Below are 72,089 nucleotides of genomic sequence, written 5' to 3'. Positions count from 1 at the left end.
TGCATGCGGACGCAAATACCGTCATCAGCGACAGCAAGCAGGCCATCGGCAATTTCATCCGTGGTAGAATTTGCAAACAGGCCTACCATGTCCTCACACGACGCCCCCTAAGCGGCTTGAAAACCCTCGTGTGGACCCCCGCTCACGCGGCTGTGCCCGGCAACGCGTCGGCTCACAGTTTGGCTCGAGATCTCGCCCGCCGAGCCTCGTCCGCGGATGCGGACGGCGTGAATGAGGAGGAGACACACGAGGAACCCTGCGAGACTTATTATGAAATAGCCCATCGGTATCGCTTGAGGCGTCGCGCGCTCCCACCACCGGCCAAGCAACTCGACAAAACGCAAGCGGTCGCGTTTCCGCGACTTCAGACAAATACATACCCACACCCAAAATACATTAACAAAATCACAGGGGGCAGGGAAAGCGACAAATGTAGGCTCTGTTCAGAAACAGGAACACTCACACACATAATGTGGGAATGCACCTCACTCCCGTTCTCTCATCCCCCCGTCAGCAGCGAGACTGACTGGAGAGCCTGGCTCAGTTCCGGGGACGTCGACCGACAATTGGAACTGGTGGACTGGGCGGAAAAGGCCAAGCAGGCCCAGGGCCTTACTTGAGCCCTAACGCTCAGCCACGTCCCTCTTTACCCTTCCCCCTTTCAATAAAGTTTATCACCACCACCTACAATAACTCTATCGACGCCGAAGTCTCCGCCGACCATTGGCAGATTGTGGGCGTCGGTACAGTGTGACAAAGGCGCCGAAACGAAGGGAAAAACGCTTGCGCCGACAATCGGCAAACCGAAATCGGTGTCACGTTGGCCTAGTGTGAATCAGCCATTACTAATCTCCTATTGTGGACATGTTTACTTTCCCCCTGCCCTCGCTGAACTCAAGCGCTTGAAGGAGGCCAGAGCTGCCTAAATCGACCACTCGCCAGATGTCTTCCCATTCAAATAAAACATGCTGTATCATTTCCCCTCGCTTTGCAGCAGCACGCACATGCCTCTTCTTCCTTCTTGAATCTCGCTTTGTAAGCGCGTGTTCGAAGGCACCCTGATCTGGCTTCGAAAAGTAGAGTTTGCCATTGAATTATCATAAATAGCATCTTCCCTGGTTTGGTTTCTCCTGTTAAGTAGTTACCTATAGCAGGTTTCTTTTCCATTGCCGCCGTCCATGAAATTATTTCAGCCTCTCAGATTTCCCGCTTGACGTTCTTTGTTGTCATGTTGCTCACCACGCAGGTCACCTACTTCTTGGTAAGCTTCCTAGTGAATCTATGTTTTTTCCTGTACAAGTGCCACAACACTGTACCAGTCCATTTACTTTCTTCCATATTCCTCAGTCGTACTTCATGATCCATCTTACTGTGAGCTACCCTCAATTCAAGACTTGCCCAGCCCATATGACCCTGCCCAGCTCCTTTTGTAATCTTCCCATGAGCGCCCAATGCGAGGCGTCCCACTACCCTTTGCTTGCTATAAAGTCCTCATTGTACCCTTGCCATCCAGCAAACAACCGCATTTCCAAACATAAGTACTGGAATCACTACACCTTTCCACAAACCCTGGAACACGTTGTACCTATTTTATCCCCTTATCCATCTCTGTTTCATTATAGCCATATTTCTCTTTCCATTTACTGTTATTTTCTTTATTGCGTTTTCTTATATATATTACCTTCGTTTACCCATATACCAAGGGATTTATAATTTTTCACATGACGTATTTCCTTGCCCTGTATAGACAATGTCTGTTTACTGTTTTCATTGAATAATGTATTACCTGATCTTTAACGCGTAGTTTCAAACCTAAATTCCCGCCTTCCTGTCCACAGATAATAGCCAGACGTTGCAAATCAATTTGCTTGTTAGCTAGCAACACAGTGTCGTCCGCATAAAATAAACTTGGAAGCTTCTGCTCTACTACTGTACCCACCTGTTTCTATGAGAGATAAAACCTGATATTACTTCCTTCTAGCGCCCTCTCCATCTTCACCATGTAGATAATAAACAGCAGCGGGGATAAAGGGCACCGCTGCCCTAGCCCTTTGTTGATGTAAACTTTCTCCTGACTCCTGATCCCTTCCGATTCAAGGCAAAGGGTATTTTCTTGGTAAATCTCTCTCAAAAGCTTTATACAATCGGTGCGGAGGCGAGCTCCATCTGGCGGTCTTGCAAGAAACCCAGTGGCATGCATGGCAAGACCATCATAGCAGCACCTGGAATGTCGGGAAAACAGGCAAAGAAAGCTTAGCTTTAAACGTGGCTTTTGTCTCTTAGTCGCTTGTCGATAGAGCAATGAGCTAGTAACGATAGCGAGAAGAAAATGGCAACGCGGGAATGCAACGTCATAAACAAGTGACGGCGCCTAGAACTCCTGGAACTAAAGGATCCAAGAAACATCGCAATGTAACGGGCACATCGTTTTATCTTCTTACGGCGCCGCTAAGGAAATTACACCGGACAAAAACAAAACCCCTGTAGTATCGTGTATTCTTCCTCCCCAGGCACACAGCACATAAGCGTTCAAAATGGCGGGTTGTCACATCTCAAACTATAACTGTATATGTTTTGACTGTATAAAAAAGAAATGAAAATTACTCGGCAGTTCCAAGAACACTATGTATATACATAGTTTCTTCAAATAGTATTCCCCACAACATTAGATGTCGTTGCCTTTCGCGAGAATTTCAAAATCAAAGGACTGTTTTCGTTTATGAATCAAAAATCATACAGTTCTGGTCCATCTTTTCACAATATTTTTGCCAACGAAATGCAAGCGAACATTTTAGCATATTGGAACAGATGATGCCAGTATAACAATACTCGTTAAGGTAAATGGAATCAAACTAAGCAAATCACCGCGGTGGCTCAGCGGCTATGGTGTTTCGCTGCTATGCACGAGGTCGCGGGGTCAAATCCCGGCCGCATTTCCATGGAAGCATAATGCATGAACGCCCATGCTACGTGCACTGGGGGCACGTTAAAGATCTTAAAGTACCTAGTATATCCGCGTAGCGCTCTGTGTTTCATTGTGGCGGCATTTCTCTTCCGCTTTGGTGTTAGTGTTTTTTCGTGTGATTCCATATATCTATTGCCTTCGTGTATCCGCATACCAAGGTATTTATATTCTTTTTTCCGAGGTATTTCCTGGCCCTGTAGTAACATAACTTACCTACCTAACACGCCTTCATGAGGCAGCGCGCACTAATATAACTCGCTCAACACTTAAACTCTCATTTATAGTTGTTCTCCCCAGGTAACAAACAATGGAAATCAACTTTAGCCATCTCGGAGATGCGGCCGCACATCAAACGGATTAGGCAGAATTTACGCACCGCCAATACCGGGCGTTGACATTCAACTATTCGATCCAGGTAGCGTTACCCACGGGAAACCTAAAAAAGCTCAGCGACCACCATCCGCTGGTTCAAATAAAAGGTAATTCAGCACCAGCGAAATATGCAAGATGGAAGATGGACCCCGCACTTTTAGGCGATGATGAAAGCGTAGAAAGCATAAGAAAAAACCTCATTTTGTATCTGAACCCGCTGGGGCTGTTCAGTGGCTATGGTGTTGGGCTGCTGAGCACGAGGTCGCGGGATCATATCCCGGCTACGGCGGCCGCATTTCGGTGGGGGCGAAATGCGACAACACCCGTGTACGTACATTTAGGTGCACGTTAAATAACCACCTGATGGTCGAAATTTCCGGAGTGTGCCACAACGCCGTGCCTCATAATCAGAAAGTGGTTTTGGCACGTAAAACCCCATAATTTGATTTTCTATCTGAAGGAGGAAAAAACTGGAGGACGCTTAAGCTTCGCCTTCAAGAGTGGAACGTGACAGCGTTCCCGCCGACAATGCGCTATGGCGCAGTGATCACTTACGAGGTGCACCGCATCGAACTTTGCCCCCACCAATCACGCGGTTAACGCCGAGCAACGCAGCGTTCGACGCGGCAACGAAACGCGCGCCTGAGCAAGCGGAATGAACCAAAGAACTCGGTTTCTCGGAGGGGGAAACGATCTATGCGAGCCAAACGTCGTGATCAGCACGGGCAGCCGGGCTGTGACGCGCCTCGCACCGGTCCCCACACTGCCCCAATGAGCTCAATTAAACGAGACGAGAAGTGGGCGAGTGGCACGCCACCTGTCCTGGCAGCGCCGTACATAGCGAGGAGGGAGTCTTCTATGTTTGCCGCAAGATGGCTCTGCGTGTGCGGCAAGTGCAGAAGAAATCTAGCAGGAACGTACTTCGCTACGCGTTTAACTCCGACTTCTGTAATTTACATGCTCATAATTACCGATATAAACCGCAGTATAAGTTTATACGGCCCGTTTCTAAGGCAACACTAATAATTTTTCTGATTTCACGTTTCTAAGGCAACACCGCATTCACTAAAGGCGCTTTTGTCCCATATTGAACCATCGAACTCATGCCTGAGTGGCAATAAAGAAAAAAAAACTCATGCCTGAGCGGTAGCGTCTTCGTCTCACACTCCGGAGACCCTGGTTCGATTCCCACCCAGCCCATCCTGCAGGTGGTTTTTATTTATGCATTGCCTTCGGGAATTTTTAACTAACGGCCAACGCCGCTGATGCCGACACCGACGACACCGGCTTTTCTGCGACACGAGCTCCTTAACGCTGTCGCGTTAAATAAAAGACACCGCCCATGCACCCCGTACAGATGGTAAACCAGCGGAGCTGGAATGTGTGACCCGGTGTTTATGTTGACCACGTTGTCGCTCATCTGCCTCCTGGGCCAGAACCACCGGATCCTCGGTCCGACGTCGCCGTTGATGATCTTGCTCGGTCGCAGCGTCCCAAGCGTAACGTTGCCGCTTTAGCTCCGCTTCGCGGGTCGTTGCATTTCTGTCCTTCTAGGTGGCCGTTCAAGTGAAAGATCGCGAGTATAATTAGACAAACGACAACGGCTTAAAGTGAGAGAAAATACACTCATGCAAAGTACAGTTTCACTTCATGTAAAGACGGTCCTTTATTTATATACAGGGTGTCCCCGGTAGCCCTTGAGTAGCTGCGCGCGAGCACGTATCTATTTAGTATTTTGGATGTTTCGGGCGCTTTTGTTTTTTCTCGGAAAAACCAACGAGGCAAAGCGCAGCGCTAAACAAATGCTTGATTCGGAGATTATTTGAGGGGCTCTACATTTTTGTAATTAATATTTTGGCGATTCAAGCAATAATTATTAACTTAACTAATTAAAAGTAATTAAGTATTACTTCGTGATGAAAAATATAATGACTGTAAGTACATACGACTACGGCTACTATGCAGTCGGAACGATTTCTCTAGAGCTCTTGGAAATTTTCAAAATCTTGGTCCAAATTAGCTGGAACACCCTGTATATGTTATACAGAATTTCACAATGTCACTTGTGGTATATAGCATAATGTGTGTCATTTAACTGAACTTCTAAAGGAGGCAGCGATCACTAGAACGAGAATTGTAAATGTATGATTGACTAGTTCGCAAAAAAAACTAATTTTTTGCATAATAAGTTTACGGCGCATCTTGCAATTCACAAATTTAGCCGGTGAGTTCGCGAGGATTCTCCACAATGGCACCCTTATCTCGCTTCGAAAAGTAAAGCGCTACCCTTTGAATGATAATAAATTGCTTCTTTCCTAATTTCATTTGTCCTGTTAAGTAGTTACTCATAGTAGGTTCCTTTTCCATTGACGTCATACATGAGATTATCTAAGCCTCTCTGATGTTCCGCTTCACATTCTTTGTTGCAATGTTGCTCACCATATAAGTCATATACTTGCTGGTAAGTACAAATACCTGAGCACTCTCCCAGCCCATTTACTTGGTTACATATTTCTCAGTCGTTTTTCAAAGTCAATTTTACTATGAGATTCCCTCACTTCACAACTTGTCCAGCTCATATCACTCTGCACAGCTCCCGTGAGCGCCCAATGCGAGGCGTCCCACTGACCTTTGCTTGCCATAAACTCCTGATTGTACCCCTGACTTCAAGAAAATAACCGCATTTCCAAATGTAAGTCGTAACATACCCGCAATAATTTCGACATACCCGCCCACAAGCTTGCCGTAGAAGTTCACTGTTGTTCCACCTACTTCTTTTAGCAAAACTCTCTTTTATGCATTGAAGCACGAAAGTAATTAGGATGCCAAAATATTTTCTCCCACATTTTTGGAAATCATATCTTGAAACTGGTTTCATCGTGTCATCCTAGAAGCTCATTTCAATTGGATACCTATTCCAAACTCAGCGGCTACAATTCGTAATTTGCAATATGCACCGTAAAGTGGGTAATTAAGTTAGTGAATTGTTTAGATAGATGAATATGCGTTTTTATTTTTTGATCTTGTATTAGAATAATTCGAGTAAAAGTAAACAATAATGCTACCTGTCACACACAATTTTTTTTTAATTCCGGAAATCTTACAAACGGTCACCACGTTAGCGAGTATCGTTAACAGCCTGTCATTTCGATGGTGGAATGCAGCCGACTCAGGGAATGCTTTGGCAAATATAAATAAAGTTATGCGAGCCTGACGAGTAGCAAGCGCAAACTCTTCAACTGCAGATACGTTATTAGAATTGAGTTCAGAATGTTGGAAAATAAGTTTATCGAGTTTTGAAGTTACAGAACCTGAGAATAAGCAGTCTACACTTATTCTTCTGGTAATTAACGCCCACCCAGACGGTGTGCCTGCTGTATTGTATCTGTAATTGAATTCTTGTATTGGTGCCAGACCTGGAGAGGCAAACTAGAAGGGTGGGTCTAAAAATAATGTGCAGGAAACTAAAGTAATGCTTAACAGCCTCGGAAGAGAACAGCAGTTTACGATATGAAGCGAGGCACTGGAAGTTGTAAAGGAATACATCTACTTAGGACAGGTAGCGACCGCAGATCTGGATCATGAGACTGAAATAATCAGAAGAATAAGAATGGGCTGGGGTGCGTTTGGCAGGCATTCTCAGGTCATGAACAGCAGCTTGCCATTATCCCTCAAGAGAAAAGTGTATAATAGCTGCGTCTTACCGGTACTCACGTACGGGGCAGAAACCTGGAGGCTTACGAAAAGGGTTCTACTTAAATTGAGGACGACGCAACGAGTTATGGAAAGAAGAATGATAGGTGTAACGTTGAGGGATAAGAAAAGAGCAGATTGGGTGAGGGAACAAACGCAAGTCAATGACATCTTAGTTGAAATCAAGAGAAAGAAATGGGCATGGGCAGGACATGTAATCAGGAGGGAAGATAACCGATGGTCATTAAGGGTTACGGACTGGATTCCAAGGGAAGGGAAGCGAATCAGGGGGTGGCAGAAAGTTAGGTGGGCGGATGAGATTAAGAAGTTTGCAGGGACAACATGGCCGCAATTAGTACATGACCGCGGTAGTTGGAGAAGTATGGGAGAGACCCTTGCCTTGCAGTGCGCGTAACCATGCTGATGACGATTATGATGATTGGTGCCACTTTAGTAGGCTGGTAATGTGCTCTAAAGTTTTCTTCCGTGATCTGTTTTTGTCCCCTGCACACATACGCAAAAAAAGAGAGGTTGCTGGGGCACGACCGGTTCGCAGGGTCGTGGAAGCGAAAAGGAATATCTTCTATTTTGTCAACGACACCAGTTGTGGCCTCAACTTTCAGTAACCTTTCCTCCACCAAGGCCAGCTTCTCTTCATGCGTCGCCTTCATGTCACATACGGCAGACAGAAGATCCACTTGTCCCTGAGTAAAAGCACTCGTTTGGCGTTTCCAGTCATGTAAGTGCTGTGAAACTTCATTCTGACAACTGTCGCTAAGGTCACACTTGGTCTCAAGCAATAGGTATTTGCTGAGGTCAGAGGTCCCTGAAGAGAACCTGTAAAGAGTTACACATAGAGGTATACATGAGCTAAAGGTAGACTGCAGCAAGTGTAGCACAGTGTTGCTGTATGCCAGTTTTCACATTGATTAGATGACTTTATAAGGCTGATCACAACCATAAGAAACCAACAGATAATGAAGTGAACGAAAGTAGGACGATATCAGTAATTTCAATTGATATCTTTAAAGTGATAAAGTAAATGGAAATAAAAGTGGACGCAAAAACATATTCGCGCCGGCGGACGCCGCTGCCACAATGTTTGCAATATACGTGCGCGATACACTAGCAATTGTGCAACGGCGGGGGCTTTTTCAACGTGGTTATTATCTGGTACTGTGTGTGTATAACCCTGGGAGTCTTAACCAGAGCCACTCGGGCCCTCGCTTGCCGTAATACGAAGATTGTGCGTTCGGCTCCGACCAGCGACAAGTTTATTTTGTGTATCCTTCTATTTCCGCATAAGTTATCAGTTTGTAAGCTTCAAAGAAAATTATTGTACTGAAGAAGACCGGCACTACTCGAAGGAGCAGAGTGCGCTGCTCACGGAGAAACATTTCGACAGTATAAGCTTTGCGCTAGTTCCGCCACTGGTGGTTAACTTGCTGAGTCTGTCTTTAGTAGTAGAGGGTTTGTACCAAGCGCTCCATTATATTATCTATAACTGCCTTCATGCTATGCTTGCACTCATTACCTCTTGCCGTTTTATGGTTGCGATGAGCTACAACCAGTACCGGTGGTTCGCCTTCTTCTCGTTCATTAAATAATGGGCTGCGTCATCAGAACCAATAAAACGCGAGAAATTAATTGCTTCTACTTACTGAGGTGAAACCGAAACTGTAGCGAAGATTATGGGTGCCGCGCTATAGCGAAAAAAACAAGTGGATTTTCAGCGATGCTGTCAGAAAGGAAGGAATAGAGGCCATAACAGGATTTGCTGATTCAAACTCGGGCCGGAGCGATTAGGAGCGAACTGGCCACTCAGTCACGGCGCAGATCGATATATATCGATAGATAGACAGATTGACAAATAACGATGGATATTATCAAGATAGCATGATCGAAGGCGCGACTGCGTTGTTCCCAACGTCATTTTTGAACACATTTTTCTTCATGCGAAGACATGATGACATGTTGAAATGAAAGCTGCTCGTTCATACTACTTGCGTTTCCGGACTATCAGAGGTTTCCGTCTAGTTTCTTTCAAACGGCCAGTTCTTGTCCAAAAAAACAAGGTGTCATTTAGATAGCTTCCATTGGTTTAGATTGTTCAAACTATACACGTCATGGGAAAAGAATTTGAAGCTCCGGTGTTAACACTGCTGACTTGGTAAAGTACGGCGCCGCTCCTAAAACACGCCTTTATAGAGACAGTGGAATTTGCACCTCTACGATATTTTATCACCGAAGAATGAGCCCGTTCGGCCGCTAGGAACGCTAATTATCCAGTATTGTTAGAGTTACTGTATCACCATCCCCACCATGAATGACGGTGACCACGCAGGATCAACGTTGTTGCCGTCTCTAACTTGTCCATCGCCGGCTACTTCGCTGTGCCCTTCGGTTGTGGTTGTGCAAAGCAGGAATCCTGGAACTTTCTGCGTGATCGATGGCGGCGACGTTGAGCAGTGGGAGGCAATGTACGAACGCGTGAGTGGAATCAACAGATGGTACCCTACGCTTAAGCTTAGGCAACCTGTTGTTTTACCTAAGAGGCACGGCAAATATTTGGCACGAAAACCACGAAGAGCAGCTAACCACCTGGGAAAACTCCAAAAAGAAGTTGACCGAGTTATTTGGCAAACCAGCCGGCCGTAAAATTGCCGTGAGGCAGGAACTGGCCTCCCATGCCAGATCGCCCACGGAGTCCTATGTCTCGTACATCCAGGACGTGCTGGCGCTTTGTCGCAAAGGTGATCACATGACAGAAACTCAGAAGGTCGGGCAAGTGCTAAAGGGTATTGCTGACGACGTCTTTAATCTGCTCATGTGCAAAAGCTGCTCTACAGTTCATGCTATCATCAAAGAGGCCGACAATTCGTGCAACCATTCGCCGGACTTCTCAATAATGCCGCAATGTAGACGTGTGAAAATCAACCCGCACAACAGCATACGTCGCCATCAGAGCACGTGGTGCAAATCGTTCCACGTAAACTGAATCGTTCGGCGTGAGCTTTCTGTTCGCGTAGCCCTGATGCTGATCCTGATAGCTGATCCTGACTCTGATAGCCTTGATGAGTTCCCCTCGTACAAGCGATCGTTTGCCAGGAACTTGAAAACATTGGTTTACATTCTGTCTATGCTGTCGCCAACCCCAGAGCCAATGAACGCCCTTCTACTATTTTCGCTCCACCCCGACGCATCTCTCCGCATTATCGCAACCCGAGTGAGTGGAGAACTGCGGACGACCAGCCAATATGTTTCACCTGTTGCCGCATTGGTCATGTCGCCCTATCACTCGATACTGTCGCAACCCGTGGTCCTCAACACCTCGCTCGCCGACAAACCTGGGCCGTTTCGATGGAAATGCCTGCAACGTTTCGCGCACCACCGAGTCTAACAACGCCGACAACTTTGGTAGGAACACGTGGTACAGCCGCTCACCATTGCCGCGCGGATACCAGTATTGTTCACCGCAGACACGTCGCCCATTTTACCGTTCCCTGCAGCAACGTAGCCTTGCGTCCCCTGTGGCCTTTGGCCACACCCTCTCCGAATACTAAACAATGCAGTCCTCGGACGTGGTGCTGCATTGACTACTACTGCAACAAATCTTCTGTCTGTGCACTAAAAAAACGTAATTGACGTTAAATGAGACGGCGTACCTGTACAAGTACTCGTCGACACTGTAGCCCAGGTGTCTGTGATGAGGGCTAGCCTACGTAGACGTTTAAAGAAGGTCCTCACCCAGGCAGCTGCTCGAGTGCTTCGTGTGGCCGACGGTGGCGTGCTGGTTGTTCTTGGAATGTGTATTGCGCATTCAAGTATAGCCGGCCGGCCTACTTCTGTTCCCTTTGCTGTGATCGACAACTGCCCTCACGACGTTATCCTTGGATTGGACATTTTATCCAATCATTTTCCTCTCATCGGCTGCGCTACCGGCGTTTTTCAGTTCGAACTGCCTCAACTTGCTGATGCTCCGAGCACCGCCCTACCGCACTTGTGCTCGCTTAACGATGTGCGTCTGTCACATTAGGCAGTTACTTACGTCACTTTGACCGCCCAGCCACAGGCTCCTGACGGTGAATATGTGCTTCGCCCCATTGTCGACGCGCTTTTCCACCGGAACGTTGCTGTTCCGCACACGCTGGTCACGGTTCCTAATAACGACGTCGTTCTACCGCTTCTGAATTTCTCTACGGCCTCTATGGCTCCCCCATGAAAATATGTGTCTTTTGTTTTGTTTTAACGCGACAGCGTTAAGGAGCTCGTGCCGCAAGCGGGTGTCGGCGGCGTTGGCCGTGAATGAAAAATTCCGGAAGGCAATTTATAAATAAAAACTACTTGCAAGATGGGCTGGGTGAGAATTGAACCAGGGTCTCCGGAGTGTGAGACGGACACGCTACTAGTCATCCACGAGTTCCTATGGTTCAAAGCGAGACTAAAGCGCCTCTAGTGAAAGCGGTGTTGCCTTAGAAACGAGCCGTAGAAAGTTATACTGCGGTGTATATCGGTAAGTATGAGCACGTAAATTACAGAAGTCGCCGTTAAAGGGAAGCTGAAAGGTTTTCCAGAAAAAATGAGTGAACATCAGTACATAATGGTTGTCAACCCTCCGAATTCGAGTATCGTATCGAAATTGAGCGAAAGAAAGCGCAAATATATTTTATTTCGACGAAAAGTGCAGCAGCGGACACGCCCAGCTCGCGCGTCTCATTTGCGCCTGTGATTGGTCGGTGCGCCTCGTGACGTCAACTCTAGTAACCAACCGCTGCCGCTAGACATGAAGCGCGGTGCCAGGTAGTTTGGTGCTGTTTTTCTGAGACGGTAATGGCAAATTTAGAGAGACTGCGTTTTTCTAAGAAGTTGGGCGTTAGTCCCTACATGTACGAGCCGATTGCGAAGAGCCCGCCTCTCGAAGAAGCAAACGATGCTGGTGCGAGCAGTGCTTTCGACGCGAACGAAAGCAAAGTCTTGGGATCTCCTCGTGTTGGAAATGCTCTTTGGTGAGTGTTTTTTGCAAAGCAATTTGGTGATCTCGCCGATCTTTCGCCGATCTAGTGAGCTCGTTTCCGGTCAAACAACTGTAGTGTTGTGTTTCTGCATGCCTCCTCGTGGAACGTAAGCGGGGATGCGATCGCCGGCATTTTTGCGCTGTCCAAAGCTGTCGGCAATCTACAAAGACGGTTTAAACGCGTGAAAAGCTTCCCGGTTCATGCAGTACATGCAGTGACCTTCATCTGTTGACTACCACTCACGTTGACTACCACTCACGTTGACTACCACTCACGTTGATTACCACTCACGTTGACTACCACGCACCTTGACTACCACTCTACATACACGCAGACGCACCAACAAAGGAATGCAGGGTCGATCGAAGCAGATTACGATGGCACGCACGCCGAAACAAGTGCGGTCAGGCACGGTCGCGGACGCTGCGAAGGAACGAAATACTAGAGTTGACGTCACAACACCGCGATTTCCGGTCTCCGCTCCGCTCGCTCACTCAACGGGTGGCGGAGCTACAGCGCAATTTCAACCGACGATTACGTCGCTCCTAATTGAAAAAAAAACCCAAATTTTGCCTACATGGTTTATAAGGTTCCCGCATCCGTATATGAGCATCTTATTGAATTCGACAGACTCTTCAGCTTCCCTTTAAACGAGCAGCGAAGTACGTTTCCGTTGCATTTATTCTTCGCTTGGCGCACACGCGGAGCCATCTTGCGCCCAACACAAAAGACCCCCACCTCGCGATGTACGGCTCTGCCCCGACAGGTGGCACGCCATTCACCCGCTTCTCCGCTTCGTCTCGTTTCAGCGCATTGGGGCCGACTCAAGAGCATGCCGAGCGAATGAGTGGGCGGTGCGAACGGGGTGCGATAACGTTATCGCTGTCCACTCTTGAAGGCGAAGCTTAAGCGTCCTCCAAGTTTTTGTGTGGAAGGTTGAGCGCCGGAAGGCGTTAGAAGGGTTTAATTCACCATGATTGGCTCAGCACCAGCGCCGCAGGCGCGACAAAATCTGTCCAACACACCTTAAGCTTATGGGAGCTGCGTACGTCCGACGTACATTCAGACTCAGCGATCACTGTATGGGGCGGGGCGTCCGTGCCCACTGTTTCACCGGCTTTACCACGCCGCCAGGCAGCCTCGGAGCGTCAAAAAACGCGACCCCACTCCGCAATGCCGGCACACCTATGGACAAACGTGTGCAGCAGGTGCTAAGAAACTTCACCGTACTGCATAGGCAGTCAGATATTCAAAATGCAAAAGCCCCCAAATTTTCTCTCTCGCACCCACTCTTATTCGCGCCTGCGTACAAACGTCCCGCGCCTCGGGATAAAGGCACCACCGGGGCCAAAGTTCAAATATGAGTCAGCGAGACCGGGGAAGTGGGCCTCTCTGTCAGGGAAGAAAGCAACCGGGTGCCTTCTCTCCCTCCGTGCCGTCGAGTCGACCCGGTGGCTGCTTCCGCTCACTTCGCCCCATAATTGGGCAAATTTTTGTGGTTGTCCTGCCGCGACAAATATTGCCAGGAGTGTGAAAAGAAAGGCAATTCGTTTTTCAGATGTGCTGTTCACCCGAAGATGCCCACATATTCATTGACGAGGTGGCGACGCAGGCCCCATTCACCATTTTAGATATTGAAGATGTTGCTCCAGCCCTGTCGCTCATGCACGTTCCTGTACAAGTCAACGATCTGGGGATTCCGTTGATTATGGACACTGGACTGGTTGTGCCCCCCTTATGAACATCCAGGACTATAAGAAACATTTTTCACCAATCCGCCTTCTGCAATCTCACCTGGTAGTCCAAAATTATTCCGAGCAAGTTGTCAAAAGCTTAGTATTTTGTAACACAGCAGTCCTTTTCCAAGACAAATCGTCGTCAGTGAACTTCTACGTCAGCGGAATGGGCTCGTCGCTTTTGGGGTTACATGCCATCAAAGCTCTGAAGATAGTCATTGATGGAGAGACATTGTCCTGTGTCTAGGTCTCAATCTCACCAGACTCTGACATCGTTTCCTGACGGACTGAATGTCACTCGAATTTCGTAAACTTATACAGTGCAACAGACATTGGAAGTGCGTTGCCCCTTTCACTGCGCGCTACTAAAATACCAACCCTGTGAACCACGAACGTCTCTTCGACGTCTATAATTGATCCAAACGCCAACGTCTTAAAGTCACGTACATGTTCCGTCTCGCATACGTGCCGTTTTTTGTAAGAAAGAACGCGGCTGCTTATAGGACGCACTGTCTGTATAATTGTTAGACTAGGAGACAACGTATTGTGGATGTACTATCAGCGTCAAATAAAAGTTGAACAGCGGAGCGCGTGGCCCAAGCATAAGTGAAGATATAGTGCCCACCATCCAGTCATCACCATTGACAGGCGCGCACATCCGGTTTGGCTGCACTGCAGAATCCTCCTCTAGTGAGATAATTTCGCTTCTGTTCTGGTCCTTACATTTGAAGTGGAGCCCGCCCAGACCGAGCCAGGCCCGCGTGGTCTGGGTGGGTGAATCTAGCTTGCGATGACAGTGCAAACTGCATCACGCGCACCGCTGTTCACGCCTACAGCACTTCTGGTTTCGGCAATCTGTGCGACGACACTCGCCATACACTACAATATTCTAGCTTCATTTTTGTCTTTCGTTTTCTCCCTTCCAAATGTAAGTACCAGAACATAAGCGAAGTTATCTCACTGGAGGGGGATATCGCAGTGCGGCTAAACCGGATGTGCGCGCCTGTCAATGGTGATGACTGGACGGCGGGCACGACATCTTCAATTACGCTTTGGCCACGCGCTCCGCTGTTCAACTTTCATTTGACGCTGATAGCACATAGGATTTCATTCAAGCATCAATTGGTAGGTATACATTTATTGGTGCACACCGTTGTAACAGTATAACCTAAAGTTTTCGACACGACATGAATAGCTGTCCTCTGAGAGGCATTTATTTTTGTTCAGTTTCTCTATGACAAACACGTTTTTTCAGCTCTTCAAATTATAGTTCATGACCATCACGTTTGCATGTCATATGTTTGCATCTACTCTCCTATTTAAGCGCTCAATTAGCTCTTAAAATGTGAGCTAATATAATGATATACTTGTGCCAGGTGTCAAGTCCTGAAGAACAGGGAATACCCGCGTGGCGGGCGCGCGTGAACACTTATGCGTTCACGCGAAGTATCTGATCTTGCTCTGCGGCGTTCTCCCCCTTGTATCTGTCATGTAGTGCGTACTGAGGACTTAATATTCGGCATAGCGTGCAATATGCAAAAGCCCTGACACGCCAGGCAGTCTCCCGGATTTTTTTTTCAGCAATGTTACTGAAATTTTATGTTCTATTTACGGTCCGCCAGGAAAAATATCTTAAACTGCTCCCACACAGTGTTGTGAATCAACAAAATTTCCTATTGGCAACGCGGTTATAGCGCATTTCGGCGTTACACTAATATTCAAAAAATGTAACAATTTGTATAACATCTTTTCAACGTAAGAAAGAGGACTTTTGACAGTACCATAAACGTTATTTTCACGAAACTAGAGCAATCTCAACCTTTCTTCGAGCTCTTGAATCTCCAACTGATGCATCTAATGTACCTCCAGGTAATGTTCGTGATTTATAGGGAGTGGGCGTCACCCATGTTCAAGTATTCCGACTGCAAGCTCCCTGGAAAATCCAGGTGAAATGCGCATCATGCATTGTTGTGCATGGCGATCTCTGGGAGCAAAGCATGCTTCACCACCAGACGTGCAGCTGTGGAATGCTATTCGTGCTTCGTCGTTTACTGAAGCCGACTAAATCAGCGTCACCTGAGACTTACGGACAAGCAATTATGTTCCGCCTCATCGGCTTTTCGAGCACCCAGAGATGACAGACGAGACGAGTGCCGTCCCAGACTACGACTGAACCTGGCACCGAAAGTGACGCGTAAACAATAACAGCTCACTTCAATACGACAACGTCGTCCTCCGACAACCGCGAAGGCCAATGTCCCGAGCTTGACAGATCACCGTCCCGTTGAGGCCACTGATTGGTGAAACGGGCCATGTCGGGGATTCCCGTGGGAACGGCGTCAACCTGAGATTCACAGTTTAACACGTGATTGCCTTGTAAGCAGCGGCAAGAGGGCATCCTTGGAGGCGGGAGTACGGGGAAAAGGTGGAACGTTGGTGTCAGTATATTGCGAATGGTTCAGCGTTTCTGTTTGGCCATGAATAAGAACAGTGAATTCCGTCTACGAGTGAAAGGGAGAAATAAATGAGATTAAAAGCGGATCTGCACTGCTGTGAAAGGAAGCTCGGACATCCAATGATTTTAGCATGTAGTGTGCTCCGACAGATGGAGCCCTTTTTTCGAAAACTCGCTCATGCCCATTTGTATATAAACCTTTCCCCATTTCTTGACCGTCGCTCGGGAGCTGTCTCACGGCACGTGGCATGGCACCGTTCATGGAATCTTTCTATCCGCACGGCCCCCCGACTTCTCAACAATATCGACTTACATGTTGAGCGCATTCAAGATAGGTTTTTTCTATAGCCACACGCATGCTCAGCACATGCCCATCTTAAAAATTCTTTTGGAAAACAGTACGACTGTCATTTCAGCTTTTCATTCACCGAATACTCCATTTAAATGTAGCTATCTTTTTTAATTCGATAGTGTTTTCCTATGCACCTCCGTTAATAGCTCGAATGAGAGTCCCATATTCGGCCGTAAGGCAAGAGAATCAGGCACGATGACCAATGCACATTGACGTGCCCAGTCAAAATGCATCACTCGCAGCGCCGACTGCTGAGCAATTCACAGAATGTGTAGGTCCTGTTAAGGCACCAATGCGACATCCGGCAGTGGTGTTTAGCCAAAATTAAACTTTTTTTTTTTCACCCGATAGTCGTATAACAGAGTCAACTGGTTCAACACAGGCACTTTTTCAACATGACTCACGTGACCAATCCTCAGGGAGAGTATTTTTTTGTTTTTTTTTTAATGACGGATGTGTCTCTGAGCCTTCGTGCTCCCATTCTGCCTGGGATGAGTGTTCGCTCCCAGATGTTGCTGAGGAGCGTGCCACTGAGTCTTCAGACTCTTTTGAATCTTCTTCTTCGCCCCCAGTTTCGTTTGGCAGGCGCTTCAGTGAGCTTCGAAGCTCAAACACAAAGTCCTTGTCTCCGCCCCCTGCAATGTCTGTTGGGGGTTTTACTGAGCATGAAAGTTCAACGGGGACGTCAGTGCTGTCGTTGACTCCTACCGAGGGAACTGAGCCCGAACATTATTTCTATGCCGGAATCCTCGGTGTCCCAAAAGGCAACGGAAGAAACCACTGCATTTAAACGATTCTGTGCCTTAATGAATACGCTGTATTTTATGTTCGCGCTTCACTTACTTCTGTATTTTATTTATTTGATTGCAATTTTGTGAATGTGCAAATTTCAACAGGCGTTCAGACGGTTTCCGTTGGGCACTGCATTTTTTTATGTATGTATGAAATGTGCAACATGTCTTCTCCATTCTACCAAGTTACCCAAAACGTACCTGCGGTGGTTGTTTTTAAAAAGTACCTTGTGGAGAACAAGTTTTTCTCCCTGTCTTAATGCGATGCAATACATCTATATTCCCCAAGTACATTCAATTTTTATTAACATGGGGAAACGATCTGTGGAATATTCTCCTATTTTTGCATAATGTAAAAAAGTTATGTTTACGTACTGTAAATGAAGCTGCAGAAATATATATGAATGGGTGCTTCGTTTCAACACATGTGAAGTGTGTAATGTACAGAAAAAATTATTTGTGTTGTATCAGCTGTAAAATTGTGCATGAACGGTGTTTCGTTTCGTACACGTGTTACCACTTATTACAAGATATACAAGTACCGTTCCCCTGTTCTTTTCTAAAGGGGAAGGGGGTATGATGTATAGTGATTTACGTTTAGAAACCAAGGATACTCGCCCTCAGGTGGCGATGCCACCACTAGCTGTGTCTATATAAGCGACTGCTCGCTCAATAAAGTTAGTTGTTCACCTCGGTACCAGTCCGCGTATCAGTACTTCCAACTGGTCGCTGTCCGGCGTGCCCCTTGCCTTCTCCCCGCGCCCGGCACAGGCTCCTTGGCACCCACGTCGATGCGACAAAAACATCGCTATTTCTACTGCTGTTATGTTTACATCAGTGCCACGGACACGCCCTCTCACAAACGCCAACTGAGCTGAAATAAATGGGCTCACTGGACTGGGCGCCAACACTAAGCACTCAAGAAGCTCTTGTACACAAGGCTGCTCTGGGGAAAAGCGGAGAATAGCTCCTCTGCCAAACTGGCCGCCCTCTGTCATATTCTGCAAATGGGTCGTCACCATTCGCAGTTCCGCCTGAATTGCTTTCGGGTTCTCCACCCGTATGATAACTTCATTGGTTGCAACGCGAGGCACTGGAACTGATGTGACGCTGCTGTGCCGAAAAAGATTGAAAGATAAATCCTGTGGATGAACAGAGGGAAACTAGAGGAAAGCCACTGGCCATGGAGAAGAAAAGGACATCTGTTTTTTCAGATCTGTGCAAAATGCACTTAGTAAACAACAATTACAATAGAGAAACCGTTAACAATCATTAATGCATCAGGAAACGCTGAATCCTTGGCCACAATCGCGAGAGCACCGTGGAACTTGAAGGGACGCACCCGAGAGAAACTGAATCATTCACTTCTCACGAATAGCCACGTCACAGTCAATGTTATCCTCTTCTTTCAATAGCATACCATATATAACAATATAATATATTTAACGTACATCAAGTTGTGCGTGCGTGTGCGCGTGTGTGTGTGTGTGTGTGTGTGTGTGTGTGCGTGTGCGTGTGCGTGTGCGTGTGTGTGTGTGTGTGTGTGTGTGTGTGTGTGTGTGTGTGTGTGTGTGTGTGTGTGTGTGTGTGTGTGTGTGTGTGTGTGTGTGTGCGTGTGCGTGTGCGTGTGCGTGTGCGTGTGCGTGTGCGTGTGCGTGTGCGTGTGCGTGTGCGTGTGCGTGTGCGTGTGCGTGTGCGTGTGCGTGTGCGTGTGTGTGTGTGTGTGTGTGTGTGTGTGTGTGTGTGTGTGTGTGTGTGTGTGTGTGTGTGTGTGTGTGTGTGTGTGTGTGTGTGTGTGTGTGTGTGTGTGTGTGTGTGTGTGTGTGTGTGTGTGTGTGTGTGTGTGTGTGTGTGTGTGTGTGTGTGTGTGTGTGTGTGTGTGTGTGTGTGTGTGTGTGTGCATTGTAGCGACTTTAAGTACCACGAGTGTGTAAAAATAAGCTACTCACTAAGGCGCGGGCAAGTGCCTAGCGCTCAGTATCACGTCAACCCCTGCACAGTGAAGGCAATCCAAGATGTCCTCTGCCTCGTGCCACTGTCTACGAACGTCACTCTCTGCCTTCCTTGATCAAGCAACACGCCGTGGTTTCCCATTGGCTCGCAGAAGCACACCCTGTTTCACGAAGGACCCTGTTGACGTTTCCCGTTGTTCCAATGCCTGGAATCTCCAATCCAGTAGGCCTGGTACCGAAATGCAGGTCACGTGGCAGCATATATATATATATATAGATATATATATATATATTCTGTGGTTTGACGTGCCAAGCAGACAAAGCAGAAGCGTCGGTCAACAAAGTAATCTGCAAAAGACTAAGATAATGTTTAACAGTCTCGGCAGAGAACAGCCGTTTACGGTAGGTAACGACGCACTGGAAGTGGTAAGGGAATACGTCTACTGAGGACAGGCAGTGACCGCAGATCCGGGTCATGGGACCGAAATGATCACAAGAATAAGAATGGGCTGCGGTGCGCTTGGCAGGCATTCTCAGATCATGAACAGCAGAATGCCATTATCCCTCCATAGAAAAGTGCATAACAGCTGTGTCTTACCAGTACTCACGTACGGGGCAGAAACTTGGAGGCTTACGAAAAGGGTTCTACTTAAATTGAGGACGACGCAACGAGCTATGGAAAGAATAATGATAGATGTAACGTTAAGGGATAAGAAAAGATCAGATTCGGTGAGGGAATAAACGCGGGTTAATGACATCTTAGTTGAAATCAAGAAAAAGAAATGGGCATGGGCAGTACATGTAATGAGGAGGGAAGATAACCAATGGCCATTAAAGGTTACGGACTGGATTCCAAGAGAAGTGAAGCGTAGCAAGGGACGGCAGAAAGTTAGGTGGGCGAATGAGATAGGCACAACATTTCCACAATTAGTATATGACCGGAGTAGTTGGAGAAGTATGGCAGAGGCCTTTGCCCTGCAGTGGGCGCAACCAGGCTGCTGCTGCTGCTGCCGATGATGATGATGATGTTGATGATGTGTGAACACAACGATGTGAGTATGAGGCACGCCGTGGTGAGGCACGCCGGATTCATTTTGACAAACACAGCATCTTTAATGTGCAACAAGTGCTGGGGACACAGCCGTTTTTGCATTTTGTTTCCGTGGAAATGCGGATGCCACGGCCGTGATTTGGTCCCGCGACTTCGTGCTTAGCAGCGCAAGGTCATAACCGGTAAGCTACCGCGGCTGGCAGAAGCGCCTCAAGGGCAGCCCACGCAGCGTGGTGCCATCTCTCGAGGTGACGCAAAACCCGTGTCACCGAAGTCGTAGAGCTCAGGTGTTCTGCGCTCAGTGCAAAAAGCGGGCAAACAAGTGTATCTGTATCTGGTTTTTGAATATCTCTGTTGGAAATGACAAATAAATATTGAGCGTGCTAGAAACTACAGCTTAAGGGTATAAGCTTTGCTGACAATAGCAATAGCCACGGCTTCAATTATCAACCTGGTCCGATCGTTAAATGCTTAGGAATTGCTGAGGTTCGTTCCAACATTCGAGTGCCCTAACATTGGCAGCTGCAATGTGAAGCGAGAATTTTCTCTCTCCCTTTGTGCACATTTAGGCTGTGCTCCTTTCTTAAACTTACATTAGGCATCTGCCCGTCAGTTATATGCACGTATCTTAGGCTACAGGATAAGGAGATGGCCTATACCACACCCCACAGTACAAGGAAGAAATCTATTTATGTGCGATTTCCTATTACCCGGGCAACCAGACACCACTGACAGAGCTTAAGCGGACTGGAAAGAAACTACAGAAAGCTCTGCCCCATTCCCAATATTTCTTAACTTATGCGAGATACGAAGTTTGTAGGGCATAACTGAAGAGAGAATAACGCAGAAATTAGAGATGTTTTTGTTTAGCAAAACGTAGCTCGAAGCAGTGCTTATGATATCGTTACCGTAAATAAATATGTGTGTTTCAAGAAATTAAAATTTAGCTTGTAGCCAACGCGTGTCTCCGTCGGGCCTTTGCGTTCTTTGTCGCTCCGGGCACATCGTACACTACGTAATAGCCCAGTCTCAAAGTTAGTATTTTTCTAACTCGACCATAGCTAGCATGATGCAACAATAATATTACTTTCCGTTCATTTTTTTCTAGGTAGTCCGAGGAGTGACACACTTGCGTTGTCATGAGTATTCACCGGTTGCGACAGGTTTCTGATGCGACAGAAATTTAATTGCGCGAAAGCAATCTCGACAGTATATAGCCCAGATGGCTGTCACTGTGCCATAATTGTTATTTAGACAACAACAATTTCCTCTGTCTCATGTCAATGACCGGTGTAGATCGAAAAGCCGACATTTATAATGCGACCACGTGTATTTTTGTAGTGCACGCGCAAAAATTGGTTCATTCTTTATTTAGTTTTATTATCACGCATAGGGCCAGGCAGTCCTTAGTGTATTAGTCTCATTATGTCGCGAGAAAAGAAAACACGGCTGAAACAGCTGCTTCAATTTATCAAAGGAACAAACTCACTAAGAAAAAATAAGAACGTTTCTACCTGGCGCGAACTTTTGTGAGCCCGATGAGGCGAATGTTCCAGTCTCTAGGCAGCGTAGCCAAGATGCAATTTGTATAATATGTGGTTTTCTTTTTCTTCCTTTTTGACTCCTAAAGTATGTACGGAGAAAGAATATTTTGGTATCCACTTCTCTTTAGGCCTGACCCCGAAAAACTGAGGCAAGAAACTTATGCACGAAGCCTACTGTCCCCTTTTTTATTAGGCACACTTTTTGACTTCTCTAAGTTCTGTATCTGTTTATCTGTACATGGAGTTTCACTTAACTTAAACCAAATTTCGAAAGTTTGCAAATGCTACGTAGCTGGACAGAACCAAGGTAATGTTGTTTGCCGTCGCTTGGAGCCGTTTAATTTTTTAGTTCATTAGCCCTAAGTAATTGATGAACATCTCAATTATTACGCCTAAATAAAACATGTCGATTAGAAAATGGGAAATTTGGAACATGGGAATGTCCCGATATATTTGTGCGATGCTCAATACATGCTACATAAAAGTGCCTTTAAGAACGTGAAAGAAGCCCCCGAATGCATGCAAAGTGCCTCGAGCGACCAGTCGTGCGGTAATTTTGCGTGTATTCGCGGGCTTGAAAAAGGCCGGTCCACCGACCGAAGCTGTTGGGTATATAAACCAGAGATGACCCGAGAAGTAGTGCTTCTCATCTTTCTAAATACGTTTGGCCCATTTAAAACTCCAATTGCATCAATATACAGGGTGTTTCAGCGAACGCCTTCAAAAATGCATATTGTCCGTGGTACACAGCAAAAGTTTAGTTCATCAGGTAGTCTACTCGAATCAGCGGACACTACTTGCAAAAAATCTAAATTCCTAATCGGCAAATAACCAATGATTGACTAATTTACCTTTGAACTAATTTCCTTATTGAACATATTGCAATTTTCAAATTCTAGCCGTGTAGTTATCAAGGCGGATCCACTTGAAATGAATTCTCAGGAGAACACCAGTTTCGAGATATTAATTCCCGGCCTCTGCGAAGAAATTCGTTGGCGTTCAAGGTACTTTTGTGCATGAATGCATAAAAGAAGTACTCTCAAGAAAGTTACGGGAACGCCACCGCATTTCATCGCAAAGTACGGGTATTATTATATCATTAAACTGGTATCATCCTCAAAATTCGTTTAGATGTGCCTTGCGTGCTCCAGGGCTAGAATTTGTATTTTGCAATATAGGCCACAATGTTTCTAGCTTCAAAATTATTAGTCCATTCTTGCAAGTTAATAGTCTAGGCATTTCATTTCTTGAGTAAGTAATGCCCGCCTCTTCCAGTAGACCAGGGGCCCTATAACGTAAAACTATTCCAATATGTTTTTATTCCGATCTCCTGACGTCAAATTTGCGTAACCACCGACGCAAACATCGGGTGGTCACCCGCATGGTTGTCAGAACATACCAATCAAACACTCTCCTCGTTCATAGGAGGTCACTTTCGTTTGTTTGAAAAACGAATGACATTGCCTACAATCAGCGGCTTCTCTTATCTAATTGGCTCACAAGAGGCGAGGAGCAAGCTCAAGTGGAGAGAGATCCGATGGGGCCGAGCCACTGCACTGAAAATCGATAACCGGATGAAGAGAGCGGTGCTGGCGTCTGCGATTTGTCTGCTTTCCCTTACTTAATCTTGCGGTATGTGGTCGAAAATTGCAGCGGCATGCAACGGAAGGCTAAGAATGCCACTAAAAAAGATCCTCAGCAAAGAAAAACTTTCTGAGCGATGTCGTAAACGTGCCGAAAGTGCTCAAAAACGTTACATGGCCACGCAAAAAGTTTTATTACACGCAAATTAACGCACGCTCTCCGGCAGGTGCGAGTAGCCAGTGCCAGAGCGATCGGTGACAGCCATGTTTAATTCCTTTCGGAAAGGGGAAGCCTGTGGCTATTCAGAAGGAAGTTAATGCATATTAATGCATCTTTAACGCCTACACGTCACTTTGACGTCGTGAGTATTTGTGATTTTGTGACGTCGTTTGAGAGGCAGGTGAGGTGGGTGCAGCCCAAAAGTTTCGACCAATAGCCGAGGGCTAATCGAGAAAAGCGTCCAATCAAAAATAACTTTTTCTTTTGTTAGGTCAAATTATGCATAATCAGAGTGTACACGTCATATCCGACGGGGAGCTCTCGCGGTTTTCGTGACGTCGCGTGACAGACAGGTGAAGTGGAGCTGGTCCAAAAAGGTTTTTCACCAATTGCGGAGGGCTGATTGCAGAATTTGAATGGAAAAGTTTGGAATAGTTTTACGTTTTAGCTCCCCAGATCATGAACTCTAATTGGGCCGTCTGCCACAGGCTACCATTGAAAGAAATTGAAAATGTTCGCTGAAATAGCCGGTGCATTCGTACGATTTCTAGAGAAGGTTAAATGCATTTTTAATGGTCACCAAGGCACAAAGACAGCGGAAATCGTAGGAGCCACGTCATTGTCTTCTTTCTCCCGCTTCTCGCGCTTTGTTTCCGACTGAAGATGACGTAACACTATTTGGCTCTGACACTGTATGGAATTGGTCACATAGATGTCAATTGTTTTGCGCATTTGAGGCCCGTAGAATTGTTCTTTGGTGCGACTAACTTTTCGCAGGGTCCCTAAGTGAAAAGAGACCGAGTCATCGCGCGTAACGTGCTCAAGAGATGTGTAAAGAAACTCCGTAACCACCAGTAGAAAGCCGGCGCCCGTCGTTGATAAATTCCTCGGACGCAAAATTGACTTCGGTTATAGGCCCTTGTGCGACAGAGAAACGAGCGTCCGAGCTTGAGTCCTTGCGCTGCTCTGCGGCAACTGTCGAGTCATCAGGAGAGGAAGGCGACAGGGAAGCGATAAGGTGGTCAAAGTTGTGAGCTTCACAATCCGTCCTGCGTAGTGGCATCCTAGAAAGGCAATCCGCTTCAGCTTCGCGACGGTCACTATTGCATAAAATAGTGAACATATATTCCTATAGGCGAAGGGATAATCCTGCGAGGCGACCAGATGGGTCACGAAAGTTGACCTGGCAGTACAGGGAATGGTGGTCCGTGAAGATGGTGAACGGCCGACCATAGACGTGCGAGTGTAACCATTGCATGGCAAATACTACCGGTCAGCATTTTTGTTCCGTCACAGTCTAGTTGCGTTCAGGCTTGCTTAAAGAACGGCTTGCGTACGCTTGCGCATTTTCGTCTGTGTGAATCTCTGTTGGAGACGAAGGATCAAAATGCCGGAGTATTGGCTTTGAAGTTAACAAAAACCTCAGCTGACGAAAAGCGGCTCCACACTCAGGGGCCCACTGTAACGGAGTGTTCTTATGTAGAAAATTCGTCATAGGGTGAGCGACGTCCGCGAAACCGGATATGAACCACCGGAAGTATTATAAGAGCCATACGAATCTGCGAAACTCTTTGGCAGATTTGGGTTTCTCGAATGATTCAATGGCTGTCGCCTTCTGTGCGTCGGGTCTAATGACCTGCCACCGAGAAGACGGACAATGAAAGAGAGCTGTCGTATATAACACCAAGTTAGTTGATAGCATCTAATTTTTTTTTCTTTATTGCCTTACTTTGACAAAGAAAGAACAGCAATAGCAATACACAAAACAAAATATACAGGATACAATAACCACGTCGTTTTGACATAATCAGCCTGGTAGGGGATTAGCTTCTAATTGTGGAATAAGATCGAGTTGGTATGACAGAAATATATCAGTCATCAGTCCACCAGCTAAAAGAGGATTTATATTTAGTTGAGTTAACCACAAATTCAGCTTTTCTACGGATTCCTCTAAGAGTGAGGAAATGCTTAATGCTTTTTGCTTAGAATTCGCTTCAGATAGGAAAGCCAATAATGAGCGCAAAATATCTCGTCATTTGCTGTAATTTATGTATGTTCTCGCATGAGACACGAAGAATGTTACCGGCCGCATAATCTTAAAAGTTACCGGCATGTGGTCAATATTCTTGGCATAATCAACAGTCGACCAAAAGGACCTGAACCTGAGCAAGTCAAGTCTAGAATAGAAGTAGCTAAACATGTAACACAGCTAGGATTACCTAAATTTCGACATAAGAGATTATTGTCCTGAAACCAACGCAACAGAACAGTACCGCACGGATCTGTTTTTGTACCCCATGTCAGATAATAGGAGTTGAAATCACCCGCCAATATGACATCATTCCCGCTAATTGAAATTAAACTATCAATGTCCATGTGTTGTGTAACCCTGCAGGATAGTATACATAGCGCACGAAATATGGACAACATGAAGGTAGATTTAAGGCTATTACTAGAACTTTGAATTCTGGGAAAAGGAGTTTCGGAGCTATCTTTGTTTGTGACAAATTCTGAATGAAATTAAAGTAATGCACTACGTCGTCTTGCCCGATCTAAACAAAAAGAAGCATAATTTCTGAGATGAACATTTTTGTCTGGCGCTAGCCAAGTTTCTCGAAAAATGACTGTATCAGGATCTAATTGAACAGCGAGACACGACAAATCTGTCGGAACTGGAAAAAATTGAACAGAAGTTCAATTGTAATACGTTTTAAACGACTCATGGCGGAGATATATATATATATATATATATATATATATATATATATATATATATATATATATATATATATATATATATATATATATATATATATATATATTGTGTGTGTTAGCTAAGTGGTTAACATTCCCAGGGTTAGTTCTTGTAAAACATAAATACCCCAGAAAGGTGGTAAGGTGGTGGGAAAAAAGCGCAGCGGTAACTCAAACGCATCGCATGCAAAATGAGGAAACATCGTCGGTTTGTATCCCACTTGCAGACAGTTTTTTTTTTCATTCACTTTCATATCAATTGATTTATAATTGCTTTTACTCGAAAAAATACGAGGTACGAATAAGCTCCCCTGGCTCCTATTTTCACCTTGTTCTAGATTTGCTCGTCCTCTTATAGACATAGTGCCACTTTAACCGTCATTATTTTATTAGAGATAAACTATGCGTCAAAGGCCGAACTTGCGCCTAGAGCTCAAGGTCACACCATCCCCGGCGCAGCGAAGGCAGTTCAGGAAGTCCTCTATCTAGTGCCACTGTCTCCAAATGCCGCTTGCCGCTTTCTTCGACCAAGCCACACGCTATGGTTTCCCATTGGTGGGACAGCTCGTAGGCAGCCGCACTCCAGGTTTCGGGTTGACCCTGTGGCTGTTTCATTTTGTGTGAATTCTTCCGGCTCCCAAAGCCATGTTGCGTGCCACTTGCATGTAGGCTAAGTTACAACACACACACACGCACTATATATATATATATATATATATATATATATATATATATATATATATATATATATATATATATATATATATATATATATATATATATATATATATATATATATATAAACACAATGTACACAAACAGAAAAGACACATTAGCACAAGCATTCGGGTAACACAGTTTGGAATCAACAGTCCTATCAAGACATGCCTTTCAGCTAAAGATGCATAGCCTACTTAGGTAAGGGGCGACTAAAACGCTCAACTCTACCTGTACGCAGTTGGATTTTCACAGTATGAATTACTATGTCTTACAGAAAGGAGGCTGATTATATGACAAAGAAAAGGACAGACCTGGCCTATTCCACGCTGCCCTTGGTGGTACTATCACAATTTCTAATGACTTCTCCAATGTTATATAACTAGTTTGAAGAAAAACCCTTTTCAAGCCAGTTACCACCAGTGTTTTGTATCGGGTATGCTTCTAATGTCTTTCTTATTTATGACTGCGAACTTTGTTCCAAGAGCAAGAGCCTGCTGAGGACGTCGGGAAGCTCAAGTCACCTTGAGCGTGCATGTGCCTTGCATAGCCTCTGTTTTCCGGCTGGCTACGAGGCTGAAAGAGCAACAAGTCCTACTCCCACTTCTGTTCTACTGTGAGCTCAATAAACGATGCCAATTAAAGCCGATTCAGCTTTTTGACCTGAGAATATCAAGCTCGATGGTCCACTTCAACATACAAGGACTCCGTACAAGGACATACGGTATTGGCCGGGCTAGTCTCAACCGCACCGAACATAGGATTTTGTACAGGTTTTTGCCATGTCATACAGATGGGGTGAGTCCGCCGAAAACAGCTTGGATTTCAAGCAGCATTTCCCGAATCGAATGCAGTATGCCGGGCTACAAACATGGCCCATGGTGATTGCGATCAATATTGCGTTGATGGACGTATGGAGCGTTGCACACTTAAGAGAGCCCGACGAAATAGTAGTACACTGAATTCAGACGTCAGACTGGGCTAGTTGCCAATCCATGATGTACACACGCTACAGCAGAGAAATGACGGAAAGGCAGGCCGGAGACAAGCGCTGTCTTTCGTATAATTGCCCGAAAGCAACCTTGACACGATATCAAACAAATTGTTATCGATCTGCTATAATTGGCAATTGCGCCGGACTACAACAATTCTATCCGGCACGACCTATATCAAGAAGCCTACAATTATATTGCGCCCACATTTATTTTTCTTGTGTATACGCATGTATAAGTGTTCTCGTTTAGCTTTTTTTTTTTACTTATACGACCAAGCAGTCCATAGTAGTAGTCACTTCGTAGTGCGACAACAAATGCACGGTTGAAACAGTTGCTTTAATTGATCAAAAAGACCAAACTCAACAAGAAAAATCATTCACGCAGAGGAAATTGGAAATTGGAGAGGAATTTGGAAATTGCTTAAATATGCATAAGCATTGTGACACATGCTCATCTCCATACAGCGTGGTATCATTATCAATGTTATAAAACTTCATCCTACCAATATAAAATCTGATCGATCGTTATCAGCATTATCTGACTAGATGTTACACCTATCTGGGTTATGCACCTTATGGGACCCTATCCGAGCCTTAGAAACCCTATTAATCGTTATCAATGTTATCTGAATCGATCCAATTCTTATCAATCCCTACATTTCCTTACCAACCTTATTGGGCATTATTCAAATCTTATCTACTATTATCAGTCCTGATCAACCTTGTCGAACTTTATTCGATCTTTATTAGGGCTTAATACTCTAATCAGAATTACTTCGACCATTATAAGCCCTGATCGCTTTTTAGTACATCATCCATCTGTGTCGAAACATAATCAAGCGGGATGAAACCCACCTAACCTTCCGTAACTACTTATTATCCTTATCAAATCATTGACTGTCTATCTGCTTGTTTTGTCCGACGTGAAGTGCCCGAGCCCTCACTAATCGGTTGCATTTTGGTTGGAGAAGGAACGCTCAACGTAAGACGCCTCCCGCGACAACTGCAGCGAACCCAGGATATGGCATGCTGGCAATATATTTTCACAAACTGGAAGTTTCCCTATGTCAAGAACACTCCAAATCAGCTATACATGTGTCGCTTTTATTTCCCCATCACCAAATCTTTCCACAAAGCCTTCATGAAACTGTTCTCCTTTAAATTTTGTTTTGTACAATACATTCATATGGTTCCATTTCACCTTTTGCAAACGTGGGTATTTAGCTCAGTCGCTAAGACCCTCCTGTTCTGAGCGTCGGGTCGTTAATTCGAAACTCACCAGCGACAATATTTTCTTTTGGAATTCATTTTGCTTTATTATTTATTGACTAGAGCAACTCGATCATCTTACTTGACAGATGAACGGGCAGCTTTCTCGTCGGGTAGGCATAGAAATGCTTACGCATTTAAAAGAGCCTTCGTTTCCATCGCGAGTTTAGTATATCTGCGCAATGAGGTGCGTGTTTCCGTCCTCTAGGGAACATGGCCGAGATGCAATTATTACATTTTTTTATTTCTTCTTTCTACTTCTAATATTTATGTGTCATGCGCCGTGAGGTGGCGGTATCCCAACGAGCTAAATGGGCCATGGCAGCGGGTAAATTCACTTCCATAATGCGGTCTTCAGTAAATACTCCTGTCCTTAATTACTGACCCGTCAGAAATGCCAGAAAACACTGTACTTGTCCGAACTGTGCCTGCCCGAGATATGAGCAAACAAGGGTGTAAAATTTTGCCTTACACCGTGTAAAATTTTGGCCTATCACTGTCAGAAACATGATAGGCCCCTTTAACCTCGATGCAGACCTTTTCTGAAACGGTCGCTTGGTAAACAATTGTTCCGTCTCTGGCAGGGATTACACATAAAGTTGAGAATGCTGTCAGAAATCAGCTTTATTTTTTTAGGTGCCTATTGAAGTCAAAGTACGGGTTGACCGCCTTACTGTTGGAAATAGAGCGGCTTAGACGAGAACAAAATGATTTTTTTTAATATGTGACGCAGCTTTGATTCACGTGGACATGATTCAGAGAAGCTAGAATACTCGAAAGGAAGTTGCTATAAGTTCAGCGGCGCTGCGCACAGTGCAAGCATTCTTCAATACCAATTGAAGACAGAAAGTTTATAACACTAAAGTTGCCCTAGCACTAAACATGCGGCGAGTTCTTAGAGTTGCGATTGTTATTATTGGAGTTTGTGCCCTGCCCCTTGCTTTGAGCAACTCTAAACAACAGCTTGAGCACAATGCGCCAGACGTTAAAAAGGTGAGCAACTGATAATCTTATACGAGTGTGGCTAATTGCGTCACAGTTGTAACCTTCATAGTTTTTATAGTCTTCGGCTTATTTGGACATAACCCAGCTGTCTTCTTAGAGCTGACTTCCGTTTTCTGTTTTACGCTCCTAAATTTGGTTGGTCACAAAATTAGTATCTCCTTTACGACGGGATGCTGGAACAAGCTACGCATCTCTTTCTTTTAACACTTTTCGTGCATGGGGCCCTTCAAATGATTTCATGCAGTGCGCTGCAGAGTTCAACAGGGAAATATCACTTCATTGCATGTTTTTCCTTTCTTTGCTTCCTTAATATTTCAGCTATGTTATACTAGCTTGTTAACTTAGCCCTACTATCCTTTAGCCGAGGATCTCGGCCAGGATGTCACTAGGCAGATACTGTGAGCTCCTACCTGAACATGCTGAAAGTTTTCTGCATCATATCCAGAGGCCTTGGAGGAAGATCGTCTTTATCTTAATAACTTCCTCATGTAACTACGCACTCTGACACTCTGGTTTGGCTCCGACCAGCATATCCGCCTCTTTGAGTAAAGCAGCTCAATTGTGCTATCTGTCACAAGCACTTTCTAAAAATATTTGAAGGTGTTCACTGAAACACCAGGTATATGTTGCTGTTAGTCTCCAGCATATTGAATGACCTCCAGCTCAAACGCCCCTGCATAATTTCATTTGACTTATTCCCGGGCAGACAGGCCACTTTCTTCTAACGCCCCTTCTATGTCTCTCATGTTCTGCTTGTACTTGAAAACTCGAATACCGCACCGAGATAGCAAACATAAGGCGGGGAACCGCACACCTCGTAACCTTTCCTACTTCTTCTAATCATAAAACAGTCCATGCTTCCATAATACCACGGTTGTCTATTTTCGCTTTGATTACATTGTCATGTCTTTCTTAGTATCCTTTCTTCAATAGCGTTTCTCTGCATTCATCTATCAATGGCATCTACTTTTGTTGCATTGTGACCACTTGATCAGTCGTGTCGTCACACACGATGAATCCCTATTTAAGTGCCTGCGCCTCATCCTCTAATCCACATATACTACGTGTTGCACTTAACTGAAACGAAACTTAAATATTAAAATGGTACACCTCTGACTAAAGAGGCAAACGGCATAGTTTTCGCCGTTCTCAGAATTACTTCATATACGCAAAAGAGATAATTTTCAATGCCAGACGGTCACAGAGGTGGACCTCAATGATAGCCTTCCAATCCATGCTGAGGAAGGTATTTGGGGGAATAACGGAGACAGGATGTGAGGAAGAAGGAGGGTGGTGGTACTGCGGAGACGGTTGTGGGGGCTGCACAGCATCGCACAGCACAGCACAGTGCGTACGTACAACAGTTTACGGCAACAGTTGTAATCGAAATGTTACGGACCATGCTCAGAATTACCCAATTAAGTTATTTCCTTGATTAAAAATGTACCGTGGTTATATTTTTTTTTTCTGGCTGAGGGCGGTGCCTCCGAGGACGCCCGGAAGTATTAGCAATGACGCAAATAGGCTCTTATGCGTCGGTATAGCAGCGCAATGAATCGTGCTTCCAAAGAACGAAGCCGAATGCTAGTCGCAAAAAATCAGGAAGAGACTAAGGAATCAGGGAAATAATGTAACTCTTCGTATTAGCTATGGATGTGATTTATATACTTCTGCAGTGCATTATATAGATGTCAATACTTAGTAGTTTGTAGTTGTTCTTATGCCCAGTGACTTAAGTTGGCGTCAAAGAACTTCACTGAAGAACGGTACGCACCCTGTGGCGTATACTCTCTGCTACATCGGCCCACATATTTATAATGCACAATCCTAGAAATCTGCACACGAAAACGATCAGATATTGGCAATGTAGTCAATAATTAGGACTTAAATAGGGGGCTAGATACTCACTGATAACATAACACCGGGTTAAACTTGACAAGGATGCGTCTTATTAAAAGCCGACAAGTGTGTTTGCATTTGTGTTCAGCGCCGGCCTCTCTTATTATTTCGGAGAGTGGTAGATTGTAATTTTCAAAACGAAAGTGCAGATTTTCGGTGGAAGCTGTGACCACTCGCTTCCTTCTTTTTGCAATGTGCAAACTGGCTTAGTTATTCTGAAAAACAATTGAGAACACAGCCATTGTGAACCCTCAAAGATTATGTCGTTATTTTATTACTTTGCGAGCTTTCTTGACGGTCAAGAAAAAAAGAATTCCATCAAAAATAACATCAATAAAACAACTTCGTAGATTGTTGAGCACTAGCGCCATGTTTCTAGTATGGCTTTTTCCCTAAAACGAGTATTTAAAGTGTTATATAATGCAACTGGCATATGTAACGTGCTGGCTATCTACTACCAGAGCAATGTCATCCCAGTGCAACAATTCCTACTGTCATCCCAGTGCAATCAGCTCTCCTACACGAAGCAGTATAACCTAACTTACTTGATTTTAAAACCTACTTTCCATGTTTATCATCTGTATTATATCAATGAAGGATGAAAATTGGAAATTCCTGTGTATGTTCCTTGCGCTAACTACGATTGCGATATTAGTTGCTTCTTCCCAAGCTATTGGAAGTAGAGAGAGAAAAAAACGAAGATCTCAAGGCATTGCAATAGATCCCCTCTCACGATGACTGGCGATGGCAATGCGTTAGCATCCAATCGACACAGCTGCGCAAAGTATTACCACCGTTGAAACGTCCCATGCATGTGGCCTGATCAGTTACGGGACTAGTCTTTCGCGCTTCCTTAGGAGCACTGATCGCCATCTATCACCGGCGCCTGCAACGCCTGCACGTGACCTCCGAAATAGATGGCGCACAGGTGCGTACGAGCGCTAAGAAAACGCGTCATGCGACAAGTTAGCTCATTTCTGTCACTTATTTTTGTGCACGCTGCGCCATCTAGAGATATAGCCAAGAAGTCTGGGCGTTACCTCCGATACGAGAAGCATGGTTCGCCGATGCCTGCGAATGATGGGAATCGTTGCCTCTCTTGACGCACGCTCGAAAGAGAAAAGTGTATAACAGCTCTGCCTTATCGGTACTCACGTACGGGGCAGAAACCTGGAGGCTTACGAAAAGGGTTCTACTTAAATTGAGGACGACGCAACGAGCTATGGAAAGAAGAATGATGGATGTAACTTTAAGGGATAAGAAAACAGCAGATTGGGTTAGGGAACAAACGCGACCTAATGACATCTTAGTTGAAATCAAGAAACAGCGATGGGCATACGCAGGACATTTAATGAGGAGGGAAGGTAACCGGTGGTCATTAAGGGTTACGGACTGGATTCCGAGGGAAGGGAAGCGTAGCAGGGGGCGGCAGAAAGTTAGATAGGCGGATGAGATTAAGATGTTTGCAGGGTCAACATGGCCACAATTAGCGCATGACCTGGGTAGTTGGAGAAGTATGGGAGAGGCCTTTGCCCTGCAGTGGGCGTAACCAGGCTAACGATGATGATGATGATGATGATGATGATGATGATGGTGATGATGATGATGATGAAGTCTATTCCATTTCTAGTCCCGCCATTCGGGAACCTCCACGTCCAATTTCATTGATCACGCTTGTGGAACAGGGTATTCATTATCCGCAAATTATTCTGTTCTGCAAACTCTACTAATTACTCTCCCCTGCTATTCCTATAACCTATGCCATATTCCCCCACTGAGTTGACTCCAGCCTGCTTCCTGCCTACCCTGGCATTGAAGTCGCCCATCAGTATAGTGTATTTTGTTTTGACTTTATTCATCGTCGAAAGCTTTCCAGGAAGCTTTCCACTTGCTCGACATCATGAATGGATGAAGGCGCGTAGGCCTGTACGACCTGCAATTTGTACCTCTTATTACGTTCCACAAGACCTGCCAGCCTCTCGTTAATGCTACAGAATTCCTGTATGTTACCAGCTATATGCTTATTAATCAGGAATCCGACTCCTAGTTCTCGTCTCTCCGCGAAGCCCCGTAGCACAGGACGTGCCCGCTTTTTAGTAATGTATGTGCTTCATGTGTCCTTCTAACCTCATTGATCCCTATTTTATATCCGATTTAATGTTCTCTAGTTCCTGCAATAGCGCTGCTAGACCCGCCTCACTAGATAACATTCTAGGGTTAAACATTGCCACGTTCAGATTCCAGTGGTGGCCTACCCGGATGCAGAGATTCTTAGCACCCTCTACTGCGTCACAGATGTGACCGCTGCCGTGGTTAGTTGCTTCGCAGCTGCTGGGGACTGAAGACCGAGGCTTTGATTGTTGTGTTCATATAGGAAGTCATGGCCAATAATGCACCAGGGTGGGGCCAATCATGCTCTGGTGAGGGAGTGCACTACCGGTTCTGGTCACCGCGATCAGGCCGCACTCGAGGCCTGTTTATGCAATTTTATCACAACGCGGATGTTTTCTTTTTAATCCGGTAAAAAAGCACGGCACTCTTGCACGAGAGGCGGATGCTCTACCTCTACCGCATTTATGCTGACCCTTCCCAGTTGCTCAAGTAGGCATTAAAGACGTTCATTAAAGACCGCCGCACGCATACTGGCGCATATTAACGCGATAGCGTTAAGGAGCTCGTGTCGCAGAAAAGCCGGTGTCGTCGGCGTCGGGTGTCGGCGTCCGCGGCGTTGACCGTGAGCGATAAATCACGGCAGGCGCTTCATAAATAAAAAGCAGCTTCCAAGATTGGCTCGGTGGGAATCGAACCAGGGTCTCCGGAGTGTGAGACGGAGACGCTACCACTCAGCCACGAGTTCGATGCTTCCAAGCGGTGCAAACGCGCCTCTAGTGAATGCGGTGTTGCCTTCGAAAAGAGCCGTGGAAAGTTATACTGCGGTGTATATCGGTAATTATGAACATGTAACTTACAGAAGTCGCAATTACACGAGTTGCGAAGTGCGTTTCCGCTGCATTTCTTCTGCGCTTTCCGCACACGCAGAGCCGTCTTGCAGCAAACACAGAAGACCCCCTCCTCTCAATGTACGGCGATGCCCCGACAGGAGGCGCGCCGCGCGCGCATTTGGACCGGTGCCAGGCTCGTCGCGGTGCCGACTCCCTCTCCCCTGACGACGCTTCGCCGTGCTTCCGGCGAAGATTACTATCTATCTATCTCTCTGCCCGTGCCGATCACGACGTTTGGCTGGCGTAGATCATTTCCTCTCCGAGACACCGAGTTCTTTGGTTCGTTCCGTTCGCTCAGGCGCACGTTTCGTTGCCGCGCCGAACGCTGCGTTGCTCGACGCTCACCGCGTGATAGGTGGGCGCTAAGTCCGATGCGGGGCGCCTCGTAAGTGATCGCTGTGCCGTAGCGCATTGTCTTATACCCCTTGGCGGGTCGACGGGAACGCTATCGCGTTCCACTCTTAAAGGCGAAGCTTAAGCGTCCTCCAATTTTTTCAATTACCCAAGTTGTGATCAAAGGGATTCATTGAAGACCAGCACAAACGGAATGGCACATACTCAATGGACCAAGGAGGCGTATGGCATCCGAAATGCATGGCGCGCCTGTGCGTGCGGATGCTGAGTAGTGCGTCATTTGACAATTGGGCTCCACTCTCGCGCTTCTTAATGAACACGTTTCGCCATCTAGTGACGCTTCGAGAAGTCCATGGGCGGACTTTAAAGCAAGAAGCTTGGTGTGCCGCTGCATGTGAACGATGATAATTGTTGCCTCGCATGCCGAACCATCTGTGGCACATACCAATTTACGAACATTGGCGAGATGTTCATTGAAGAACGGCAAATGTGCGGTGAAGTCATGGCGCAGCTCGCTGAAGCGTTGGCGTGAAAATTGGTCGTCAAAAAACGGCACATACGCAGTTCATTTGTAACGCAGCCTCCAAATTTGTGGTGCTGCAGGCCTTCATGAACCCTCTGGCGTGGGCTTGAGTCCGCTCAGAATGAGAAAAACCTAAGGGATCGTTTTGTTCGCTACATTGTGGCACATTCCCAGTGGAACACACCTATTTACCCAAGCTGGTGTCAAAGACATTTGTTGGCCATGGAACCGCTGAGCCATGCCTCACAGCCTCACAGGATATTCCTCCCGCCAATCAGCAAGCTGACATGTTGGCTACCATGGACCATATTCGTGAAATTTCAGATGCATTGCACCTGCTTCTGCAAGCTACCGTTCACTTTCCCTTTAAAGCTCTCAAGTCGCAATAAACTGCCAAGGACCACAAAAAGGATTTCTCGAAAAAAGTTGCAGCTCTGCGTCCCGTTTTGTCATATTGATGAAAATTCCAAGTGGAATTTTACAATATTTCCGCTTCCCGGCACAACTTTCAGAACACACGTCCTCTCGACAGCGAATCAGGGAGTCAACATGGTGAATAATGGCGGCCGTGCAGTCGCCACGCGTGTCGAGAACAGATCGCCATGTCACCTTTTCTGTCCAGTATGAAGGTGTAAATCTTTCCTTGCTGTTAGCAGTGTCATATATTTTCGGAAATTATTCAGTGCGCCTTGACTCTTTAGTGAAAGTCATGCGTCAAACACTAACCTGCATATCTAATTTTTTTTGCTGGGAGAGTTTACTCCTGTTTTTCTTGCAATGGCAATTACACCAACGTTCCAGGCCATGGAGGGAAAAAAAAGATTGGAGGGGCATCGCGCAACGCGATTGATGCCAAGAGTGTCGTCTTAACACTTGACCAGAGATACAGAAAAGATGTTATCAGAGATACAGTCAGAGCAGCCTAACAGCTGCCGGCTGAGCGCGCATAGAATAAAAACTGCCCATAGAATAAATAATCAATTAGCGGATGTCAAACGTCTCGGAAAATCTCGATCCTTGCTCCCTGACCTCGGCGTTTAAGGTCACATGTTGGGCCGACTCCGAGCAATGCCTGAGCAACGGGACTGGCGCCACTAAGGGTTCGCTTGGCAAGCCTGGGTGCGTGACGTAATGTCCTCTCCTACATTTTAACGCGATAGCGTTAAGGAGCTCGTGTCGCAGAAAAGCCGGTGTCGTCGGCGTCGGTGTCGGCGTCGGCGTTTGCGGCGTTGACCGTGAGCGATAAATCACGGCAGGCGCTTCATAAATAAAAAGCAACTTCCAAGATTGGCCCGGTGGGAATCGAACCAGGGTCTCCGGAGTGTGAGACGGAGACGCTACCACTCAGCCACGAGTTCGATGCTTCCAAGCGGTGCAAACGCGCCTCTAGTGAATGCGGTGTTACCTTCGAAACGAGCCGTGGAAAGTTATACTGCGGTGTATATCGGTAATTATGAACATGTAACGTACAGAAGTCACAATTACACGAGTTGCGAAGTGCGTTTCCGCTGCATTTCTTCTGCGCTTTCCGCACACGCAGAGCCATCTTGCGGCAAACACAGAAGACCCCCTCCTCTCAATGTACGGCGCTGCCCCGACAGGAGGCGCGCAGCGCGCGCATTGGGACCGCTGCCAGGCGCGTCCGGGACTCCCTCTCCCCTGACGACGCTTCGCCGTGCTCCCGGTTTAGATTACTATCTATCTCTCTGCCCGTGCCGATCACGACGTTTGGCTGGCGTAGATCGTTTCCCCTCCGAGACACCGAGTTCTTTGTTTCGTTTCGTTCGCTCAGGCGCACGTTTCGTTGCCGCGCCGAACGCTGCGTTGCTCGACGCTCACCGCGTGATAGGTGGGCGCTAAGTCCGATGCGGGGCGCATCGTAAGTGATTGCTGTGCCGTAGCGCATTGTCTTATACCCCTTGGCGGGTCGACGGGAACGCTGTCGCGTCCCACTCTTGAAGGCGAAGCTTAAGCGTCCTCCAATTTTTTCCTTTGTCCATGCTTCACACGCATTCTCACCGCCGCCACCACTGCGGCCTTCCTGCTGTCCCGCTCTTAACAGCGCATGCACGACTCGCGCACAAGGTTTTGGAGGACTTTCAAAGACGCAGACTAACGGAGAGTTCTAGCTTCAGTGCTCACCTTACAGGTTAACGTATATGCTGATGATTTCACCAGTTTCTGCTAATGTAAAGTTCTCTCGAACTTCACCGTCGTCGTAGACGACGGTGAAAATTCACTTGCATCGTCATATAAATATTGTCAGAATAATAAAAAGTTCAGCGTGGGAGCGGTGACCTGTTCTTCTCGCTATCTACTTATTTTAAAGTTTTTCTGACCCTTCCCTAGTGCAGCGTAGCCAGCAACGCTCAAACCAGTTAATAACACCTCCTTGCCAGTGTTGCTTCTCGTTCTTTCTATCACTTTGCCGCTTCAATATTTCATACATATGCAGCTTGTAGATCTCGGCTTTATTTCTGCCTTCATGCACCATTCTAGAGCCTCAGAATGATTCGTTATGCGACAGCTGAGCGTCAACTCTGAAGTTACTATGTAACTTGCTGCCTTACTTTCTTCAGTTAATGTGTTGCTTGCGTCCGTAGGGGAGCAGCGCGATAATGTTGCAACCCTTAGGGAGGCATTGTGATTTATGCTCCGAAGCCTTTATTGTTTTATGCGAAATGGTCTGTCTCTGGAGAGTCGTGCTCATAGATCAGCTGAGAAGAGAGTGCGCGATTGCTCCTAACCTTTAGTATTGTTCATATGGTCGGCCGTAGGTGACTCTAGAAGGATGCTACTGGCTTTATGGTCATTGAATACAATGAGAAAATTAGAAACCCCATCCTTCAATAGAGTGCCTTGAGTGTGATTGACATTGTGAGATTTTCCAGTAGCACAAACAGGAACCCGCACGTAAGAAGGTACATATGCAAACACTCGGCACTAACCTCAGATAACAGTTTATTTTAAGAAAGCGGGGGCCATAATGCCTTAAGCTTGAATATAAACTGTGTTTGAAATCTGACGTTGCCAAAAATTAAATCTGTTAGAAGTTAGTCCCCCGCCCGTGTGTGTGTGTGTGTGTGTGTGTGTGTGTGTGTGTGTGTGTGTGTGTGTGTGTGTGTGCGTGCGTGCGTGCGTGCGTGTGTGTGTGTGTGTGTGTGTGTGTGTGTGTGTGTGTGTGTGTGTGTGTGTGTGTGTGTGTGTGTGTGTGTGTGTGTGTGTGTGTGTGTGTGTGTGTGTGTGTGTGTGTGTGTGTGTGTGTGTGTGTGTGTGAGTGTGTGTGTGTGTGTGTGTGTGTGTGTGTGTGTGCGCGCGCGCGCGAGCGTGCGTGCGTGCGTACATGAAGACGCAGTCTTCATGAAGACAGGAGGCAGAATACCAACAAGCTCGCATTAATAGCCTGCAAACCACATCTCAAGCCAGCTGTAAGCAAGATCAGCAACCAAAAATGTTAGCCGAAATAGTGTGTGAAGATGTTCTTGTCTCTATTAGTTACGCCTTGTTTCCACCACGTTAAACACGGCCAGACTACAAGATGTAAGTACGTTCTTTATTAGTCCAGAAAAATGACGAATAACCGGCTCTCGTGAGAATAACGTTACGGATGATCGTTTGCTTATCCATAGGTGAAGGCCAAGGACCGTCGTCGTCTTCCTCTTCAAGCGTTTTTTTTTTTTTTTGATCGTCGATAGACGATCCCCGTTTCGCAGATGAGGCTCACTGTGCGAGCGATTGTTCTATGACGGGATAATAGTGTTCAAGATATCACACTCACTGCTCTGTATTGTTTTTTTTTTCGTTTTCTTGCAGTGTTATGCGTTTGTGTCTAACTTATATTGTCCCTTTTTATTGTAATCATATGCAGCTTTATGTAGCTAATATGTTTCATGACTTTTAGGCTGTGCACTTGGCTGCTGTTTTCAATTGTTATTGTTGTTAATTGTATGTACTTGATTGTATGCCCCCCTTACTCAATCCCCAAGTAGGGGCCTTGTAAGGTATTTTGCAAATAAATAAATAAATAAATAAAATATAAGGAGGCGCAAGATCGGCAAGTTGCGTTTTTCCGGACCGCCGGTATATACAGAAAAGGCGTGCCACCCCGCCATTTAGGTCACTAAAACGATCTAAAACTGAAAACGTCCCAGCTTAGTACGGCAAAAGCTTGTGGCGCAAGCAGCACTTTCACTGTTTGCTTCAAAGGCATACTAAATTGCCTTTTGCTAAAAGAAACCAGTCGATGTGTGCAATCGCACAACTCCTTTTAGCGGCTTTGCGGTGCCACCGTGCGAAGACGTGCTATTCGATAGACTTCTTCGGCAAGGCGATTGGTGTTTGGTTTTGGGGTTTGAATCTTCGGTGTATAAGGAAAATAGTAAAATTGTGTCTATGAAGGCCATCGGCGATCGGCGACACGTACTTGGCCAGCATGTTCGTATGCGTTGGTTTCGTCCGTTCAACAAGACCGTTGGTCTTTTGACGACAGGACGCTGAGTGTCGGAATTGTGCACTGCATAGACGAAGCAACTGTTCTACAGGGTCGCTATAACGTAAAGCTATTCCAAACTTTTCTACTCAAATTCTGCAACCATCCCTCCGCCATCAGCCAACAACTTTTTTTACCCACCCCTACTTCGCCTGTCTGCCACGCGACGTCACGAAAACCGCGGTAACTCCCCATCTGATATGATGTGAACACACTGATTATGCAAGACTGCAAAGAACAAAAGAAAAATAGTTCTTTCTGATTCGACGCCTTTTCGCCATTAGACCTCGGCTATTGGCCAAAAGTTTTCGGGCTGCATCCACTTCACCTGCCTTTCACACGACGTCACAAAACCGCGAAAACTCACCGCGTCAAAGCGACGTGTACGCATTAACGATGCGTTACTATGCCGAAAAAAAACTGAAATTTTCTCTGAATAATGACAGGCTGTCCCGTTCCAAAAGGAATAAAAGATGGCTACCGCCGATCGCTCAGGCACTGACTACTTGCACCTGCCGGATAGCATGGGTTTATTTGCGTACAATAATACTTTTTGCGCGGCTGTGTAACGTTTTCGAGCACTTTCGGCACGTTTACGACCTCGCTCAGTCAACTTTTCTTTGCTGATGGTCCTTATTAGTAGAATTCTTAACCTTCCTTTGCATGCCGCCACGATTTTCGACGAGCCAATCGCAGACGCCGCACCACCCTCTTTATCCGGTTATCAATTTTCAGTGCACTGGCTCAGCCCCATAGAATCCCTCTGCATTGATCAATGCTCCTCGCCTCTTATGATTCAATTAGATAAGACAAGCCACTCAGTGTAGGCAATGTTCCCTTTTAAAGCAAACAAAAGTGACCTCCTATAAACGAGGAAAGCATTTGACTGGTTTGTTCAAACAAGACTGCTTGTCACCGCCCGATGCTTGCGTCGGCCGTTACGCAAATTTGACGTCATGAGATTGGAATAAGAACATATTGGTATAGTTTTACCTTATAGGTCCCCAGGTTTACGCGACGAACTACCGACTGCGGCCAGTTATGATCATGCGAGGTGGGTCATGGCATAGAATAACAAAATGAAACAAGACTGCTGCGACACAAGCATCGGGAGGTGAGGCTATTGTTGTTGTTTTTTTCGTAGCAATAAGGGTGGTCAACACAAATATTGACCCATTGGTTGTTGTTCAATGAACGTGAATAGGGGCCTGGGAGGCGGACACCAACACATCCAAAAGGTGTAGGCGAAGGAACAGTGTGTGGAGGACGCCTTGAGATAGTGCTTGAAGGTCGCTTGTGACGTTGTAATTGGTCGGAGCTGACCGCGTACTGACCTGTTACCCGCCGTGGTTGCTCAGTGGCTATGGTGTTTGGCTGCTGAGCACGAGGTCGTGGGATCGAATCCCGGCCACGACGGCTGCATTTCGATGGGGGCGAAATGCGAAAACACCCGTGTACTTAGATTTAGGTACACGTTAAAGAACCCCAGGTGGTCAAAATTTCCGGAGTCCTCCACTACGGCGTGCCTCATAATCAGAAAGTGGTTTTGGCACGTAAAACCCCATAATTAAAAATTACTGACCTGTTGTGTGGCGCCTCTCTAGCCAGTAATAGAGCTCCTGGACGTGGCACAGCGTGCGGGCAAATCCCAGATTACTGTTTGGTGGGACATCAAGCATGACACGTATAGCACGTCACTGCTTAGACTTCCCTGCACAACAAGGAGGAAGCGAGCACCACTCACTGAGCAATTGGTATCACAAAGCGATCGTCGAGAATAGAGAATCGACAGCCTGATTTGGAAGTGTTGGCGGCAAAAAAATAAATGTTACAAGCTTGGCCGGTATCTTGTAGGGATGCCTTTTCCAATTCTATGCTTTTCCAGGCTTTTCGCGCTTGGCCAGTGGTCAGAGCAACGGTCAGCCCACATTATCCACGGGATCAGGCGGCCGTGTGTGGTGGATGATAAGAATAGCATAGAATAAGGCATAAGGCATCGCTACAAAATGGCGGCCCTTATGTCTTTGCGCTCTTCCTGCTCAACGATGATAACATCGGTTAATAATGAGCAATAGCAGACTGAGAGTCACCGACGGTGTCTTCATTGGAGTGTGTCCTTGCCAATTATAGGCGAGATATGCAACCAGCGTCAGCTCGACGGCGGCCATTCCCGTAGGTTTATACAAAGTTCTATTTTAGAAGTCGCAAAGCCAAGTGTGCGAGACGGGCAGACGGATCTCGATGACTTACAAGCCAACGTACTTAATGGTTGTCGGTTATGATTTTGAATGGCCCAACCTAACAACGATGAAACATCTGGACAGCAAGAACAGCCGCGCCGTATTCTGCCTCTTTGACTGTTATTTTCAATCAGAATCGCTCACACAACGACTGTAATAAGAAACAATGCGTTCTGATTCATCGTATCATTGTCCGATAGCTATGCGAATGGCGCGTATATGGATTTCGGTGTCAAAGACAACCTAAGGGTCGAGGTGACGCGGGGAAGTTCCCGACGTAAGTAGGAGCTTGAGTTGACAGAACAGCAGTATTGGTGGAGGTTGCGCGGTACCCCGAACCTCCTACAAACTTGTTACGTAAAACTGCTTGCTTCTTGACAGACGTTTAGCAGAGATGATCGAGCTGAAAGATAGCCCGCTGAAATGCTAAGGCTCGCAGAAGGAACCGTCGTCGTCTGCCTCATTTTTTTTCTTTTCGCAGCGTTACAGCATGCCTTCAGAAGGGTTTGTCATGGAAAGAGTGAAAGTTGACAACAGAGTAATATAATTGTTGGTAATAACGTTAAAGTGTTGCTCTAAATTTCTTCTTTTTTGTTTGGCAGGTTTTCGAGGGCTTTAAGGCCGGTCTTGCCCTCTCCGACATCGACAACGACGGTGACCTTGACTGCGTAACGGCTACGCAGGAGGATTACAATGCCAGCGTGCCAAGTGTAACATACGTGTGGCATCTCCAGGCCGTGAACGGACACGAAGCGTAAGCTCAATTTTGGCTTAGCCAGCTATTAAGTTATCACTTAAAAGGGGACCGATAGGGTCTTCATAGCCTAAGATGTAGAGTGTCGCAGCGCCACATGTATATAATACACAGACAGATCCACTTTACGGTCTAAGACAAATAACGGTTCTTCAGATATCAGCAATATTGCGTCTTTCATTAAATGCAACTTGTAGTATCTCCTTATTTAACTTCCCTAAGCAGAAGTGAAAACTGCACGATATGTTTGTCATTGCTTATCGCTATACGAAAGTACTTACTGTCGAATTTACCGATAAGTTCCGCAGTCTTCGCGTTCAATGGCTCTTTTTTTTTTACTGAGTTTGTGCGTACAACTATAATCGCGATCTGCGTCAGCCGCAGGCTGTAAAAATAAAGGCTACTCTTATGTCTACAATTTCTTAATTCATTATTCAATTTTAGTTGGTTGGGCTGCTGACGACGATAATTATCATCTCAATTTGTGTACTCCTGGCCACACAACTTATTTGCACAGGCGGTCCTTGCCTTCCTCCCAGTGCCTAACCTTAAGAAAACCATAAAGCTTAATTTGGACCACCCTGCATATGCTGCACTACGCAGCGCGGGGGCATAGTGCCACGGCAAACATGACATACGTTGTTCTGGTTATATTTACTTGTTTATTAACCAAACAGAGTGCTAGAATGTTTGCATTAGTAGTGTCAAGGCGAAAAGTGGGAAGCTATTGCAACTACCAGCCAATCTCGTTGACAAGCGTGTGCTGCTACCTCCTTCAACACATTATCTTAAAATGGGGCTAAAAATCTCAGATTATCAAAACTTGTGCAACTGGAGCAGTTGTTACAATTCCTTCACTGGAAAATAAAGCAATAATTGAAATCTGTTAACCTTGTCATGCACTTAACCTTGACGTGATCAATATTAGGTCACGCTAACAAGAATCATTTCTAACTGGATGAATCGACCAAGGTAGGAAACTGCAAAGTAAAGCTTAAGGGCTCATTTAATGTAGTATACCCAAACAGACTTCATTATGAAAGTTTTCTGCTTGCTTTAATTGCCAGCATTACCCTAATGCTGAAAACAAGGGCAGCTGGGTCCTTTTCTTGCATTTGAAAAACTGCTTGCATGTCAGTAGAATACTAAATATTGCTCTGAAGGAAAGTGTTAAGCATTCACAATAACTCTACGCGCTTACGAGCTTACTCGTGAACAAGCCTGAAATAATTAAACTCTTTATCTTTCGAAATTTCAAAACCAAACATTGTGGACCTTTTTTCAGAAAATCACAGTAAAGCGTTTGGAGATTTACAATAAACGTGTGCCCTAATACAAGTGCACCTATGTATGGAGGGAGGGGGGGGGGGGGGTCACATGCGACAAAAATCACCCTTTTGGAACGACGAAAATCAAACCACGTGAAACCGGCTTCAGGAATTCTTTCAACGCGAGTCCGAAGTGTGGCATCCATCGTTGAAGCGATTGGCGCACTGCCGTCGTCCTCACACCAGTGAAAATAAAGACGACGTTTCGTTCGAGCGTCCGAAATTGTGCGAATTCTTTTGAGATATGCACGAAGGCGAATGCACTACTCATACCACTCGGTACGAGAAGCACGCATGCAGCAATTCAGCACATTGTAGCACAGCAAAGTGACAGCACAGCAAAAGTGATCAGAAGTATAGGTTGCCAACAGCGCACAACTGTTTCCGCTGAATGACTAAGAACATTCAGAGCCGAAGACCACATTTGTGGCAAAGCACCACAAAAGGCACGGCATCGCCACAGACACCGTTTCAAAACATCGCAACGAAGGTCGTTGATAGGGCATGATAACGGTAAATGTTGCGTTCGTTTCGTAGTATCTAGGCTTGTACAAGGCCTTTTCCAAAAACATAAATACGTAATACATTCTCAGTAGGCCCCATACTCCTTTCTAGGCGCTGGGGGTTATCAAGAAAAGTGGTTCAGGGCCCCTTTAGGGGTAGTCAGTGTCGTGACATACTGATGCACTTTTACTCTACTGCAGCTAAATGGGCCCCTTTATTTTTTAAGCGAACTTGAAGACTGCAGCTTTGGCTATCAGGCCGTCATGCTACGTCTTGTGGCGAACTGAACATAAGTCCAGAATCCAATTATATTCATGCATGTCTTTTATATAACATTTTTTTTTCTATCATTGCAGGCGAAATATTTACTTCTATGTCCGCGCCGCCGATGCCCCTGGCCAGATCCTTTTCAAGGACAAAAATGGTGAGTATCTTGTTGCGGTCAAGAAGAAACGCATTATATACCTTAAAGAAAGAAAGATAGAAAGAAACAAAGAAACAAGAAACAAGAAAGAAAGAAAGAAGGAAAAAGAGAAAAATGGCGCCACTAATTAGCGACTGATTAAATGACTAAGCATTCCTTTAAAAAAGCGACTTTAGCTCGAAAGGTCAAAGTTCGGCTAAGCAGAACTGAAAAGAAACCGATAAGAAAGCGTACCAAATTTGTGGAATTCACAGATTATTCGGTGAACGAAGCCGACAAGCCTGGCTATGCTGATAAGAAAAATAAAACTTGACAAGAATAGCAGCCCTTCGGGTCCGTGGCACTATCCAGCGACACAGAGTGCACTTAGAGGGGGCGCAGAGTTTGTGTTGCGGTAACTAAATATGTCCTACTTTTCTGCTGGTATAAAGCGTAAGCAGTGTCGCAGCTTAGAACAACGACTCCTTTTTAAGCATTGCTTAGCCTAAAACACCTACGTAACAAAATAAGGTTTCCCGTGCAATTTGACAAAGTGTTACAAAATGTTGCTACCGGCTTTGTGCCTTGCGTCCACATTCGCCGTTACCCGGAACATCCCTAAAGAGTGATATGTGTGTGCATAAGCTAAAGCATTCCTGGTATTCGCCGAAATGAATATTTCGCACTAAGCACATAGTTCTTGTATTCTGCAATGTCTGAATGTTAGGCACTATCATCATTATCACGTTACCGTACGCAACGTACACAGGCAACTAAAACGTCTTCGGTCATTGCAGAATGTTAGAACGGAGCGGTAATACCGTACCGTACACTGCACTTTCCACACGGTAACTTGTCACTGCTAAAGATCTCTAATCTTGTGGGAGCTCGGCATAAAACATTTTCGTGTTAAATGATCTTGGTTGGATTCTTGTGTTTGAATGACGAAGCAGGTTACGTCCTAAGCTGGTTAATTCCGCCTTCCATAATGATGCGGGGTTCTGCTCATCCGAAGACCCCGCATTATGTTTCCTCACGTAAAGTTCATCAACCTAAACTTCGGCCGTACCTTTGTAGGACTGATCTCCTTGATTATTATTTTTCCCAATAACCATCGTCGCCTGGAATTAGCTAGCGGATGAGGTGTACGAGCCCACAATACACCACATTACCACTCACTACAATCACCTTAATGGTGCTGTGGGTCATGTCGAAACACACATTAAAGTTCAAATAAACCGTAAAACACGCGTACATTTTTATTGGTTAGCGCTTATTTTGCGAGCCATTTCTTTAGGCAACTGGAAACGACGTCAAGGTCAGAGAGCACTCTATCGATATTTTCACCATGGTTTTCTCCGCTCTATAGTTTACTAGATTATCAGTCAACACATAAATGCTGAAGAATGTTTATATAATCGCAATATCGTGTCGCGCTTAGCGAATTCAAGCCTCACTCGCTTGAGAGATAGAGAGGGAAACAACCCTATTGACCCACAATGAAATGCAGTGCGTTGAGCGCCTGATGGGGTGGCTCCCTCTTCACGGGTTCCATATGCTTCCAGAGCCGCCTGGCCTCTGTGGATCAGACGGAGCTGGTTTTGTAGGACGGGGCGGGATAGCATGATATCCTATCGCTCCTAAAGGGTGGGAATGGTAGGGAGTTAGTTATGGGTATAGGTGGAGGGTCGTCATTGAAGAAATTGCACTGTCCTATGACGTGCCGAAAGGTGCCTAGTGCATTGCAGTGAGGACATTTGTTCTTCTACTCTTCTGGGTATATTTTATTCTGGATACCCGTGTAGGGAAAGAATCCTGCCTTAATTTGCCAGTATATTCTCTGCTCGGTTCTGGTCAAGGAGTGGTGGGGATGCGGGAATATCTTCCTACCATCACTGTAATACATGACTATATCTATGTAACTGGCGGTGGGTTGCCATCCCCTTGCCTCCTCATCAATTGAGTCGCAGTTAAATGAATCAAAATTGGCGGATTCGTACTAGGTCCAACGACTTCGCAATTTAAACCTGCGGTTAGCACTTACCAAGTTTCACATTTCCTCATCTTATTTCCCTGTTCTTTGTTCTTCAAACCAGAAATTCTTGTCTGATACATATAACGTTGTTTTCTTTTAGTTTCAATCGCGCATTCAATAAATAAAGACACAATTAGTGGACGCTGCTCACAGCTGCATAGCGAAAGGAATTAGCAGTTGCAAACTCATCATTCCCTGGGGGAACTGTGAGCTCTGCATATAAGTAGTGAATGTTGTTTTTCCCTCCTATTTTATTAAATAATACAAGACAAGTTGCAGGCGCCCCCCTTGTCCTCCGTCTGCTAAACTAGGTGACGATATCACATTTCTAGAAATTGCGCACGTTACGCCATACGGGCGTGCAAAATTTTGTTCTTGCTGTCAATCACCGCTTTATACAAGCTTTATACATATGCATATCACCGTCTTGGGTGAACACGACCTGACGCTGGCTTTATACATGGAATAAATGGCGTTCTGGCGTACACACTTTGCAACACCATATGCTGCCAAAGGAGCCAGATTTGGAGTTGGTGCTAGGAGTCGAATTTCTGTTGAAGAAGCATATATCTTGAACCGTACAGGAATTATATAGCATTAACGAGAGGGTGGCAGGTTTTGTGAAACATAATAAGAGGTACAAATTGAAAGTCGTACAGGTCTACGCCCGTACATGCAGTCATGATGACCAGGAACTCGAAAACTTTTATGAGGACGTGGAATCGGCGATGAATAAAGTGAAAACAAAATGCACTATACTGATGGGCGGCCTCAATGCCAGGGTAGGCAAGAAGCAGGCTGGAGACAAGTCAGTGGGGCAATATGGCATAGGTTATAGGAATAGCAGGGGAGAGTAATTAGTAGAGCTTACAGGACGGAATAATTTGCGGATAATTATTGCCTTCTTCCGCACGCGGTATAAGCGAAAGTGGATGTGTAGGAGCCCGAATGGCGAAACTAGAAATGAAATACACTTCGTACTCTACGCTAACCCTGGCATCATACAAGATGTGGACCTGCTCGGCAAGGTGCGCAGTAGTGACCATAGGATTGCAATATCTCCAATTAGCCTGGACTTGAGGAGAGAACAGAGGAAACAGGTACACAAGAAGCCGATCAATGAGTTAGCAGTAAGAGGCAAAATAAAGGAATTCCGGATCAAGGTACAGGACAGGTATTCGGCTTTAACTCAGGAAGAGAACCTTAGTGTTGAAGAAAGAAACGGCAATCTTGTGGGCATCATTAACGAGTTTTAAATAGAAGTCGGTGGTAACTTCGTTAGAAAGGATACCGGTTAGTTAGAAAGGGATAGAAAGGGATACCAGTTAGGTAACAAGCGCAAGATCGCTCACATAAGGAAGTATAACATGGCTAGAATTGAACATGCTCTCAGGAACACAGGAAGCCTAAAAGCAGTGAAGAAGAAACTAGCAAAAGGCAAGAATCAGATGTATGCGTTAAGATACAAAGCGGGCGATATCATTACTAATATATATAAGATAGTTCAAGTGGCTGAGGAGTTCTATGGAGATTTATACAATACAAGTTGCACCCACAAAGTTAATGGAAGATGGAATAGTCTAGAAAGAATTTGATATCTCACAAGTAACGCCGGAAGAAGTAAAGAAAGCCTTCGGAGCTATGCAAAAGGGAAGGCAGCTGGGGAGGATCACGTTACAGCAGATTTATTGAAGGATGGAGGGCAGATTCTTCTAGAAAAACTGGCCATCCTGTATACGCAATGCCTCCATGACCTCAAGCGTATAGAAATCTTAATCCATAAGAAAGGGGACACCAAAGACTTGTAAAATTGCAGATCGATCAGCTTACTGCGCGCTGTTTACAAAGTATTTACTAAGGTAATCGCAAATAGAATCAAAAACACTTTAGACTTCTGTCAACCAAAGGACCAGGCAGTATTTCGTAAAGGCAACACAACAATAGACCATATTCACGCTATCAATAAGGTGATCAAGAAATGTGCGGAATATAACCAACCCGTATATGTAGCTTTCATTGATTACGAAAAAGCGTTTGATTCAGTCGATACCTAAGCATTCATGCAGACATTACAATCAGAGTGTAGACGAGCCGTACGTAAAGATACGGAAAAATATCTATAGCGGCTCCACAGCCACCGAGGTCCTGAATAAAGAAAGCAACAAAATCCCAATAAAGAAGGACATCAGGCACGGAGATAGGATCTCTCAAATTCTATTCACAGCGTGTTATGGGAGTTATTGAGACACCTGGGTTGGGAAGAATTGAGGATAAGAGTTAATAGAGAATACCTCAGTAACTTGCAATTCGCTGATGACATGGCCTACTTATAACTCAGGGGACCAATTGCAATGCATGCTCACTGATTTGGAGAGGCAAAGCCGACGGGTGGGTCTAAAAATTAATATGCAGAAAACTAAAGCAATGTGTAACAGTCTGGGAAGAGAACAGCTGTTTACGATAGGTTGCGAGGCCCTGGAAGAAGTAAGGGAATACATATACTTAGGGCAGGTAGTGACCGCGGATCGGGATCTTGAGACTGAAATAATCAGAAGAATAAGAATGGGCTGCGGTGCGTTTGGCCGGCATTCTCAGATCATAAGCAGCAGGTTGCCGATATCCTTCAAGAGAAAAGTGTATAACAGCTGTGTCTTACCAGTACTCACCTACGGGGCAGAAACCTGGAGGCTTAAGAAAATGGTTCTACTTAAATTGAGGACGACGCAACGAGCTGTAGAAAGAATGATGGATGTAGCGTTAAGGGGATAGGAAGAGAGCAGATTGGGTGACGGAACAAACACAAGTGTTAATGACATCTCAGTTGAAATCATGAAAACGAAATGGGCATGGGCAGGGCATGTAATGAGGAGGGAAGATAACCGGTGGTCATTAAGGGTTTCAGAGTGGATTCCAAGAAAATGGAAGCGTAGCAGGGGGCGGCAGAAAGTTAGGTGGACGGATGAGATTAAGAAGTTTGCAAGGATAACATAGCCGCAATTAGCACAGGACTGGGGTAGTTGCAGAAGTATAGGAGATGCCTTTACCCGGCAGTGGGCGTAGCCAGGCTGATAATGATGATGATGCTGGCAAAGCTTTAAGCTGTATGTTATTATTTGCAGGCGATTAAAATTCCTACTGCAACAGCTCAAAGGAAACATCTTTCCTGAAAATTTGCTGGATTCTGTGAAGCTGCACAAACTATGCGCGTTCTTTAGATTGCCAGGGGCGCGATTTTAGAGAAGCCACTGCAAGTTAAGTAAGAGAAAGCCAACCAATCGCAGGTGTCGGCACCGCCCTCTTCATCCAGTTATCTAAACTTTCACTCTTCTAACTCGGTTCGTGGAAACCCTCTTCACTTGAGTGTGCTCCTCGCCTCTTGTCAGCCAATTAACTAAGAAAACCACTAAATGTAGAAAACTTTATTTGTTTCCGAACAGAAGTGACCTCCTATAAACGAGCAGAGCGTTTGATTGGGTAGTTCTGGAAATGCTGCGGGTCACCGCCCGATCCTTGCATCGGCGGTTACGTAAATTTATCATCAGGTGATTGGAATAAAAACAAACTGGAATGGTTTTAGGTTGTAGAGCCCCAGGTTATATCTTGGCAATATTTCAGTCATTTATTAACCATAATTGCTCAAGAATCAGACGTATTTGATGAAGCTTGCAGCGTAGCGCTTTCGAATGTTCCCTCACACACGGCAGTAGCATCTTCTAAATTATTTAACCAAACAGTTATAAAATTCCCGAGATATATATTTTGTGAATTTTAGGCAACCGAACACTTTTCTTATTATCACCCCTACCTGCTCCCTTTCTTCCCTCTTCTTCCTTGCCAAGCAGTTTTACTGACATCCCTATCTATAAAAGCATTATTCTAACTCGGAGTAAAAGGGACGATTTGTCTCGGGGCATCCAATCGAAATAAATTGGAAATCGCAATCGTTGTTTTAAGCAACAGCACCGAGTTTTATAAGTTATCTTGAATTTTGAAGCAACGGCTATATTGTAGTCATTTCGGAAAGCGAATTGCTCATTTAGGCCGCAAACATTTTTTAACAAATATTTCAAAAAAATAAGAAAACTAGTTAAAGCAAAACGAAGTATACAAGTCTATACAGTAGCAGCAGAAAAAGATTTTGAAGTTCTGTACACTGCACTTTATAATACATATAATGGGGACAAAAATGGTTTATTATGCGCCAGCTTAAAAACACAAGTAATTTGTGATATGCCCTTTGCAAAACCGTTTAAAGCATTGCACCAAATTCACTTCAGTTGTAAATTCGTACATAAATCTTGTCCGCATTATATAATGTTTATAAAATGGGAGATTTGTTTTTGGTGCTGAGTTATGCATTTGTTAACTTTGTACTTATTTTCAAATTTACCAATTTCAGGCAACGTTTTTTGAAGTACCGTGCTCAACATCAAAAGTGTTTGCGACAACACTTCATCATTCTTTCTGTCTTAAATAGAACAAGTTTCATTCAAATCGATTCAGTGGTTTTCTCCTAAAAACCTCCTGCATTATGTGTGTGTTTGAGTACCTTGCATCGGAGATAGGTCCGAGCTAAAACTTCCTCTTAAGCAATTTAACACACCGTTTATATACAAACCCATGAAACAGAACGCGGACGTATAGGCAAGCTCGCGGACACAGAGGTGCAGAAATAAAAAAACAAAGAAAGGCACTGAAGGAAGAAATTCCAGGGAAGCTTCGCCGGAGCCGTTATCTCGGCTAGACACCTCATCTGGAATACCGACGAGCTCTCTGGCCGGACGTTTAACACAATCATCGAGTGATTGCCAGCCGAGGACGTAGCTGGCGATCTTCGACATGAGCCCAACACCGAAGCGCACTCATTTGCAAGCATCGATATAAAGTGACAGCCTCGCGGTGCTTCTTTTGATTGTCTTTTCTTTACTTGTGTGTCGTCGCATACGTTATGGAAGGAATTCCACATTTTTAAAAACGATGTGCCACGTTTTGGTGAAAAGGGGAAAGTGAACAAAGTGTCCCTGCTTCCGAGGTTTGGTGCCAGGACATTCCCTCAGCACGGCCACTGCCGCATGTACTGCCTTTTGCTTGTGAAGCACGAGTTCATGTTAGACCGTGCGGCATGTTTTGCCAGAACATGTAATCATTTAAGGTTAGGGGTGGACACTGGACCCACACGCGTGCCCTGATGTTGTTTTGCCCGCATGGTTCTCGCGTCTCCAGTAATCCCGGTTACCCGCATAGCTGTGCCCCGCAGGAGTTCAGTGTATATAGTTAACAATAGTACAAGAGATCCGGAAAGTGTTGCGCTGCTAACGCCACCTCACGGGAGCGTTATTCGGGCGCAGGCGGGAGTAGTCTCTTCCTCTTTGGCTTGGGGTTGGTGGTGCGCGCACGGCAGCGCGCACGCTGACACGAGTCGTATAAATGTCTCGAAAAAAGCTTCAAAGCGGGGGACCGGAATGAAGCAACACGAAAGTTCGAATGCGCCACCGCTAGCGGGCCTGTACACACAAACGATATGGCGTTGGAGTTCGCCATGCCTTCAATATCCTTCTGCAGTGGGGAGGACTTCCACGCTTTGATAACGCCCATCGGCGTGCTCTATTGGTAGTAGTTCGGCTAGCTTTGTTCGTGTATATAATGCGCAATAAATGTCCTTCTAATTGTCCCCACTACTGTGTAGCCGTTCCTATGTCCCAAGAGCACGATTGATTTAGCTGATACATTTAGCTCTAATTGGCGATAAGTCCTGATGCAGCGAAGGTCTCATACTTGCTGCACTCCAGAATGTTGCGCCCTATCATTTTTCTTTACCTTCCTACATCCTAGTAAACGCACTATACCGAAATGTGTACCATTGCTTTATGTAATGCCTGGTGCAGACGCGAGCGCCGAATTTTGGCTTCAACCAAGGCCATCGTTGGGCGCTGCGCGAAGCAGACTAATGTCCTCACAGATTCTAGCTGCACGAACTGGCTGCAGAAAACTCTCAGTATATAAGGGTGTGGCATTTGACCGTCTCCATCTCCTTGCAGTTGATGGGCCTCTTCAAGAGGGTACAGTATTCTATTCTGACTACAAGGACTGCATCGTGATAGGTTTGCCTTACGGAAACTCACAAGGTAAGAGACAACTGCCTTAGGAACACTTGCTAGGGCGCACTTCTTGAGCAGCCAGGATTTCAATGAAACGCTGTCAAAAGAACAAATAGCATTCCAGTGAATGCACTGGTGGTTTATAATGTATCCTGTCATGGCCCTAGCATTTAAACGAAGGTGGTACATAAATACCAATTGCGACTACACTGCAGTGACACCCAAGCATTATCTTTATTTTGGATTAACCAACATCGACTATGTTGGCCTGACTGAACCGCCTGAAATTGCCACGCGTAGTGGCGTGCAGTTTTCGAAAGAAAAAACATGGTGCGAGGAGGAGAACGCCGGCAAACCCACAATGACTCACTCTAGGTATACGTAAAGTATTTGTAGAAACATTGATATAAATATATAATACTATTACTTACTGCAAGGTGCCAGGAATTCTAACTACTGTGTCGCCATTCCTATGTCCCAAGAGCACGATTGATTTAGCTGATACATTTAGCTCTAATTGGCGATAAGTCCTGATGCAGCGAAGGTCTCATACTTGCTGCACTCCAGAACGTTGCGCCCGATTATTTTTTTTTTACCTTCCTATATCCTAGTAAACACACTACACCGATATGTGCACCATTGCTTTATGTAATGCCTGGTGCACACGCGAGCACCGAATCCTTTTACGACAGTAAAACCACTATAGGCTATATTGAAATAGACTGCCTGAGAACTAGTCCTAATGAAAGCACTGGCTGTTTTAATTAAAAAATTTCGAGACCACCGCAGAAGCAGCGGCAGTATTATTTCAAGCTGCAGGCAAATGCTTCGTAGCGAAGGCATATCAATGCGCATTGGGACGATTCCACCGAAGAACGCAAGGAGAAGCACTTATCTCTATGTATTCTTATTTCCAGCTCATCGCCTTAGTTTGTTATGTCTTCGTGACGCGTGAACGAGATATAGAACCAAATTGTTCTGTTGCAACCGGTACTGTTTCCTCTATTAATGCCAGCTTTATGTCTAGAAATTCGTGGTAGCTCAGCAGCCACATAAATTGAAGCTTTTGGGATGCCTGCTAACTAGCGACCTCAGTCCATACCTCCTTGCAGTATCAAGTAAATGTGCCGAATTGCACGTCGACTGCATCGCAAACGAATAGCTCAAGACAATAGCACTTCCTCGCAAGTAGCCAAAGCCGGCGGGATTTTCTGTAGAGTGAGGGCATTGCGAGATTGCTTGACGATAACTCAACAATAACTTGTTCTTTTGAAAGACCTTCCGACTATTTCAGTTGGCCTCGCAATCGCAATCATCGGAACTGCGCCTGCAATTATTGTTGTTATCTTGCAATATCCTTTTAGGTTCAAAGTTAACTCTTGTTGACTCGTAGAAACAGTAAATAAAAAGACACATTGCCTGATTTATTTTTCTAGGTAGCTTTCCACGGCCGAGAAACTGCAAAAAAAAACGTTTATTTGTTCTTGTGCTGCTGTTTAATATCGCGTGAGCTGTTTTGTACAGTTTTATGTTCCAATTGCGTCTTTTACCTCCACAGAATGCATGCTGTGGATATCTTGGGAAGCGAAGAACAACGTTCCGCAACGTTGCACAGAGGAATATCAAGACGCGTGCGATGACGCTAAAATGACATTTGATGATGAGACCTGCAGCCCTTTCTTCGAACTCAACGGATCATAGGACTGTTCCAACAATGACGCATGGAGCTTATTCATTGCACTACAGCACGTCGCTTCGGTAATCTCTGAAAAATAGGTTTCTCACGCTTACATGGCATCTCGCACATTGCTGTAGAGTAGCAACTATAAGCTTAATCGTGATTGATGGGGTAGAGCGAACTTTCAAGGCTTGGAACAATAAAATCACAGCTGAAAGGCACCTCAGTAGAAGCGACAACTGTCCTTAATGGTGCGTTGTACACTCGAGCTTAGATGAGAATAGGGACGAAGGCATAAAAATCCATAAAGTACCCTTCATCAAGAACTACATAAAGAACATAAAAAAAGAAACTATTTATTTCTTGGAAGTCTAGTGTCTACGTCCTTGCAAAAGCGTATAATTATGTTTGTTGTGCGCCGATGCAGGCTAACACAGCGTATTATTACCTCGTAACTTAGTTGACTACTTAAACATGGTGGGACAGCACAATGACGTGATATTCTGGCAATGGAACTATAGAAACTACGGAGAAAAACAAAGCAAACTATGGTTCCACATACAAAACCTTAAAACAATGTCTCCCACATTATTCTCTTGCAAGAAACACTGGGTAATGTTAAACTGCCGAACTATGGAACCTAAGAAAACATAATTTCAGAGAAATACGAAATCGCCACATTAGTCTGGAGAAATATAATACCGATAGAACATGACCTGGACATGCCTTACTTGGATTGTCTCCTAGTAGAACTAATGCCATTAACCGTAAGCATATGCGACACATTCATGTCTAATGTATACAGCAGCCCGAAATGAGTGCCGCCTACCATTATTGAAGCAATAAAGAGCACTCAAAATTTCTAAATAGAATGCACTAGTCATAGAAGGGGACTTAAATGCGCAAAGCAAGGCCTGGGGATAAAGAGCCAATAACAAGAAAAGCCCGCACCTCTGGAATAGAATCCACGAAGCGCGCCTTACGCTACACGCGGACATTCACCCCTACTAGAATTGACTGGAGCACACAGGTTCGCACATCCCAGGACCTCACGCTGACAGCATACATAGGGCAAATAAAACTGCCGAACGCCATGACTAACCTAGCTAGTGGGCACTACATAGTGGATACTACTATAACTGCCAAAAGCCTGTCAGGTCGAGACAAAAAACCGGCCCAAATTACGGACTGGCACGAACTCAGGCAACTCATAGATCAAAATGCAGGGAATAGTTCACGTCGACGTCGCGGAATACCCAAGTAGAGATGCCTTCCTTATCGGCATGGTCAACAATCAACGTCAGGCCCACTCCGCAGCAACAGGTGGCTGCATGCATGCAGAAGAAGCAGAAGACGGAGCTGTAGCTCTGGCTAATAATGGCACCACCGGGAAAATCAATTTTACCGATTATAAACTGCAGTTACAAACCTTGCCAGCGGCAAAATCCACATGCAAGCCTACAAATTCTAAAAAAATATCCTCCACCTGATCACTAGATCCAGAATGTGCCGGGATCTAGATCATCTGGACCCCGGCACATATCTCGCACCGAGGAAATGAGGCTGCCAACAATTATGCCCGACGTTTCGTTCGCCAGTTGGTTGGAGGCCTCCACCTGGGTTCAGCCGGGAACGCATGGTGACGTTCCACGAAATTAGTATGCACTACCATGAAGGTAGAAAAAAATATGGCTTTCACAAAAATCACTGGATAAATTACAACAGGTCTCCTGGAGACAGTCGCAGACTGACTCATTTGCCAACCTTTACAACTATTCACTAATACATCTCGGCTGCTTTTCACCTAAATGCAAGAACTGCGACGCCCATAAGGCGAACCTGACACATGTAATAAGTGAATGCCCCAGGTTAAAGCCTAGGGCGGAAGTCCAACTTAATAACACTTCATGCTGGAAGACAGCGGTGCCCTGCTCGGGTCCCCCAGTCCAGCTGGGGATCGTCAACTGGGCCTCGAAGATAGCGAAAGTCGAGGGCTTACGGCCACCTCACCTCGCGCCGCCTGGAAGAAAAAATGATCCAGTAATTCAAAGAATGTATAAATTCACAATGTGAACTATTGAGACATAAGCTAATGCAAAAAAAAAAAGACAGGACATGACGCTACATGAAACTGGAAGTTTATTCGGAAGGTTAGAGATTGTATCAACCCAACATGTTCTATGTCATCACACGTCATCATACGGCATAATAAATCCCCAAAAAACAAAAGTGACAAATGCTAGCCCGCCGAAATAATGTCCAGGTGCTAGGCCGTGCCTAGAAAATATATTTCAGTCTCATGGCGTGCTATAGAACAGACACCCAGCCCTTTTTTCTTCATCTCGTGAGCCTTTACAACTTCTCTCGTTGTTTGATCTGTGTCCATAAAAGGCTAAGGTATTGTCAAACTTGGGTGTGCGCTTGACTTGCAAGTTGCAGTCTCTTCCGTGCATTGCAAGATGTATGTGTGGAATCCCTTTTTTAAAATTGGAATGTTTTTTCTGACTAGTGTTAAGGCATTGGCCAGTTTGACCCACATATGTTTTTCCACGCGAGAAAGCTACAGAGTACACAACTGAAGTTGAGCATGAAACGAAAGTATTTACATGATTAAAACTGCATCATTGCGAACTCTGGCTGGATTTCATTGCAACGACCATGCACCCGTAGTCACATAACGCAAGGCGCTCCATCTAAGCACAAATTTTCCAGGGCGTTTTGATGGCGAGCAGGTTCGTCGCGGCATTTCCCGGAGGCCGCTGGATCTACGGGCGCTTGTGTTTCCATTCATAAACAACATGGGTATAAAGTTCTCATAAACTTTTGTGCGAAAAGTGCACTGACATTTCCAAACTCGTACATGGGACCATGGAACGAAACAGGCCACATCAACAGACTATCAGACAAGTTGACTAGAGTGTGCTACTCTAAAGTTGACAAAGCACGCAGCGAGGTCTGATGAGACAAAACGTTGTGATGGTACATATCTGCCGTCATGTCAGAGAAAATATTATTACCACTTTTTTTCACGTGAACCAGTGCATCCATGTGAAGACACTAAAGCCAGACAAGGTAACTGCGTTCTTCTTTATTTTTCTTCTCTGACTTTTGTTCGGGAGGACACACTGAGTCCCTTAAATTTTCTTGTTCCCGCTACCCGCATGCTGCCAGAGCCAGCCAGAGCTCATGCGTTTTTCTCGTTTTTCTATGGCAGGGTTTTAGACGCTTTCTTGCTAGCAGACAATGGTGGCTTGCCGCTGTCACTGCGAAGACTCGACGGATTGCAACGTGTTCGCTTGACCTCAACCTCTCCGTAATATCTTCTCTCGCCTGTATAGGAGACCGACCAGTATGCATAAGGTTATCGGTAGACCCCAAGCGTCTCACGTTATCTTTTATAGTTCTTCGGTAGGTGCCTAAAGTCGGCATTCGATTGTAGCCAACATGCTTTCCTTCGCGTTTTTGCATTTCACTGTCCCCGTCCAACAAAAGAAAAAAACACGTTGCAGCACAGCGAATTGTCGCGTGGTGAAAGCTCGATTTTGTTACTTCTTTTGTGGAAAGTATTAGGCCACAGGACGCTTTATATGCTGGGTACCCTCATTATATTATTCCGTTAGCAATTAAGTGGACAATCGAGGCACACTCCTACCGTTGCCATCGCCCTCATATTCCGTATAAAGTCCAGAGGCGATACCGTCGTTCCCGCGTGCCGCATGCTGTGTGTGCGAGTGAAAGCGTAGGGGGGAGGGGGTGGCATGGGCTTGTGTCAGTCGCAGGACTGCTTAAGAAGGCGCAGCAAAGCAGTTCGGAGCAGTGCACGTGTCGAGCACTGACATGAACAAAAGAAAAGTTGCCGTCATCCCCTACATACACGGGTTTTCCCATAAAATAAAGAAGATTGCTGGAAGGAGCGGCATCAACGTTGTGTTTTCGGCACCTAATAAATTGGTCAGCCTCTGTAAAAAACACAAGGCCAGAAAGAATTCCACGTAGCGTATGCGAAAAAGAACATAAAAACAAATTCGTTGATTGCATCGCTGGTGTGGTATACCGTATTCCTCTCGGGTGTGGACAATCCTACATCGGTCAAACAGGCAGATGCATAAATGACAGGGTACGAGAGCACAGTAACAAAGTTAACAACGTGGCCGCTGACGGCTTTCTTGCCATCCATTGCCAGAGATGCAAGCGCAAACCAAGATTTAAAGAAACAGTAATCATGAGTAGAAGCAGGTGTGAAATGACGCGCTTGATAATAGAAGCCAGACACATATCAACATTCGGCGACGCATGCGTCAGTAAACCTTCCATTTCATTATCTTCAAAAGAGCTGAATTATCTTTGTTCGCGTTGAACGTGTACATGTCCTTCAATATGGGAGTCAAAAAACTGCCTACGTGTGGTTCCCAGTTTACATCTTTTGTTTATTTTTTCCAAAAAAAAATGTTACACGTGGTGTATGACGGGTCCAGGGTGTATATATAGCGACGAGAACGAGAAATAAATCTGTTGGTGAAAGTAGCACTGTGTGTGTCAGATGTGCCTTCTGTTGTCCTTGTCAAGCTTGCGCTATAACAAAATAAGATATGACGAATGGGGCCATCTTGCTCCACGGCCATGCCCGTCCCCACGTCACTGATGCGGTTAACACAAAACTTTTAAAGTGGGAAACGCTGCAACATCCGCCATACTGCTCATACCTGTCGTCTTCGGACTTTCACCTTCGGGGCAACTAAAAAACAGGCAAAGAGAACCTGATGCATGTGGGACGATGACGTGAAAGAGTCAGTTACATATCTTTTGAAGAAGCAACTCAAGGAGTTTTTATGAGACGGGAATCATGCGACTGGTAAGTTAGTGGGGAAAATGTCTAAATCCTAATGGAAACTACATTTTAAAAAGTATATTGTTCCTCATATATTCGCATTGGCTCACTTTCATTTGTCTCGCCCTCGTAGACTTTGCAGAACTGCTGCTTTGTGTATGTGCTCTCTGTTGAGACTTATTTCGGTGCAATTACTCACAATACACCACCGGTGACATGCGCTCCTGGGCAATGCATTGGAACAAAGGACAGCGTCATTGAGATTTCTGCCTCGCCGTTGCATATATATAAAAATGTAAACGAGGTTTTCGAATGACAAAGTTTCATTAAAATATTTCTCCTCAACTTGATCATTTCATGGCCTTTGCGTTTTTCATATCAGCGGCATGCACTGCTTCGTTGGTATTGAACTGATTTAGTTCTAAAGTATTTAGGACATACGAGCATATTTTTATGACAAAATACATATTCTACTAGTCTTGACAGTGCATAGCGTTCAAGAATTTGTTTCGACCATTTTTGGCAGTGACAATCCAGTTATTATTGATGTATTTGATCCTACAACAAAGTCTATAAGGAGAAGGCCGAATGCAGCGTGAGCCCTCCCCCCCCCCCACCCTTCCCGAACGACACTTCTGGCTATGCCACTGCTCACGATGTAGAGCCATGGACATAATAGAAGGGATTCGCAATAGGTACATTTGTGGAATATTTTATTTCTGCATAAGTAGCTCCTATAATTATGCTTGGTAAATCGGATTTAATCTGTTGTCACCGAGTTACAGAAACTAAACGTTCTTTTTTATCATAAAAGTTCAAAATCTTTATTGATCAGTCACAAGACAAACTGAATATTATTCCGAGGAACATGCTGCCACAGGCATAAAATCAGATTACAAAGATGTCCATGAGCTTTACAACACATCTTGTATAATGCACAAGTATGTTCTCTAAAGTTTCGACAGCATTGCAGCGTAAAAATATCCCTTATTCTTATAGGCTTCATCTCTTCAAACATAAAGTATGCAATGGAAAGGTAAGCGTAGAACAAACGTGCACAATGTCGCTAAGTATGGAAACTACAATCGAAGAGAACTACGCGCCGCATTACTGACCACCAAATGTATTTCTGGCACAAAACACATAGACTTATACGTCAGAGGTTAGGAGATGAGCTGCTAAGCATGAAGCTGGTAACGTGGATAAATTGTGCAATAAACTTTTTTTTCGTACCACACTCTAAGACAGCAGTTCCGTTATAACGCCCTGTACAACGTATGGATGTTCCTGACTTAGAGTACACTGGTTTTAGAAATGTCTGATATTCTCATTTGAGGCCGCAGATCTAGTTGCGGTTATAGTAACTTCACATCAAGTTATTCATGTATGGGTTGCACCCCATTGTTTCTAAGCGTGTGTCTTGCCGCGCTTCTGCAGCAATATTCCGCCCGGTCTCAAAGCAGCACTGAGGCACAATATACTTCCTATTCGGTTGGCGTCCTCACGACAGCAGTTCCTGGTGCTGTTGGGATTTAGCCATTGTACTTACTCCCAAACACATAAAATAAATTTACTGTATCATCTAGGGTGTAGTAAACTGAGTATAAAAGTGCAGGGAGCAATGGAATTAAAATCTTGCGCATCAAATATCATGTCATATATGGTAGCTTTTCATTCCGCATTACGGTATGAACACTATACTTCTCAGCAGCAGCTTGAATAGTTACATGATCAATTATTCTGAATGGGAAAAGTACAATCTAACTGAAGTATAGCATGCCTTCAGACATGAAGCAAAAATTAGATGTATTAAAGGAGGCGTAAGTACGGGCAGAGCAATGCCTGAAAAGACAAACAAGGAAGCAACTCATAATTTGGAAAAGGCATCATCCTCTTTTACCTATGCTTCCCATGCCTGTGGATTTGGATGCGACTATGCGTATACTCGCGCAATGAACAAACTGCCTGAAACCAAAGTTTCTTTCCTTCTGAAGTGGTTAAGGTACACTAAAGTAAGAAAAGTTATCACCCATGACAGAATCTTGTCTTCGTCTCAAAACAAGTATATAAGACTAATACAGTGCCTCACTGTGCTCTCTATCCTAGACCCGTAAATTTACTACATCTAGAAATATATAATCTTATTTTGGATTATAACAATTTTGCCTGCAGAAGCCAGCCACCCAAGGGACTTTGGCCCATTAACACTACATGTTCACATCGGCGAATAGATGAAAAAGTGTTCCAAGCAGATGCCGTGTCACTTTTTTTGCATTGAACACATCCCTGCCTCCAATAGCATTCTTGGCTGGCAAGTAGATTGAGTCATCCTACACAAAATCTCAAGTACCTGCCAGAAGCACACACATGGCTATTTCACAGAAGGAGAAACCATAGATTTAGATGTGCCAAAGTAGTTTTTCAATTGCAAGCGGCTATGTGGCTTTTAATTAGGACGTTATATGCGCACCACGGTGCACGCAGTTAAGGGCCTTGCTCCTTGCTCCCTCATCGGGAGCCGCGAGCGGTTCTAACGAACCGGTTTCGTAAACATGTACGTAAACGATAATTATATCTTAAACCTGGGGTACTCTCCCCCTCACACTTCCCCTTTCTGGAACCTAAGAGCAAGTCACGCATCTAAAATTAGGTGTAATTATAGATAAACGGGAAAACATGAAAATCTGTCTGCTTCATGTCATCGTTTAAAATATAGAATGACATTTATTGCCCTTGTACCCTTGCATTTACGTGCTGTTAAATTATGTCAGCAGCTAACCAAACATGACCTGTTGCTTTGTATAGTCAACACAGGCACCGTGCGCATTGCAAGTATATATTAGGTTGCTAAGGAAATCTGCAATATTATTGTACTACAATTTTTTGTCGCATGAATATATTTCTTCCGAGGCAAGACAAAAGGTAATCACTTCTCGAAAAACTAATCAGCTTTTCTTTAAAACATATTTCTGATTTTTCAATGACACTTGCTCCTTTGTTTATCCATTTAAAAGAAAGGATCTAGTGGGGTTATTCTAAGTGCTGTCCGAACTGCACAATTGTTGGTAGCTTGGTCACAGATCAGTGTGCCTTTACATAGAGACCACAGTCCTTCAGCTTTCTTATTAGTTGTCTCAGCAAATTCAGAATGGGTCCAGAAGGAACTGTGCCGTCACCTATCATGAAAGCTACAGGTTGGAGCCACCGCTTTGCTTTACCAAACGCCAGAAACAAGAGTGCTGTGTTAGCTACACAACCAGACCTTTCAGTACCGCCGTCAACATACCCAACAACGTCATGCTTGGAGTCGTACTGAGGGTTTCGTTTCAGAAAAATTTCATCAAGCATGACGACACATGCCCGGACCATTAAATCACAATTTCTTGTTTTTTTCTTTCACAAAATCCAGAACCTCTGGCATCCATCCAGGTTTGAGCGATGTTGCCTACAGCCAGGTTTCTAACATTTTTACTGTTGGAATGCTAAGAGTTTTCGCCAGGTACCTGTACACTTATGGGCAACCTAAATAGACCTTAAGGTCGAACTGACGGAACTCTATTGGCTAGCGTCGTCCGTGCTTGTTTAGGATTTAATGGTGCGTCCGAACACGAAGAATTTCTAAAAAGTGTTTCTTTAGCTTCCTGGATGACTCGGCCAATATGCGTGCTGGTGGAATGTAGGCTGAGGCTTGATATCTCATCCCAATATTTCTGCATCCGATTGTTTGTAATGTAAAAACATTGCGTATTCGGCTCCGGCCCCTTCCTGTTGGTGTAGATGGCAGCTCCTGCACTGAGGACCAACATGTGCTTGGCGCAGACTCTGTTGGGGTGGAACAGTAACAGATAAGACACAGCACAGGCAACAGGGTCAACAATTAGCCGCACGCTAGCTGTGACCGCACCTTAAGCTGACTGGGTCGTGAAGCTGGGTCAACTGATTGGGTTGAGACGAGTTTAGGACAGGCTCTGTTGCCATAGTGCAGTAACGCATTAGACGTAAAAACACAGGCAAGAAGGTAAGCCATTATCCTTACGCCAGCTCTGAAGGCACCTGTAGCGACGGCTTGCTGCTAGAGGAGCCCGCAAGAAGTGCTTGGCACAGGCTCTGTTGGGGACGAACAGTAACACACCAGACTATGAGCACTATAAACCTCCAGTTCCAAGTCAGCATATGAGTTTGTCTCACTTCCTTGTCCTGTTTCCTTCAGCTCTCAAAGAATTTGAGAAAAAAACAACTGTTACCTTGCTACTTCAACTAAAATAAAGGCTCTGTCCTCTTCACTGCATCGATACTACTAGTCCTCATGCATATAGTTATGAAAACAAACTATTGTTGTCACAAGCAAACAAATATGCTTGCATTTTTCTTGTGGACTTTATTGCGCTACATTGTGCTACATGTCATGCTATACTTGTGTACATCTGCACAAGTGTAGTAAGACATTTATTTCAAAGAAATGTGGTAGTTATTTACAAGGGCCATTGGTTGATCGAATGATTCATTTGGGAGGGAATCATTTGGAAGTGAGGACCAACTGCGATTATCTCAGCAACCTTCAATTTGCAAGATTACATTATCCTGTTCAGCAACGCTAGGGTTGAGTTACAGGGAATGAATGAGGACCTTAACAGAGAGCGTGTAAGAGTGGCGTTGAAGATTATTATGCAGAAGACAAAGATAATGATCAATAGCGGCCAAGGGAACAAGAATTCAGGATCGCCAGTCAGCTTCCAGAGTCTGTAAACGAGTACGTTTACTTAGGTTAGTGCATCACAGGGGACCCTGATCATGAGAAGGAAATTTAGAGAAGAAGAAAAATGGGTCGGATCGGATACGGCAGACATTGTCAGCTCCTGACTGGAAGCTTACCATTGTCACTGAAAATAAAGGTGTACAATCAAAGCTTCCTACCGGTGCTCACATACAGTGCATAAACTAGGAGACTTACACAAAGACGCTCAAAAACAATCTAAGGAGCACGCAAAGAGCAGACAGACAGGAAGAGAGCAGTGTGGATCACAGAACCAACAGGGATAGCCGATATTCTAATTGACATTACGAGAAAAGAGGGAGCTGGGCAGGTCATGTAATGCGTAGGTTAGGTAACCGGTGGACCATTACGGTTACAGAATGGCTGCCTAAAGACGGGTGGCACAGTCCTGGGTATCAGAAGACTGCGTAGGGTGATGAAATTAAGAAATTCGCAGATGCTAGATGGAATCAGTTGGCGCAGGAAGGAATAATAGGAGATCGCAGGGAGAGGCCTTCGTCCTGCACCGGGAATATAATAGGCTCCTAATGATGGTGGTGATTATTATTATTATTATTATTATTATTATTATTATTATTATTATTATTATTATTATTATTATTATTATTATTATTATTATTATTATTATTATTATTATTATTATTATTATTTACGAGCATGTCCGGCTAATACGTCTGGTTGTTCCTGTGCCTCACTGCAGAACTTACTGTCGCTGCTGCTTATTTATGCGTGACACGAGTACTGCGAACATTTCCTTCCTTCGTTCTCAAATTATGTGCACTTTGTTTTCTTAGTGTGCACTCCAGTTGCCGCTAACTTGCACCCTGGCAAGCGTAAGCACCCCAGAAATAATGTTGCCTGAAACAATAACTGATTTCATGCGCGAAAATGTTATTTTGTATAATTCCCGAGTTCCTTTTCCAGCATGCCATTACACTTCAAGAAAGATTCGTTTTGGTCAAATATGGATTTCACACAAGATATAAGCCGAACTCATGTAGCCCTTTTTTTTATGTTTGAACTAATAATGCTAAACCATAAATATGAAGAAACAATAATATGATCTCCTATAAACACATGATATGTATCTCAACGTTAGTAAGCCAATACATCATTCATCGAGGCTTTTATTTCTGAACTCAAGTGTTGTTTACCTTGTAGTAGCAGTCACATAATGGCTTTGTAGCAGGCAGTAGCATCTTTTTAATGTGTGCAGTGACTTGCTTCACAAAGGCACCGCCCTTTCTACTGCATGTCTGGAAAAGAAATTTTGACTCCATCAGAAATTGCAAAAAAAGACAATTTTGCTAAATTAGATGCAAAAATATGTGACATTGTAATAGTTTGTGGTTGCAGGACTCATGCAAATGTACTTTTTTGCTCTAGGGTGCTTAATCATCATGCTAATTACGTCCAGAAAGCTAGAGCACTTCCAGGTCAAGGAAAATTTAAAAAACTTGCTCACACGTATTTCTGCTCACAGGGAGTATATTAGTATTAAGAAATCAGCAAGGTTATAATTCATTAAAAATGAATTACTATGATAATTACTTAATTAGTAATAATTCATTTGCTGAACTATTCATAACTGAACACTCCCTCCAGAACATCAAAAAGGCTAGTAAGGGCTGTACAGTAGTTTTAAAGCACAAAATCAAACTTTTTGGCCATCAAATCCAGCATATCAAGAATGATACGTTGGGATTTGTGGGGTTCAATAAATGCTGCTACTGTTCATAACATTGATGTCTGGCTAACTACAATATGTATCAACAGCTTACGTATTATTAGGATCACAAATGAGAAAATTTATGGGCTCACTTATACACTAGGAGTGATCACACTACTAGTTCTACAACGAAATACATGAAAGACAGGAAGCTATTAGGGCTGATGTATATATTTTTTTCTCCACAAACGTCATGTACCGCTTCACTACTGAAAAAAAAATATACCGTGAGCTAAAACAAACTGAACACAAGGAAAATTTGGAACCAACTAGAATGAAATATGGTTGGATTAACATGCGTGCAACTGTTTAGTACAATAAATTCAGTACTTCAATTTAAATAAAAGCAAGAAGTTGCCGGGTGGCACAAAAATAAGGCACTCAGTCGTACATGCGCACGGCTACAAAATGAAAAGTGTGACGCAGTTTCAGGTATCTCTCTTTAGTTCGTGATTTCGTACAAAATTTTATTAATGTGACCATACAGCGCAACAAAGCAAGGCAAGAATTAGAAGTCAACATTGACTTACAACTCCTCACAACCAAAAGTTTATTTCGCTAACAGCAACGGACAGTCCTGACAGCAGATATGCAATGCAGGATATAGTTCGGTAACTTGTCTCCAGCTGAAAGTTAACGAGAACAATGTTACATAAGGATTCAGGCAGCGATATTAAACGACTCACCTGTACTGCTGTCCTCAGCCGCAGAATATAGTTCATATAGCTCACGACCGAAAGCTAGCTTTCGGGCTAGCATTTCCGCTTCCAAACGCGTAACTTCACTCCAAGTTAAATAGCGCGAGACATCGAAGCGCAGTAAGCCAGTTTTAGCTACAAAGAAGCAGCCAGTCTAACTGTACCAATTAACGAATACGTGCCGCGGTGCAGTCGAAAATGCGGGTAAAAATGTTAAATCCAGGCCAGAGGTCACGTAGAAGATCGATAATGCTAAACGCTATCTGCGTTTATAAGGACAAATACAATTAATTTACTAATAAGGACTTCATCATATAATTATCAATGATAATTTTGTACTCTTTTTTATTAATAAAAATGCTTAGATAATTGAAGGAGAAAGCTTGTAAGATAAACTTGCGCTTATTACGGCGCTTCTCGCGGGAGATATTGAACTAACGCAGGCATCCTTTAAGTGCTTCTACTATGCTTGTTTAATTAGCAGCGGCGCACCATCGATTTTTTCGCCATCTGTGGCAATTTGTTGAACTTGAGAGTGTGCTACCCCTGGCAACACAAAAAGGCGACTTCTTCTTTAGTCTATTTGTTCTCTCATTTTGCCTCTCGTTTTAGAGCGCAGCTCTTTGGCGTCCGTTCCTGGGTTTCGCGTCGTCGTCGGCGTTGTCGTCGGCCTCGTAACCAGCTCCGCCCCCCTTTCATCCCCCCAGCGCTAGCAGCGACCGACTGATACCGCTGGATGCCGCTGACGCCGCTAGAGAGTCAAGATAACGTGATTGCATAGAACACCGTCGCCGCCATGCAGAAAGAGGAGGAAAGGGTCCCCCCCCCCCCTGTTCTTGTGTGGCGGATAGGGTGCTCTTCAGTTGCCGACGCGCCGGTTATTTCACGTAGGCCCCGGCACGTCTACGAATACGTGACCACCTTCCCACGGCTAGACCTGGTTCTTAGCGCTGCGGAAGCGAGGGAATCATATTGTTTGTGTCGGCATCGGCGGCGTTGTCCCTGAAACCAACTCCGCAGCTGGGGTTGACTCACTATCGGCGTCAGCGGCATAAGTCAGTCGCTGCTATCTCTTCCCTCCTCCCTTTATCGTGTTGTCCGCTTGCTGCGCGCGCTTCTGCCCCCATCGTTTGCCGCTGGGTGTACACGCCGCCCCCCTCCCCCCTCTTCCTGCGAGTCTCCGGTTGTCAAAGCGCCGGCTCGAACTTAATTCCTTTCTTCGCTCCTCCTCCAATGCAACCCCTGTGCGGTGGCAATCAGAGAGCCAGATCGGTGGCGGCGGATCTGTATATGTGCACCGCCCGAGCCGAAATTGCCGCTGCCGTTCGCCCTGTGCGGTGGCAATCAGAGAGCCAGATCGGTGGCGGCGGATCTGTATATGTGCACCGCCCGAGCCGAAATTGCCGCTGCCGTTCGCCACTGCGAAATTATCTGCCAGTTCTTTCTGAGCCATGAGCGAGACGACCGATGGAAGTCCTCCGTCTGCTGCTACTGCTGCTGCTGCTAAACGAGCTGCCAGAGCAGAGGCCCAGCGCCGTCGCCGTCAGAATCCAGAGGTGCGTGCCGCCGAAGCAGAAGCTTACCGTCGCCGCCGTCGAGATGATCCAGGAGTACGCGTCGCCGAAGCAGAGGCTAAGCGCCGCCGCCGAGAAGACCCTGCCGTTCGCGCCGCCGAAGCGGAGGCTCATCGCCGCCGTCGAGAGCAACCAGCAGTAAGCGAGGCTGAAGCAGAAGCTCATCGCCGCCGCCGAGAAGACCCTGCAGTTCGCGCCGCCGGAGCGGAGGCTCATCGCCGCCGTCGAGAGCAACCAGCAGTAAGCGAGGCTGAAACAGAAGCTCATCGCCGCCGCCGAGAAGACTCTGCCGTTCGCGCCGCCGAAGCGGAGGCTCATCGCCGCCGTCGAGAGCAACCAGCAGTAAGCGAGGCTGAAGCAGAAGCTCATCGCCGTCGCAGAGAAGACTCTACCGTTCGCGCGGCCGAGGCCGAGGCCAAACGCAAACAAAGGCTCGCAAACAGTCAGGGTGCAACAAATGCTTTCCGGCGACAGTTTACAGACAATCCGTTTGGAAGTTTGTGTTCAGTGTGTGATCGGCTCTGGTTCCAAAATGACGTGAAACCGCTTCCGGATACGTGCCGTGAGAATCTCCGGTGTGCGTTTCCCAACTCGGACTTGTGTCAATTCAGACTGTGTTCTTCATGCATGCAAAGCTTCCTTCATGACTGTCAAGAACTGTTAGTGGAGTCTTTGTTAAAGGAATACGTGTGAAAAATAAATAAAAAATTCTGTGATAGCGCATACATGTGTTGCTCGATTTCTTTGCCTCAATCTATCGAAAAGGTGAAACAGCTTATTTGCTGCGCTCAAATTTCGCATTAGGAAGTAACGTAATCGTCGGTAATTTTTTCTTTCTCCCTCACAGGGCCTCTCTCACCGCTCCTTCAGGTTTTGCTTCGTATAACTCTCTCAACACGTCGTCGGGCTTTTCGAGCGCCAAATTTTCAGGGCTGTATATAAACGTTGCCTTTGCTCATTGGCCGCATACGGCCGTGAGCAGCGGGTCGGCCGCGTTTTGTCACACATGAGCTCGCTTGAAAGAACGCTTACATGCGGTCGTCTAGGCTGAACCAAGAACATAGCGTCTATACCGAGGACGTTGCGCAGGACTTGACTTAGAGTGTATCTAATGGAGCCTCCATTATTTGGTTTAGCCAAAAAAAATGGTTGCTTGGCAATCGAAAATCACCTAATTGAAACCAATCGAATACTATGTTATACTGATCGTCATCCCTCCAAACTATAGCTTTCATTTATTTATTTATTTATTTATTTATTTATTTATTTATTTATTTATTTATTTATTTATTCTAAGGTGTCTTATGCGCAGTTTTCCTCTGATTGCTTTTACCCAAACAAAAAAAATATTTTCACGCTCCTACGTTCAAATTGTTAACTTTCTCGTTTTTATGCACCTGATTTAACCACCCCATTGATGTTCAATCCCCCACTGCGGGTATGCGCCACAGCCACTCAGGAGAGAGAGAGAGAAATAAACTTTATTTTGAGACCAGGCTTCTTGAGCCCAAAGGTGGGTGGCCTCCTCAGTCCAGGTAGCCATGGCTCGCTGCCGCCGCCCGAGCCCTGTTCACCAACCGCAGCTGGCTGTCAAGGTCTTGCGTCGCCAGCAGAGCCTCCCACTGGTCTTTCGATTCTTCCTCCATATCCGCTTCTTCCTGGTTGTTATCGCTTGGTGGCGATGATGACGGTGGTACTTCGCGGTTATTTCTGCACTCGACAATAACAACAGCAGCGGCGGAATCAGTCTTCCGCCTGACTAAGCGGGCTCAGGTAAAACAAAACAAAACTGTGGGCGCCGAGCACCAGCATCTTTCTGGTTTTCCTTCACTCTCAACAACATTAATTTTCACAAAATGGTCTAAAAAATAGTCTAAGGTCCAAACATTAGACAGCTGAAACATGTGCCGCATAGCACTCATCCGCAAATTTCAGTACATTTCGGTCTAATGCACAATTGTGCGCTGCTCCATCTGTTACAGTGTACTAAAAAATTTATCCAATTCTTTCCGCCAGACAGCTGTTTTTATTCTTAATGGCGCCAGTAAATCAAGCATGATGCCACCCACGCCCAGAAATCTAATACGAAGCACACACAATGTTCTCGCACACATTGTGCGACGTACCAAAGCACTAAGGTGCTTCTTGTATGACGTAGACAAATTTATTGGAAAAGCAGAAGTGCATCGTTGGGCGCATTCGTTTAAGCACATGAACTTTATATCTGCAAAAAAACCTGTTTACCAATCCCCACGTGGGAGCGGCTCCCACCTCTGGCATCGGAAAAAGTTTCTCAGGGCCTTGTAAATAAAGTTCTTTGTCTGTCTGTCTGTCGAAGCATTCACACATGATTTATAAAAATCCTACTGCACCATCAATATATTGTACGTCTTGAATGCACCAAGGAAAAATATCAAATCAATATAAATCTTGTTGACATCATTTTGTCATTGGAGTATTCAAATTGATAACCTCTAGATACGGAGTAAGTTGAGCAGTTATGTTGGTAATTAATGAAGCAACGTTGATTACCTTTTAAATAGTTTATCTTAGGTTACTAAAGCAAATAAGTAGTTTATAGCCCTTCCTCGAGATCATCTAGCCTAGTGAATAAATTTTTATTAAGCATGCTTCTGTAAGAGCTATGTGAACAAATATTTTGCAATTAAACAGTCTCTTAAAGCGAAGATGACGCAGAGAAACAACGTCTG

The 72,089-nt window shown here is 45.1% G+C and overlaps 1 protein-coding gene across 1 annotated transcript; it reads left to right on the top strand.

The window, feature by feature from the left end:
- Positions 1-30,241: 30,241 nt before the first annotated feature.
- LOC135896548 (uncharacterized) lies at positions 30,242-58,336 on the top strand. Its single transcript, XM_065424977.2, has 5 exons — positions 30,242-30,456; positions 43,578-43,729; positions 45,918-45,985; positions 54,038-54,124; positions 55,656-58,336. Exons 1-5 carry the CDS (start codon positions 30,346-30,348, stop codon positions 55,796-55,798), a joined length of 561 nt encoding a protein of 186 aa, XP_065281049.1. The 5' UTR covers positions 30,242-30,345; the 3' UTR covers positions 55,799-58,336.
- The last annotated feature ends 13,753 nt before the right edge of the window (positions 58,337-72,089 follow it).

Source organism: Dermacentor albipictus, chromosome 1 (assembly GCF_038994185.2).
Source record: "Dermacentor albipictus isolate Rhodes 1998 colony chromosome 1, USDA_Dalb.pri_finalv2, whole genome shotgun sequence".
Taxonomy (NCBI): Eukaryota; Metazoa; Arthropoda; class Arachnida; order Ixodida; family Ixodidae; genus Dermacentor; species Dermacentor albipictus.
Note: the sequence above shows the minus strand (reverse complement) of the source record. Positions and strands in the feature narration are given on the sequence as shown.

Excerpts from the sequence above, each read along its gene's own strand:
- LOC135896548 (XM_065424977.2), top strand. The coding sequence starts at position 30,346 with ATGCGGCGAGTTCTTAGAGTTGCGATTGTTATTATTGGAGTTTGTGCC. Across the intron at positions 43,730-45,917 it reads GCCGTGAACGGACACGAAGC|GCGAAATATTTACTTCTATG; the intron begins GTAAGCTCAATT and ends CTATCATTGCAG. Across the intron at positions 45,986-54,037 it reads CCTTTTCAAGGACAAAAATG|TTGATGGGCCTCTTCAAGAG; the intron begins GTGAGTATCTTG and ends ATCTCCTTGCAG.